The 72,089-nt window shown below is 46.4% G+C and overlaps 2 protein-coding genes across 5 annotated transcripts in view; one reads left to right on the forward strand and one right to left on the reverse strand.

Moving 5' to 3' along the window:
• LOC121584324 (endothelial lipase-like) overlaps positions 1 to 2,995 on the reverse strand; it is a 7,947-nt gene extending 4,952 nt beyond the window's left edge. The window contains exons 1-3 of one of the 2 annotated variants that reach the window (XM_041900138.2): positions 2,731 to 2,995; positions 704 to 888; positions 315 to 494 (exon numbers count right to left, since the gene is read on the reverse strand). In XM_041900138.2, the coding sequence (XP_041756072.2) occupies positions 315 to 494; positions 704 to 888; positions 2,731 to 2,815 (450 nt within the window). In that variant the 5' untranslated portion in view covers positions 2,816 to 2,995. Of the gene's footprint in view, positions 1 to 314; positions 495 to 703; positions 889 to 1,985; positions 2,707 to 2,730 lie in introns of those variants that run through there. The other variant, XM_045225597.1, reaches the window with a different exon arrangement.
• Positions 2,996 to 27,085: 24,090 nt separating this feature from the next.
• Positions 27,086 to 60,515, forward strand: LOC121584325 (E3 ubiquitin-protein ligase KCMF1). Of its 3 annotated transcripts, none has more exons than XM_041900139.2 (8): positions 27,086 to 27,274; positions 29,706 to 29,873; positions 30,693 to 30,832; positions 35,964 to 36,065; positions 42,857 to 43,022; positions 57,561 to 57,649; positions 58,366 to 58,601; positions 58,844 to 60,515. In XM_041900139.2, the coding sequence occupies exons 1-8, from the start codon at positions 27,259 to 27,261 to the stop codon at positions 59,136 to 59,138; spliced, it is 1,212 nt and encodes a 403-aa protein (XP_041756073.1). In that variant the 5' UTR covers positions 27,086 to 27,258; the 3' UTR covers positions 59,139 to 60,515. The 3 variants fall into 3 exon arrangements, with proteins under 3 accessions (XP_041756073.1, XP_041756074.1, XP_041756075.1); XM_041900140.2 differs by lacking the exon at positions 27,086 to 27,274 and adding an exon at positions 27,547 to 28,440; XM_041900141.2 differs by lacking the exon at positions 27,086 to 27,274 and adding an exon at positions 27,547 to 28,435.
• Positions 60,516 to 72,089: the final 11,574 nt, after the last annotated feature.

Raw genomic sequence — 72,089 nt, forward strand, 5'->3', positions numbered from 1 at the left:
TCCCAGAGTTCCCACCCACACCTGCAAAGGATGCCAACGGCTTCCCAGCTGTTCTGTTGCTAAGGGAAACCCCCTCTAGCCAGCTGGTGGGACTGGAAGGGTGTACGGCTGCTCAGCGGTGTGCTAACACACTGGACTCCACGTGTCCTGGATCCATCTCCGCTCGCTAAGCTACTGGAGACAGTCCTGTCCTGTCCTCTGTCAGTATGTGTCAGCCTAGAGATCAATGTATACAACAGCCCTATTCACCAATACTCCTGGCCAATAGAAGACACCACTGAACTATCAAATAAATTCAAATCAAAATCACACACCTGGAGCCAGTTGATGGTGGTGGCGACGCTGAGGCCGACTTGGTGGGTGTGGTTTACAGCGTCGGGGTAGAGCTGGTGGGCCATGGGCAGCCAATCAACGATGACTACGTTGGCCTCCGGCTCTCGCTGCATCATGGCCGCCACTAGCTTCCGCATCCAACTCTCAAACATCCCGCTCATCTGGGGAGGGGGGAGGGGGGGTAAGTCAGCGATCCTCAAACTTTCCGTCTTCAACCCATCGCGTGCACACACACACACAACAGTCGAACATCTAAAAGGCTCATGTGACCCCTCAAACCCATTTCTAAAAACACAGACACATCAAAGCCTCACTGAAGCAAAGTGTGTGAAGGCAGTCTATAAAAGGGAGAGAGGAGTGTCTGTTTTACCGTCCAGCCGTGGATAATAAAGATGGTCTTGGCTGTGACGTTGAAGCCACACTCCTGCAGACTCCACTTCTCACCAGGCAGCAGGATGCAGCCGTCCACGTCTAGATCCAGGCTCTTCCTCATGTTGTATGTGATCCTGTCATGGAGCGCCTCATCATCACTGTGTAGCACTTTAAACTCCTCATCTGAGAAAGAGAGCGAACGAGAGAGAAGAGGAGGGGGGGGGGGAGAGATGAGGGGGGGAGAAAGAGAAGGGAAGAGGATGGGGGGGGGGGAGAAGGGAAGAGGGACATTAGGATGAGCATCATCTCTAGGTGCACCTCAGTGTTGTCCTTGATTCTTCTTCCTCCATCCACTGCACCAGACTGGTGAACACAATATAGTGAATCCCTATCAACGGCAGGTAGCTTAGTGGTTAAGAGCGTTGTGCCAGTAACCGAAAGGTCGCTGGTTCTAATCCCTGAGCCGACTAGGTGAAAAAAATCTGTCGATGTGCCCTTGAGCAAGGCCCTTAACCCTAATTGCTCCTGTAAGTGGCTCTGGATAAGAGCGTCTGCTAAGTGACTAAAATGTAAACATCTTTGCTTTTCCCATCCCACGTTTTTGATCATCTAGGCCAGGAATGGGCAACTGGCGGCCTTTGGTAGGCCCGCCGCACATCAATTCAGTGTAGTGCAGATGGGAGGAGAAGAGTAAGGAGAAGAAGCTGTTGCTGAAAAGCAACTATTTCTGTGGACAACGCCCTGAATTCACCTGCTAATACAGTACAGACAGTGTAGCCTATACAATTTAGCCACGTAGGCCATACTGCCGCGACGATATCTAAAAATCACACACACTGCTGCTGCTCCTACTGTTTATTATCTATCCTGATTGCCTAGTCACTTTTACCCCTACCTACATTATAACTCTAACTCATACCCCTGCACGTTCACTAGGTACCAGTCTGTCTAGTCCTTGTGTGTGTATATATATATAGTGTCCTTATTGTTATTTTATCATACATTTCCTTTTTCTTAATGTTTAACTCTGCATTGTTGGGAAAGGGCCCGTAAGTAATCGTTTCACGGTAGTCTACACTTGTTAAATTCGGCGCGTGTGAATTGCTCCTGTGCGCCTTCTTCACACTTTCGTCGTACACCTGTCGTGCTCGTACTGCCACGCTTTCACACGAACACTCAAGATATCTGCAGAGTCAAAAATATATATGTTTTACCGGACTACCGGCGTCTCAAAAGCAAATTTGCCTACAGTGTTAATTCCGTTCCTCTCTCGCACCTACCTGGGCTTGAACCAAGATCCCTCTGCACACATCGACAACGGTTCCCCCTCGCAGCACAGTTACCCGTCACGCCACAAAATCCGTAGGCGTCGCGGGATCTGGGTAACACCTCCTTAAAGGTCTCAGAGCGTGACGTCACCTGATTGAAACGCTCCTAACGCGCGTTGATAACTAGCTGGCCGTTTCACACCGGTTAGATGTAGTCAGGAGGGTCATTTACCAATCACATGGAAAATATTTATACAACTTTGTTACGACTGGCCCATGAGCATAAATTCCTCTTAGTTAGGAACAGAACAGGATCAAGTGGAATCCTGTGGACATTCTATAAAATTGCTTTAATGTAGAAATGTAAAGACATTTAAAGAGGGTCTAAATTCAAAATGTTGAATTCTGATTGATTGCTTAGGGCTACTTTTAAAATAGGCTCGCAGCACACTGACTGGGCTCTCAGCAAAACGCGGATTTAGCTGATATTCTCCTTTCCACATGAAACAGGAGACGTGGCGTCTTGTCCGGGTTTTGCTCCCCATGGTTACCCCTTCCTAAAGACACGTTTTCAACTCACGCTAAAACTGCTTAGAGTCATTGACCCTTTCCTCATGGCGTCTCTCCTTTAAGACTCAAATAAATTCCAGTGGGTTGTCTAGCCTATTATTGAAAATGTAGGGCAGGCTATCCGAATCTGGTGTTAAAAAGGGTAAATGAAATAGTTTCTCTGTGATTAGATTGGATATCCTTTTACCTTTGAAAACTGCGTTCTCTCCCGACACAAAGACTGTAACTGCACAAAGTACGAAAATCCACAACGAAAGAGTGATATTTGTCATTTCTTTCTCACTCAAAAAAATGTGAAGCCCGTCGTTGTTTCGATAAGAACTGGAACTTTCACAGTTGGTGGTGTTTGTCAGAGAACCTGTCCAACCGTCCAAGTATCAATGAAAAGCCGGCGGCAGTGTTCCGTCTACGCGTAACACCGGTAGCAGCAGAGTGAATGTATGAACCTGCGTCAAGTTTCTCATCACATATTTAAATAGTTTCTCCTTTAGTCATCTGATCATCGGCAGATCGCTACGTAGGAATTCTAGGCTTGTAATTGGTCAAGCCTCCATTTGTTTACGTTTAAAGGCGTGGCAAAGAAAGGATGAATGAATTTGTAGTACCTTATCTACAACGCTTTCACGGGCTGTGGGATCTGCACCTATATGGTTCCGAATGTTGGGAGTAGCCTACAGTGAGTACACTACTAGCATGGAAGACAAATGCCAATATCTCGGTCACAACTTGTCATAACCTGTAGGCATCACGCATCAGCTATTGTCTCTAAATCTTCAAGTCAAAACGGGACCTTCCTTTGGCATTTACCCCATAGTAACCCCTCACACTTATAGAGGCTACCTTTGACAGTCAAAACAGAGAGAGAGAGATCAGGTCGATTTTTTTTTGTGTTTCAGAGACCAAACGTTATTCGTCTAATTGTGATTATGAATTATTACACTGAACAAAAATATAAACGCAACATGTAAAGTGTTGGTCCCATGTTTCATGAGCTGAAATAAAACATTCCAGAAATGTTCCATATGTACAAAAAACGTATTTCTCTCAAATGTTGTGCACAAATTAGTTTACATCCCTGTTAGTGAGCATTTCTCCTTTGCCAAGATAATCCATCCACCTGACAGGTGTGGCATATCAAGAAGATAATTAAACAGCATGATCATTACACAGGTGCACCTTGTGCTGGGGACAATAAAAGGTCACTTTAAAATGTGAAGTTTTATCACACAATACAACACTGCAGATGTCTCAAGTTTTGAGGGAGCATGCAACTGAAATGCTGACTGCAGGAATGTCCACCAGAGCTGTTGCCAGATAATTGAATATTCATAAGCTGCCTCCACCGTCGTTTTAGAGAATGTCAGTATGTCCAACTGGCCTCACAACCGTAGACCACTTGTAACCATGTCAGCCCAGGATGTAGGGAATTTATTTCAATTGACTGATTTCTTATATATGAACTGTAAATCATTAAAATCTTTGAAATTGTTGCATGTTGCGTTTATCATTTTTTTTGTTCACTATAATTTGTGTGGCTTCGGATTGCATTCAATGGAGCGCGAAAACAAGAACATGTCCATCCTCGCATGGACAAAAAAAGTTATATTATATTAGGCCTATATTCTGAGAACTAGACGAGACAATAAAAACAGGGAAGTGTCCCCCTCTGCTAGCCCATGGGAATGTTTAAAGGCCCCTCGCGCGATGGGGGGAGGGTTGGTTAGCTCCCTCTCTCTCACTCTCTCCCTCCGGGTCTCTCTGGCGAGGTGCCAAGCCTGCTCACGGACGGAGTTTCAATTGATGAGGGGAAGAATAGGCTCACTCACGCAAGGGCTCGGCTACAACAATACCAGTGTTTACACACACACATGAGCGCACAGTAGGACGTGTTGCTGGAGAGATGTACACCTGCTACCCGCTGGCGGTTTGGCCTATCAGATGTTGCTGATGTGCTTTCTAATGTGTTTGAGTAGGCTTGTGTTAAATAACGTCGTCAGCACTGTTGAGAACCCTCGTCGTGACTTAATGCTCTAGAATGAATGACTCAATGGTTCTATTCAAAGTTCATCCGAGTCTGCATGCAGATAAAGATAGATGGATATTTTAAATCTCTGCTTCATCAAAACGTCGGACACCATGTGTGGACAGATTACACCTGCTGTTACAAATAGCCAAATACCTTTCATGTCATTGCATCCTGCTGCCTGCTAAGGTACTGCTACTAACTGTAGGCCAGGGTCCCCTATTCATAAAGTGTTTTAGAGTAGGAGCACCCTAACCAGGTTGGAGTGTTCAGGAGAAATGGAAAGAGAACCTGTGAAATGACTTCCGCTTTTGGACGTTAAAAAGTCAACTGCCCCTTAGAACGGCCTATGTGGCATCAATATGAGTCAGAAGCATTCGTTCCAATGCAAAAAAATTGACTACAAAGTCTAAATGAGTTAATTATGGTCATAAAGTCAGTCTTCATCCAAAACTGAGTTTTGTAAGCGAGTTCGTCACGATTTACCGGAGGGTTGGGTCTGGATTAGGATTATGCCCACTTTCCCAGTGCCCACTAACACGAGACAAGCAGCTGTGCTGACTGTGCTCTTTCAGCTGCGCCGCTGTATCCAATCATAGCAGCCAGAACCTCCAGACAGTGAGACAGACCTGCCCAATACGCAGTGCTTCACACTTGTTCATATCAGACAACAGTTGCCAATGTTATGTTGAAATAACCCTTGGCCCCTAGGCCCTTTATGGAGTGGCCACTTGCTGATGTGTTTGATAGTCTCAAGTCTTTTTTTAGGAAAAATTAGAATTGAAATGATCAAAGTTCACTTGTATCCCAACTGCAACTTGTCAATATTCCAAAACCCATTCGTGAGCATCTTGTCCCCCCGCGACCTGTTTTGTAACATAATTCCCCATAAAACACTGCCAGACAGACAGTCTCACTGGTAATGGATAGTGAGAAAGCACACACGTCTCCACACGTCTCCACACGTCTCCGCACGTCTCCGCTCGTCTCCGCTCGTCTCCACACGTCTCCACACGTCTCCACACGTCTCCACACGTCTCCACACGTCTCTGCTCGTCTCCACACGTCTCCACACGTCTCCGCTCGTCTCCATACGTCTCCACACGTCTCCACACGTCTCCGCTCGTCTCCACACGACTTCACACGTCTCCACACGTCTCCGCTCGTTTCCGCACGTCTCCGCTCGTCTCCGCTCGTCTCCACACGTCTCCACACGTCTCCACACGTCTCCACACGTCTCAGCTCGTCTCCACACGTCTCCGCTCGTCTCCGCACGTCTCCGCACATCTCCGCACGTCTCCGCTCGTCTCCGCTCGTCTCCACACGTCTCCACACGTCTCCGCTCGTCTCCACACGTCTCCACACGTCTCCGCTCGTCTCCACACGTCTCCACACGTCTCCACACGTCTCCGCTCGTCTCCACACGTCTCCACACGTCTCCACACGTCTCCACACGTCTCCACACGTCTCCACTCATCTCCACACGTCTCCACACGTCTCCACACGTCTCCGCACGTCTCCGCACGTCTCCGCTCGTCTCCACACGTCTCCACACGTCTCCACACGTCTCCGCTCGTCTCCACACGTCTCCACACGTCTCCACACGTCTCCGCTCGTCTCCACACGTCTCCACACGTCTCCACACGTCTCCACACGTCTCCACTCATCTCCACACGTCTCCACACGTCTCCGCACGTCTCCACACGTCTCCACTCATCTCCACACGTCTCCACTCATCTCCACACGTCTCCACTCATCTCCACACGTCTCCACACGTCTCCACACGTCTCCACACGTCTCCACACGTCTCCACACGTCTCCGCACGTCTCCACACGTCTCCACTCATCTCCACACGTCTCCACTCATCTCCACACGTCTCCACTCATCTCCACACGTCTCCACACGTCTCCACACGTCTCCACACGTCTCCGCACGTCTCCGCACGTCTCCGCACGTCTCCACACGTCTCCACTCGTCTCCACACGTCTCCACACGTCTCCACACGTCTCCACACGTCTCCGCTCGTCTCCGCTCGTCTCCACACGTCTCTGCTCGCTGGTGACTTGATGAGCCTGCTAGCTACTACTTCCTAGCTTCATTAAAAACACAGAGTTCGAACTTAGCTAGCTAACAAGTGATATTGGGCACTGATAAACAGCATGTAGCTTGTTCTTTATTTACGATAGTTTGACAGCTGATGAGGAAGTTGTAGACGTGTTATTGTTCTCAGAAATCAGTCCTGAGCATGCAACAAGACTTTCTTGACTCCATTGTATGCAGCGCACTGACTAGTTTTCATGCAAATGTTTTTAACTTGAGAAATACTGCACCAATCACCTTAGCTAGATGTAAAATTGCGGGACTAAGACCTCGGCAAAAAAACGTCTACATTATTTATCTTAGAATTAATTCTGACCATTTTAAGGAAGTGGTTATGTTGTTGCTACAGTGACTCATGAGGGACAAACAACAGTACCTGCAAGGGTACGATATGCGAACGTCCACCACACCCACACCCACATCAAACAACACCCCAAGACAACTTTTGTTTGGCTTCAGTCACTGCCTCTATCATTTCTTAATGAGCAATCTTCAAAACGAGGCCAAATCAGGAAGTGCAAGTTGTCCTTTAGCAAGGCGACTCTCCATCTGAACTCTTCCTCCACATTTACTGGATTGGTTGAACAGTGCAGAAGAGAACCTCCCCAAAAAGTGTTTTTCTCTCATTTTATATTAGGTTAGGGTCTGAGTACTGATCTAATGACTACAGAAGGAAACCAGAACCCTAATCACACACATGCACTCTCATTCAGGGGAATCAATGATAGATTATGATTCTTGGCGATATCGTTCTGTAACACACTGGGTGCAGGTGAGAGATGTCCAATAGGCTAGCTCTCTTTCCAGCTGTGTTCAAGTGGTCAAGCGTTATGGCTTTTCCAACTGGACACCGTTCCTTGTAAATGGGACAATGCATGTAGTAATGTGTGAGGAATCACTGTGTGAGGAATCAACGCACGCACGCACGCACACACACACACACACACACACACACACACACACTCACACACCTCATGTCTGCTAGGCAGAAGGAGTTCAGGGTTTGTTTATTGGACAGTCGTGGTCATTAAATATCTCAATAGGGCTGTTTGCCAGGTTGTCGTTGTTTGGCAGAACAAGGTTTGTTTGGCAAGGCAACAATGTGTCGTTGTTGAATACAGAAACAGTAAGTCAGTGTAAGCAGAGGGCGTACGGGTACGGTGGTCAGCCCGGTGTTCTTCACCCTGATGATAGATTATATATTTAAGGAGGTGGGACAGGGAGTGGGTATTGCCTTGTATGCTGATGATGAGGTCTGTATGGAAGAGAGGTGGGAATGTGAAATATGTGACGAGGAAGATGCTAGAAGCTGTGGGAGATTGGTCTCTAACATAGGGGTTTAGGATGTCTGTGGCCAAGTCTTGCTTTATGGTGTATTCTAGGAGGAAGGTTAAAGATGTTAGGACTGCAAATAAATGGCCAGGATATACAGTAGGGCGTCTGAGTTGAAGTATTTAGGTATGTGGTTTGATGGGAGGCTTACGTACAAGAGACATGTTCAATAATATTGAAATTAAGTTTTTTAATTTTTTATTATGGGCGCTTTGTATATGGATCGGCGGCCGAAACGGTACTACAGCGCCTAGAGAGGATACAGTCAAGGGCCCTGAGATTGTGTGTGTGGGATCCTTCAGGACGACACCTGTTGAGGCATTACGGGTGGATAGTGTGTGGGATCCTTCAGGACGACACCTGTTGAGGCATTACGGGTGGATAGTGTGTGGGATCCTTCAGGACGACACCTGTTGAGTCATTACGGGTGGATAGTGTGTGGGATCCTTCAGGACGACACCTGTTGAGTCATTACGGGTGGATAGTGTGTGGGATCCTTCAGGACGACACCTGTTGAGGCATTACGGGTGGATAGTGTGTGGGATCCTTCAGGACGACACCTGTTGAGGCATTACGGGTGGATAGTGGGTGGGATCCTTCAGGACGACACCTGTTGAGTCATTACGGGTGGATAGTGTGTGGGATCCTTCAGGACGACACCTGTTGAGTCACTACGGGTGGATAGTGTGTGGGATCCTTCAGGACGACACCTGTTGAGTCACTACGGGTGGATAGTGTGTGGGATCCTTCAGGACGACACCTGTTGAGTCACTACGGGTGGATAGTGTGTGGGATCCTTCAGGACGACACCTGTTGAGGCATTATGGGTGGATAGTGTGTGGGATCCTTCAGGACAACACCTGTTGAGTCACTACGGGTGGATAGTGGGGAACTGCCATTGAGGACAAGGCGGTACTAACTTGCATTAGCGTACTGGGTCGAGGTTGAAAGGGGTGTTCAGAACGACATCCTGCGGTCATGGCAACTGGGAACTGGGGAATGCTGGGAGCGAGGAGTGGGTAAGCAGAGGGTGGTAGACAGTCGGGCAGAAAGTGGTAGAATATGGACTGGGGGGGGGGGCGAGAGAGAGAGAGACGGGGCCGGCAATTGCATTGGGGAACGTTCCTCCGTTGGCTGTTTAGATGTGTAGATGTGGATATGATTGAGGGTAGGAGAGAATGGGAAGAGGACATGAGACGGTGTGTGGAGAGATACACTGTATATAGATAATCAGTTGTTTTCGTTTTTTAAGGATATACTGTATATAGATGGTTCATAGGATCCAGTCAGTGGTAGGGTGGGGGCAGGGGTGTATATCCCAGATGTCAATGTTAGAGTATGTAACACACTGATTATGTGTCAGTGTATGCGGCCTGGTTGATGGCCATGATTATAGGTTTGAGATGGGGTGGAGGAGGAGTTGAAACCTCTCAGAGTGGTGATCTGCTCTGATTGGGCTGCAGTGTTGAGGAAGTGTGAAGACGGGCAGGTCGGATAGGGGAGACTTATTTGTGGAGATGACGGTGTTGTTAATGGGATTGGAGAGAATGGGAGTGGTGGTAAGCTTTTGCTGGGTACCCTCCCATGTGGGTGTGGATGGTATTGAGAAGGCCGATGTTGTGGCTGTGAGGAGAGAGGGGGTAGATATTCAGGTCCCGCTGGGCCGCAGGGAAGTCAAGTCCTTGGGCTCGATCTTTGGCAAAGGGAATGGGATGCTAGTAGGGGGGAGGCAATACAGATATGCATCTGTTGGTCACAGCTATCTTTAAAAAAAGGTAGGGGTGTGGATCAGAAAACCAGTCAGTATCTGGTGTGACCACCATTTTCCTCATGCATCGCGACACGTCTCCTTCACATAGAGTTGATCAGGCTGTTGATTGTGGCCTGTGGAATGTTGTCCCACTCCTCTTCAATGGCTGTGCGAAGTTGCTGGATTTTGGCGGGAACTGGAACACGCTGTCGTACACGTCGATCTAGAGCATCCCAAACATGCTTAATGGGTGACATGTCTGGTGAGTATACAGGCCATGGAAGAACTGGGACATTTTCAGCTTCAAGGAATTGTGTACATGAGGTGATGGTGGTGGATGAATGTCACGACAATGGGCCTCAGGATCTCGTCACGGTATCTCTGTGCGTTCAAATTGCCATTGATAAAATGAAATTGTGTTTGTTGTCCATAACTTATGCCTGCCTATACCATAACCCCACCGCCACTTCTGTTCACAACGTTGACATCAGCAAACCGCTCGCCCACACGACTCCATACACGTGGTCTGCGGTTGTGAGGCCGTTTGGACATACTGCCAAATTCGACGTTATGGTAGAGAAATGAACATCAGTTCTATTGGCAACAGCTCTGGTAGACATTCCTGCAGTCAGCATGACAATTGCACGCTCCCTCAAAACTTGAGACGTCTGTGGCATTGTGTTGTGTGATAAAACTGCACATTTTAGAGACGCCTTGTGTGAAAGGGTGAGATTAGGCTGGACGGGGTTGGGGTTTGGGTGGTGTAGTGGGGGGAGGGTGGGGGGGTTAGAGAGGCTGGACGGGGTTGGGGTTTGGGTGGTGTAGTGGGGGGGTTAGAGAGGCTGGACGGGGTTGGGGTTTGGGTGGTGTAGTGGGGGGAGGAAAGGTGAGGATAGTGGTGTTTAGGGCTCTATTTCACTTTCTTAGAGGAACATGACTAATGAAGATAATGTAATGTAGGTGGTCCGTGAATGGCCTCACACTCCAGTACAGTAGGGGGCGGTGTATGCACCGTAAAAGTTGGACGCGATCAACCAACCCAATCTCAAAGAAAAAGAAGAAGAAGATACTCTGATTGGTTAGAGAAGATCCAATCGCTGATGATTGTTTTGTACAACACCCCTCGTCACTACAAACGACCGCAATGATGGCAGTCAGACTAAAGGTATCCATGAGAAGAAGATTTTGGGTGATATTTTATTCTGACATGTTTAACTGTCTGTGTAGTTTCTTCTGGCAGATTACTAACAGAGTTGTTATCCTGCTATGTGGTTCCTGCGGTTAAAAGGACTAGTCATTTAACAAGTGAAACTCTAGCGCACTCAAGTGGCCAACATAGAAACTACACCTTTCTATAATATGCCATTTAGCAGACGCTTTTATCCAAAGCGACATACAGTCATGTGTGCATACATTTTTTACGTATGGACTAATCTTTTTTTGGAATGGTGTTAAGTTACAAACTTCACTTCAGTTCAGAGATTGATCAATTAAAGATGTATGTTCCTGCGAGGGCACTTCTAGTGTGTACACTTCTAGTGGCACTTCTGGTCCTCTGTAGCTCAGCTGGTAGAGCACGGCGCTTGTAACGCCAGGGTAGTGGGTTCGATCCCTGGGACCACCCATACACAAAAATGTATGCACGTATGACTGTAAATCGCTTTGGATAAAAGCGTCTGCTAAATGGCATATTACTATTTAGTGTTGAATTGGTACATGACACATGCAGCAAAGACACAGAGATTATGTAGGTTTAAAAAAAATAACAGTCTGCATAGTAGCAACAGGAGGACATACAGTATATAACGTTTTCAATCAATCATCCACAAAACTAGATTATGGTCATATGTAGGCTACTCTTTACATTACATTATTCGGTTCCGCCAAAAATACGTTTCTTCCTTCTTTTCCTGGCCACTGTGCTTCTGCTTGCTCTTTGGGATTGGGTTACTGTAAAACACGTTGACAACCATCATGGATCTGATAAAAAAGACAAACTCCAAAAACAAACAAAGTGTTAACTAACCTACGTCTCTGGTTTCAAGTATCCACCTACATTGATGTGTGTCTGAAGGGGTACGTGACAGTAGCGTACCCCTGTGGTACATGGTCAGATATACCATGGCTTTCAATCGATCAGCATTCAGGGCTCAAACCACCCAGTTTACAATTGTAAATAAATGCTGTTTGCACATGTGCATAACTATAGATAAATCCAACAGGAGAGTTTGAGTGATTAATGTTGGACAGAGGATCTCGAAATCTCTTAGCAAGAAACACTTGGAGGAACTTAAAAAATGCTATATTTAGCGAGTTCTCAGACCCCTCTAGCGACACATTTTGAAAACAGCAACTAGCGACAAATCTAGCAACTTTTTTTTGGTGTTATTAGAGTCTTTTGGAGACTCTGACGTGAAAGCACGTATCGTTCTTACTCTTCTCAGCGAGCGGCGGGTGCTGCCGTGGGCCCCACCCCCGTCCCAAAGCACTCACAGGGGGCCCAGTCCTCGCGCAGCAGTCCTTTCCAGCTGCAGTCAGAGCAGGAGATGTTCACCCCTCCGCGTCCAGACTGCAAATGAATCGCGTATGCGGGAAGCCGCCACTGGCTGATCCCACCCTGGCTGATCCCACCCTGGCTTACATTCAGGGCGGGATGTAAATGTAGGGTGTTTTTTACTCACTTTTTGTCCTACAGCGTTATTCCTCTCTCCTACAGCGTCCATCACAATCACATTACATTATGCAAATTAGGTGATGACGTCATTTAGCGACTTCCAGCGACTTTTAGGACAGCCAATAGCTACTTTACTTACTGAGGAGTTTGGCAACACTGCTCACACTTCCAACAACTAAACAAGTTCAAGTCGAGCAGTCATTTGAAAGAGTAAGAACGTTTCGGCGAGACTCAAATGCGAAATCCATTAACGCCAAAGATAATGGAATTCATTGCCCTTGACATTCTACCGTTCTCTGTCGTGGATGATGTTGGCTTTCGCCGACTGGTCGAGCACCGGTACACACACTACCAAGTAGGCACTATTTTTCAGATGTTGCCCTACCGGAGTTACACAGTATTGTTGAAACGCACATCCATGAGCTACTTGCTATGGGCGTCACTGCTATTAGCTTCACCACTGACATTTGGACCAGCGACGTCAGCCCCACGAGCATGCTGAGTCTGACAGCACAGTGGGTCGACGAGGACTTCGTACTGAGTGAAGCCGTATTGCACGCTCAAGAATGTGCTGGTTCTCATACCACTGCTGCCACTTCAATGGCATTTTGAGAACATGTTTGAAACTTGGAAAATCCCCAAGAACAAAGTACAGGCTGTGCTACGTGATGATGCACGTAACATGAGAAAGGCTTTGGAAGAATGCGGAGTTGCCAGTTTGCCATGCATGGCACACACGCCAGTGGCAACAGGTAGGAAGATAGCGGGTCATTTTAAACACTCACAGCTAGCATACAGCCGCCTGCAAGCAATACAGGAACAGTACTTTTTACATGATAGAGAGACCGCTGGAACAGAAACGAGTGCTTGGCGTGTACGCAGCCGACTATGAGTTACAATCAGTACAAACCAGTGGACTCTCATTGAAAACATGAACACGCTCCTAGCTCCATTCGAACAACTAACTCGAGAAATAAGCTCATCAACTGCTGTCTGCAGCAGACGTGACACCCTCTGTCATGGCATTGAAACGCCTGCTCAACAAAGCTGCCGACAAAGACCTTGGGGTTAAATACTTGAATCAGTTATGGTTGTGTGGTCTGGGGTCCGCTCACCAAACAAGAATTCACAAAATGGGGCAAACACCAAATTGAGCCTCGGCATGCAGAATTCTGCTAAAATATCCTCAGTGTACAACGTAAAACACAAAAGAATGCATGCAGAGCAGAATTAGGCTAATACCCGCTAATTGTCAAAATCCAGAAAAGAGCCGTTAAATTCTACAACCACCTAAAAGGAAGCGATTCCCAAACCTTCCATAACAAAGCCATCACCTACAGAGAGATGAACCTGGAGAAGAGTCCCCTAAGCAAGCTGGTCCTGGGGCTCTGTTCACAAACACAAACAGACCCCACAGAGCCCCAGGACAACAACAACAACACAATTAGACCAAACCAAATCATGAGAAAACAAAAAGATAATTACTTGACACATTGGAAAGAATTAACAAAAAAAACAGAGCAAACTAGAATGTTATTTGGCTCTAAACAGAGAGTACACAGTGGCAGAATACCTGACCACTGTGACTGACCCAAACATAAGGAAAGCTTTGACTATGTACAGACTCAGTGAGCATAGCCTTGCTATTGAGAAAGGCCGCCGTAGGCAGACATGGCTCTCAAGAGAAGACAGGCTATGTGCACACTGCCCACAAAATGAGGTGGAAACTGAGCTGCACTTCCTAACCTCCTGCCAAATGTATGACCATATTAGAATGTATGACCATATTAGAGACACATATTTCCCTCAGATTACACAGATCTACATTACCATGTGGACCTGTTGCCACAAGAAAAGGGCAACCAGTGAAGAACAAACACCATTGTAAATACAACCCATATTTATGTTTATTTATTTTCCCTTTTGTACTTTAACTATTTGCACATAATATGACATGTGAAATGTCTTTATTCTTTTGGAACTTTTGTGAGTGTAATATTTACTGTAATTATTTTTATTTTTTCACTTTTGTTTATTATCTACTTCACTTGCTTTGCCAACGTTAACATACGTTTCCCATGCCAATAAAGCCCTTAAATTGAAAATTGAATTGAATTGACGTGACAAAATAACATTGATAAAACTAGTAGGACAGAGTGTGATGCAGTGTTGTGATGTCAGCAGGTGTGGGCGGCAGGTAGCTTAGTGGTTAAGAGCGTAGTGCCAGTAACCGAAAGGTCGCTGGTTCTAATCCCCGAGCCGACTAGGTGAAAAATCTGTCTGTGCCCTTGAGCAAGGCACTTAACCCTAATTGCTCATGTAAGTCGCTCTGGATAAGAGCGTCTGCTAAATGACGTAAATGTAAATGTAAAATGAGGTGGTTATTGAATCACCTGTGCGTCTGCTTTGACATCACATCCTCCTGTGGATCTCCTGTAAAAAGGGACAGAGTGAGTTTCTGTACTGACCTCTAGTGGGTTGCATTGACAGTCTACAATATATTTCAAATATAAACCTTGGCTAGGAAAAGCTCACCTGTTCAGAGAGCAGTACATGGTTACTAGAAGAGCTCCAACTGGGGCCCCGGGACTGAGTTTGAGAAACCCTGGTTTAGATTAACCCACTACCAGCCGGTACTCTGTCAAGAATTACCATTCCGACAGCTACTCCTGTGCCTTTTAAAAGGCCATGAGAATCTCCATGCTTTTTTTTGCCAACGTTTACTGACACCGGCCATATTATAATAATATAAATAATATGCCATTTAGCAGACACTTTTATCCAAAGCGACTTACAGTCATGCGTGCATACATTTTTGTGTATGGGTGGTCCCGGGGATCGAACCCACTACCTTGGCGTTACAAGCGCCGTGCTCTACCAGCTGAGCTACAGAGGACCACAATATTCACTGGGTGTTTAGCGTTTGTAAATTTGTCAGCTATTCCGAGCTAATTTACCAGCTATGTCTATCAACAGTTGTCGCAGTAACATCATTAACATTCTATTGAAATGGTTACTTGCATAGTGGAGTCTTTTGTTAAGACATGTATCTAGCTAGCTAAACAATGAACCATAATCCCAACTCATGACGTTACTACCCTGCATGAATCTGCAGGTAGCTAACCAACCAGGTTCAATGTTAGCTAGCTAACATTAGGTTATAACTAGCAAAGCAAATGGCTCTGAGATACGAATAATATTACTACACAGAACATACACGTAACCTTAGCTAATAGCTGACCTAACAACAGCAGTCAAGCACCCAAAATTAGAAACGTGTAATATCTGAAAATGTAGCTAGCTAGACTATCTTACCCGTATACATCATGGATGGACGCTTCTCCCTCTCTGTCACGGATGCCACGGTTGCCTTTAGTTTGAAGATGTAATCCGGAGACAGGTGCTTTCGCCATCTCCTTAGCTATCATACTCTAATTCCACTGATTTCAAAACTCGGTCCTCGTAATTTAACAATTGTATTCGTATTTACAGATGGCATACATGTTTGTTATTAAGGCACATGAAAGTTCACATGTTCCAGAAGGCATTTCTGCCAAAAAACGCATTTTGATTTTTTTTTTAACAATTACGTTCAAATGGCTCTCCTGTGAAGTAGTGACTCGCGACATACGCCTAGTTACATATGTTCATACATTTGATATACGCCTAGTGACAGTAACAATAGTTGTATTATTGCGTTGTGTACATGTCTTAACATGGAAGGACATTAAATCAACTGGTTACAGTGAGGGAAAAAAGTATTTGATCCCCTGCTGATTTTGTACGTTTGCCCACTGACAAATAAATGATCAGTCTATAATTTTAATGGTAGGTTTATTTGAACAGTGAGAGACAGAATAACAACAACAAAATCCAGAAAAACGCATGTCAAAAATGTTATAAATAGATTTGCATTTTAATGAAGGAAATAAGTATTTGACCCCCTCTCAATCAGAAAGATTTCTGGCTCCCAGGTGGCTTTTATACAGGTAACGAGCTGAGATTAGGAGCACACTCTTAAAGGGAGTGCTCCTAATCTCAGTTTGTTACCTGTATAAAAGACACCTGTCCACAGAAGCAATCAATCAATTAGATTCCAAACTCTCCAACATGGCCAAGACCAAAGAGCTCTCCAAGGATGTCAGGGACAAGATTGTAGACCTACACAAGGCTGGAATGGGCTACAAGACCATCGCCAAGCAGCTTGGTGAGAAGGTGACAACAGTTGGTGCGATTATTCGCAAATGGAAGAAACACAAAATAACTGTCAATCTCCCTCTGCCTGGGGCTCCATGCAAGATCTCACCTCGTGGAGTTGCAATGATCATGAGAACGGTGAGGAATCATCCCAGAACTACACGGGAGGATCTTGTCAATGATCTCAAGGCAGCTGGGACCATAGTCACCAAGAAAACAATTGGTAACACACTAAGCCGTGAAGGACTGAAATCTAGCAGTGCCCGCAAGGTCCCCCTGCTCAAGAAAGCACATACACAGGGCCGTCTGAAGTTTGCCAATGAACATCTGAATGATTCAGAGGAGAACTGGGTGAAAGTGTTGTGGTCAGATGAGACCAATATTGAGCTCTTTGGCATCAACTCAATTCGCCGTGTTTGGAGGAGGAGGAATGCTGCCTATGACCCCAAGAACACCATCCCCACCGTCAAACATGGAAGTGGAAACATTATGCTTTGGGGGTGTTTTTCTGCTAAGGGGACAGGACAACTTCACCGCATCAAAGGGACGATGGACGGGCCATGTACCGTCAAATCTTGGGTGAGAACCTCCTTCTCTCAGCCAGGGCATTGAAAATGGGTTGTGGATGGGTATTCCAGCGTGACAATGACCCAAAACACATGGCCAAGGCAACAAAGGAGTGGCTCAAGAAGAAGCACATTAAGGTCCTGGAGTGGCCTAGCCAGTCTCCAGACCTTAATCCCATAGAAAATCTGTGGAGGGAGCTGAAGGTTCGAGTTGCCAAACGTCAGCCTCGAAACCTTAATGACTTGGAGAAGATCTGCAAAGAGGAGTGGGACAAAATCCCTCCTGAGATGTTTGCAAACCTGGTGGCCAACTACAAGAAACGTCTGACCTCTGATTGCCAACAAAGGTTTTGCCACCAAGTACTAAGTCATGTTTTGCAGAGGGGTCAAATACTTATTTCCCTCATTAAAATGCAAATCAATTTATAACATTTTTGACAAGCGTTTTTTCCAGATTTTTTTGTTTTTATTCTGTCTCTCACTGTTCAAATAAACCTACCAATTACAATTATAGACTGATCATGTCTTTGTCAGTGGGCAAACGTACAAAATCAGCAGGGGATCAAATACTTTTTTCCCCCTCACTGTATGTGAGTCGACCCTAGTCTTACTGCCGGTGAGTTGGCTTACAAGACCTCTCCCCTTCATTCTGTAAGTACACTCAAAGATATCTTATAATATTGTGTTTGATAGTATGTTTTTGTCATAAACCATGTTCTTCTGGGTAATGAAATTGATAATCAGGGTTGTAAGAATAAAACAGATTTGAAGCAATAAATGAATAATTTTGTGTATACAGTACTTTAGACAGGTCTGTTCAACACGTGATTGTTCACCTCTTAGTTGATGTATAGGGCATAGTTATTCACCAGCTATAGAGTAAGTTGATGTTTATGTTTGTAAGACTGCCGGGAGGGAGATGGCCTTGAGAACAGCAGGAAGTGTGTTGGTGCTCTTTCTCTGGTCTGTGGCAGGTACGGGCTCATTCATTGGTTACCCGCATTCTCTATACTGTTTTAGCTACACACAATTCTAAAATGTCATAAAGCAATTTAGGACAAGATGCTTAATAAAGGTATAGTTCACCCAAATTACAAAATGACATATTGGTTTCCTTACCGTTTAAGCAGTATAACAACCTCCCGAGTGGCGCAGTGGTCTAAGGCACTGCATCGCAGCGCTAGCTGTGCCACTAGAGATCCTAGTTCGAATCCAGGCTCTGTCGTAGCCAGCCGCGACCGGGAGACCCATGGGGCTGCGCACAATTCGTCCAGGGTAGGGGAGGGAATGGCCGGCAGGGATGTAGCTCAGTTGGTAGAGCATGGCGTTTGCAACGCCAGGGTTGTGGGTTCGATTCTGAGTGAAAACCCCAATCCCACCTTCATCTGGCACATGAACGGACAACATCTCAATGAACCCACCTCCCAACAACACTTCTGTTATCAGTTATTTTAAACACAGCTACTCATGTGAGAACTCAATGAGAACTTGTTCTCAACTGGTTTACCTGGTTAAATAAAGGTGAAATAAAAAATAAAAATGTGCTGTAAAAGGCCATGAGGATCTCCGCTCTCCTGCAGTGTGTGAGTCTGGTTACAACTACAGATTTTTTTTTAAAGTTTGCAAAGTTTGCGTCTTACTAAGATTATTACTATCACTAAAGTTGTATTGTTCAGGCCTGTGTAGTGTATTGAGATTATGACGTTGTTAATGTTTTAAGTGGAACCAGAGAGAATGTTGATTTTAGTATCAAGAGGGAATGTTTTAGTGTAACGCCACATACAACAGACAGGAAGTGTGTTGTAGACAGGGGAGACTGGTGATTGGCCAGAAGAGGGAGCATCTTTTTGCATTGTTTATAAATAGGGGGAAAAACGAAGGAGAAGGCAGAGCAGCCATTCTGAGGCGTCGCTCTCCGGGTGTCATGTCACCTGTCACTTATGCTGAAAGCTTGTGATCTGAATAAACTTATGATCAAGGATTCAGTATGAGCGGACTCCTTTGTTTATCAGCAATAATTGCCACCACTCACTCGATACGACAAATGGCGCCCAACGTGGGGCTGGTCTGCAATCCTCCTTTGCTCATTCGTAGCCGCCAAGCTAACTCGGTCTGAAGTGCCAGAAAAGGGTGAGTTTTCCTCACAGCTTTGGAGATTGTTAGTTTTGGATGCTATGTGATTGTACACTGGAGGAATGTACCATTACGACCGTGCCTCGGGTGGCGTTTTTGCTGATGACTGGGGGGTCTGGCTAATCATTATACAATTTTAAAAACAGCGCAAAAGTGGTTAGAGTTTATGGATTGTTTATAGAGATGTGTTGCTTGAATAGTAAGTCAAGAACAATCGGGGCCAAGATGTGTATACAAGTTAGGACATTGCAGGATTTGATAAGCCCTCGTGACAAACGGGGCGACCGCATGGTGGGCCATAAATCCTGGGAACGCGTTATGGGTTTCAGGTCAGTCTTAGACTGGGGTTTGGTTGAAGATTTATTTGGGGGTTGCTTGCCCATCCTCTGTCCGACGGGATATCTGCGTGGGGGGGACCGCTCATATAAATATCCATACTCACGGCAGCCTAAATTTAGGACAAATGAAAACGTAATTAAAGACGCAATGTCGGGTACATTGTTTTTATGCTACATGGTGCATACAGGCTAAGGCTAAATGCTAATATGCTGCATGCTAACATGTGACCGTAGAGGTCCACTGCGATGGTAATAAAGCCTCTTAAATTATGTTTGTATGTGGAATTTCGGTTCTATGTTTTGTGAGCGCTGTTAAATGTTGTTTGACTATGAGGGGGAAACGGGAGGTACAGCTGGACTGTTAACCGTCTATTTGGGGATTGGGGAGAGGTCTAAGAATCTCCCTTCCACGGGGAATCGTATCATTGAATGCATTTGCGCATGCGTTTAATTTTGCGACACTACACTACAGAAAGGGGGAGTTTATGGCACGAGATTAGGACACGTTTTGGTTTACGGTACTAAACTACAACACGTTTTTGCTAATGGGTCATATTTCTGTTGGGGGCTGCAGGGGGAGACAGAGAAATAGACAGACAGAGGAGAAATTTTAACACGAATCTTCTAGTTGTTACATCGGCGGATGGTTAAAGATGAAACTTGTTTTGTGACCTATTGAATTTATAAATTAGATATATGGTAACGGATTATAATAAATTGAATTAAATAATTAAAAGACGATTAAAATTAAATAAAATGTTTTTGAGCGATCGATAATTATTCCTGAGTTAATTCTTAGAGTGAATAATGTAGAACGAACGAATATTGAATGGTTGGAAATACTCAGTGATTGCATTAACTACTAAAATGTTATTCTGTGTCTTTGTTCTTCTGTCATGAGAGGAACGATAAGCAAGAGGAGAGAGGAGATACAGGAAGTGCTGACGTGACATCACGTGACGCGGCAGGCAGAGGATCAGATATCAGGCTAGTTCACAAAATCATCCCTTACAAAATATTTGATGTTATGACCATTTCACATAGGCTTGGCAAATACTATTTCATTAAAAATTGCATTTTGGAGGCTCTGTGCATCACTGGGGTTTGATTGGAGTTGTGTTGGGAATCAAGGACTGACATTATTCTGTAAATTTAAGATATTTAGGGGTTATAGAGCAAGGGGTTACAGGCTTTGTTTTTGGGGTTGCTTTGAAGTTGACTAACTTACATTTACTTGCATTTGATGGGTTGTGGTAAGATAGCCAACACTAATTGATAAATTGGTGACATAGGATATAGGAATAAAAAATTTTTTTTTTTTTTTTTTGGAGTTGTTAGGTTTATATTAATAATTACAGGGGGGAAGCCATAGGCTATATAGTCTAAAATAAGATAATTCATAATAAAGGAATATAAAAGAGTAGTTACAATGGGGAGAAAGGACAGCAAGGCTATATGAAGGTGATTACACCGGTTGATATAGGGGAAAAATAGTGATCCTTTAACTAAAGTAGTGTTAGGAAAACTAATGGCAGAAGTTAGTACACCTTTCTCACGCAGGGATTCAGCAAAATGACACTCACCTTACGAGAAGGGAGGAGAGCTTAGGGATGTTTATCCTCAGCTTCCAGGGATCATCCAGGAGGGTGATTGTTGCATCAGAGATGGAGATGAACGAATAATAGATAGAGGACAAGCAGAAACGACGATGAAGATGAATCAAAACTCCAGAAGGAAGAAAATGAGATGTCTGGAAGAAAAGAGGGAGGTTAAGGAGGATGGAACTTAAAGAAGATGAGGATGATGAAGAGGTCATGGGTGGATATGACTCTGTGATCAGAAGGAAGTTGGCAAGAGAGGAAAGAAGAAGGATACTAGAGATTTGATCTCTGATGGAAGTTGAAGGAAGAAGGATACACGAGATTTGATCTCTGAAAGCAAAGATGAAGAAAGCGATGAAGATTTGGAGATTAAAGGTGCTTTATGTTCAAGAGGATTTTATCCTACAATGACTAGCAAAGAAGAAATAGAGATATAGACCGATGCTTATCATGCCTGGATAAAGCAAATAGTTTAGAAGTAACACAGCTGAAGAGACAAGGAGAAAACCTGCTGAGAAAATAATCCCAAGAATTGGAGGAGAAGAAGAATACATTGAGGCAAAGATGCTGAAGAAGATGATGGAAGATGATATTTTGAGGACAGAACTTAGAATATAAGCTTTTGAAGAATCCTGATATGTCAACAGCAAGAAAGAACAGGACGAAGAAACTCTGAGAAAACTCAATCATACAACTGGTGGAGAAGAGAAGCTTTGGTTATGAAGAATCAGAGTGAACCAAATCAACAATCACTGTTACAGCTTCAACTGAACAATATCAAATGCAATTGTACCAGCCAAGGGGGGTACCAAATGTTCCATATCCACAGCCAGTTTTCTGGACAGACACAGAATTGGAGAGGAAGAGGACGAGAAGGCTTAGAAGGAGGAGGAAAATTTCAGCTACACTTCCAGCAACTTTCAGAAGACTGTTATAATTATGGACAGGTTGGTCACTTTACCTGTGATGGAAATACGCCAGGAGAAAACAACAGAGGAAGATAAAGGAGCAAGTGAAGATCACCTGTTAGTGCCTAGAAGATCCGGAAGGGGGGTGCCAGCTGATAGCACCGATTAGAGAAGACAAAATATCCAACAATTGAAGTAAAAACAACCGACCATTAGAAGTGATGGTGAATAGTGGAAAAACTTATCTGTGTTCAGCCTAAAGAGGTTAAACATATCACTATGTAAAATTAACTAATTAGGATAGGGATTGGAGGTAGTTAAACAGTTAATTACTCTTAGGGAACCAATGGAGCTCTGCTATAAAAATCAAGGAGAAATTAAAATAGACATACTAATATTAGAAGATACTGTTATGGCAGTGTTGGGAAGAGAGGCATTGTTTAAATTGAATTATACAATAAGATGTACACTAGACGACTGTCTGGTAGAAGATTTTAAAAAAGTAGGGTTTTCGGGAATAATTTGCTTGAAAAGATAATATCATAGGAAGGATGATAATCTATTAGACTGCCTATTAGACAATCTGTCTGAAAAATAAAGTTAAAAGGGGTGACTGTTATTCTGGGTTACATTCTTACACCAAGGGATTTCAGGCTAGGCTAAAAGGTGTTTAGTCGTTTGCCAAGTCTGTGTAAAAAAGTCAGAAGCAGGTGGGGACTTTCCCAATCACGTATTCTAAAAATTTGGTGGTAAAGGGATTTTGTGAATAAATCAGTGGAAAAGGTTTTTAAAGGTTAGGAGGAAAAGATTAGATTAAAATAAGTTAGGAGATCTAGGTTGAAGGAACTCTAAGACAGTAAGCTAAGTTTCAAAGTTAGTAGTAAGAGAGAGAGAACAGTAGTGAAGGACATTTTAAAGTTTAGTGGGAAGATATGGTAGGAGTTTAGATCTGTTAGGAGCAGATGCATTGAGAAAGTATGTGTTGCTGAATGATAAGAGAAGATTGAGGGTGATTGAGTATCTATAGTTACAGTTCCCAGCAGGGAGATCAAGGTAATTATAGGTGTATTTTTTATAATCAAAAGTTTGAAAGTTAGGGATTAGAGATAGGACTGAGAGTTGGGAAAAAGTGACACTAGTGGTGATAGATGGAAGTACAAGCAAAGACAACTTTTCTTTGGGGAAAACTAGAAGTAACTAAGGACATTAACACTTCAGTCTATTAGAACAACAGTGAGAAGCAAGTTAACTCTTTCAACATTGATAGTTATTAAAGCCATAAATATATCGCATTTGATTATAAGGGAACCAATTTTAGGAAAAAATACTTATTAGGGTTAGGATGGGGACGTTCCTCCCATATGGAGAGATAATTATGGAGAATAAGTATTGTTATCAGGACCAGATGTAGAAGCGGTGTCCCCTAGTCAAAGGAGGGATAGTTTGTACAACGATATGAAGTGGAAGAGGTTAGGAGTGACTGTTCACTTATTTGGCGTAATGTTACAGAGAAAGGTCAGGGAGAGTATATGTGTACTTATCTAGTGCAAGCATTAAAATTTGTTCCGGTTGAGAATTATTGGTTAAAAGGCTATGTAATTCATAAAGTAACGCTTATAATGGAAGAGTTGAGGTCTGTTGTAGCCTCCACAGTCATTGAGGGAGTTCAGGAGGAGTAGATTACAGTAGTCACTCCAACAGGAGATAATACACAGAGGATATTGGTAACTGTGCCACTAGAAATAATTAAGGTTAATACATACTTTAATGGTAACTTTGGAAGGGATTAATGATACGATGGCAATGGCAAATGTAGGAAGTATGACACCGACAACAACTTTTCTGAAATTAAAGGGGGTAGCAAGACGAATAGGGTTAAAATAGGAGAACAGATAGTAGTAGAGAGAATATAGATTCATCATGGAGGTACAGGATGAGGTCTTTGATTTTAATGACAGACAAGGAGAGGTATCTGCAGTACCGCTCGTTAGGGAAGAGAGAAACTAAATGGAGTGGTTTGATTCTTCTGTTGTGAAGGTTAAAGATAAATGGGCAGGTAGGAATCTTTGGTTCTAGCGGTTAGCTCATTCTGTAAGATCAGTGAGGAATCTTGAGGGTCCATGTCTGTTGAGAATTCCAACAAACATGTTAGAGACGGTCGCTCGACCTCTATCAAGTATGTGTCAATCTTATGCGTTGTCATGACTGTGGTATCAGCAACAGTCAGTAACAGATAAAATAATGTCATTGTCAAAACATTTGTTTAAGCCTAGGGTTAGGTGTTATTAGGTTAAGTGAATTAACTTACATTATGGATGGACAGGATGTTGTTACATGTCAACGTTGAAGCTTCCATATGAGGTTTCTACCATTATAAGAGGGGTAGCACCGGACACAGAAATCTGAAGCTATATTTGAAATTGGATGAAAAGAGACATGGCTACATGTCGTAGTCTTCAAGCCTATCATTGAAGGATAAATCTAAGGGAGAAGGGGGGACTTTTTCCATGGTATGGTGTAACATTTGGGAAGATCATATTGATAATATTAGGTATACTTTGAGTCCAGATAGTTCAGATATTATCATTAGTGTTATATATGCATTGAAGAATATAAGGGATGCGTTTGGGAGATCTGAGAAGACTTGGTTGCAAGATCAGGTAGGCCAGTAGGGGCAGTGATGGGTTACATTTAATGGCAACTTTGATAACACTGTGTGATGTTTGTAATTTGTTACTGACCTTTGAGAAAGCTATGATATTGAGATAGGTTGGAGAGTGATGCCTGGAGACAACACTCAGATGCCGTTGTTGACTGTTCCTGATCTGGATGAAGATGGACAAGTAGAACTGAATGGATAAATATCATTTTTGATTATTTGATGATTTTTCAAAAAAAAAAAATCCAATATTAGGGTGATTTTAGTATGATTTTATGAATCAAGGGGGGAAGAGGTTAATGTGATTCATATATCATTTATATATCATTTTTATATTCTTAGTTGATATTGATGGTCAATTTGAAAGTGTTGTTTTGCAAAAGATACTGTTTGGTCTTTCCTTTTCTTTCAGAAGCATTTGGGGGAACATATGGAGAGTGAAATACTCAAACAGGGACAATATGAAAGGACAATATGACTGGAGGAGATGAAACAAGGAGGGTGTGGCCGATTCCATCATCAACAAGTCCATTGGAAGAGGACACTACAGGGAGATGAAGTGTAGTGGACTACATTCCAGTGTCTGCAATGAAATATAGACATGTGTAATACATAATTGTGTCATATTCTTAGGGATTAATTTTTGTAGAAGGATATTTGATGTTATTGAATACATGTGAGGATCTTAGATGTTTTTGTTTATTTCGGTGATGTTTAGGGACAGGGAATTTAGGCAGGGAGAGGTTCACTGTAGGGTCCAATGGGTTGACCAGCCTTACAAGTGGATGTTTTTGGATAGGATTTTGTTTGCAGGGGCTTACATGTGTATTTAATTGCATCATAGTTTCAAATGCATTTACATTGTTTATGAGGTTATCTGGAGTACCGAGGTGGTTGCCTGGGGCAGAGGGACCGTGAGAGAATTTTACTGTCTTGATTGATGGATGGAAGGTTGCCGGACAGTTTTTCGCTCTTACACTCCATAGAGATTTGTTCATATTTCATAGTAATGTATTTACACTCCATAAAGATTTGTTCATATGTCATAGTAATGTATTCACACTTCATAAACAGTTGTTCATATTTCATAGAAAGGTATTTACACTCTAGAGGAGAATGTTTTTGGTTTAATGTTAAAGATACTCAATAAGATAAATTGTTACTTGTCATAATCCTATTCTGTTTGTTGTCGAGACTTTTAATTTGTCTCGAAGGGGGGAATATGTAGTGTATTGAGATTATGACGTTGTTAATGTTTTAAGTGGAACCAGAGAGAATGTTGATTTTAGTATCAAGAGGGAATGTTTTAGTGTAACGCCACATACAACAGACAGGAAGTGTGTTGTAGACAGGGGAGACTGGTGATTGGCCAGAAGAGGGAGCATCTTTTTGCATTGTTTATAAATAGGGGGAAAAACGAAGGAGAAGGCAGAGCAGCCATTCTGAGGCGTCGCTCTCCGGGTGTCATGTCACCTGTCACTTATGCTGAAAGCTTGTGATCTGAATAAACTTATGATCAAGGATTCAGTATGAGCGGACTCCTTTGTTTATCAGCAATAATTGCCACCACTCACTCGATACGACACCTGAATCAGCTGGTTAAATTATTTTTTTGTTGTTGGTATTTTAGTTGTTCTGGGTACAACCTGTTTCATATTTTTCAAGAATGTTGTAACTGTTGCCAAATAATGACATGAACGTATATAGCTTGGAATGCAGTGGCCTCCCCTAACAGGTCTCAAATCCAGACCTCTAGCACCAATGACCAACACCCTAACCACTGTCCCAATAAGGGATATTAATGTATTTATTTATTTTACCTTTATTCAGTGTAGTGACGCCTCAAGCACTGAGATGCAGTGGCTCAGACCTCTCTGGGCCACTAGAGTCAGGCCCTGTCCAGAAGAAATCCTAACCCCTTCTCCCTAGGCACTTGTGTTGATCTGAAACCAACTGGATTGGTGTAAGCAATAGGGTGAATGCACTTTGAAGTCAATCTCAGTTTTGTTAAAAGTACACTCAAGAAAAACTACTAGATTTTTTTTATTTCACCTTTATTTCAACAGGGAGTCCCATTGAAATGTAGCTCTCTTTTACAAGGGACCCCTGCATATACACAATATATAAATACAACATAATACAAATATTGATCATAGTAATTCAGTTAATATAATTAAAAGAGGTTAATATGCCCCACCAACATTCGACAACCATACAGAAAGCCCTTAATAAATGCATTAGTTTCAAATGTGTCACTTTTATTTTGAAATCGAACCGCCGATTCCGCTATTGTTTCTCAGGCTGATGCTGTTGACGACACACACGGTGCCAGACCGGACCCCTTGATGCGGGAGGAGGCCAGGGACAGCCAGGCCCGGCTTCTCTTCTCATACGATATTAATTGCGTGGTTCAAGCTAGAGTAAGCCCATAGGATGTCCCGTCATGAAGGTAAGAAGTTAACTCGCACAAAGAGACCCGGGCGAAGCGGTTGCGATAGCTGCCGGTTAGCGACATGGAGGGTGTTCATGTGTTTATATTGAACTGCATGATGGCGGACCCCTTTACATTTTACCACTTTATCCAGCCCCTGAGCTTCTGTAGCTAGCTAAACAGCTTTCCAACAAAGGAAGACTGGTAGTTGGACGTAAGGACACTGCACAAGAAAGCAGTTAATATTTTCCCGAGTTAAGTTAGTTAGTTAGCTAGCTAACTAGTTCGCACGGTAGCCAGCCAGCTACTACAGTAACTAGTTAGCTAGCGTTAGTTGACTTGCTAAGTTAGTTAACTAACTATCATTTAAACCTGAAGTTAGCTAGCTAGTTTACTAGGCTTAGGTACGGCAAACCATTACAAATTGAAATGTATTCGACACTATCGTGGCTGTCAACACATCACTAGCTTGCTCGGTTTCCCTTTCCCATCTAACCTTGTTAACGTCACACACAAGTTGTTAAGGGAATGGACTGTCATCAAATTGGCGATGGACGAGGCCCTGTAACCAATTTAGCGTGTTAAAAATCTACCACCATAATGTACAAGTCAAATTATTTGATTGGTTTCTAAAGCAGATAATGGACAACCTTGCTGGATCAGTTCTGACCTCTGCGAGTTAGCTACAGTATGTTGACAAGCTGTATTTGGCGTAGCCTGGAGATCCGACGTTAGATTCAACGCCGGGCATCATTGAGTGCGGATTAGGAAAGTTTCCTCTCACGACCTTTTACAAGACAGAATGTTGAATCAAATGATATTTGAACTTACTTTACCTGTTTTTGCAGGTAGGAATGAGATGCACAATGTCCACAGAAAAGTATAATTACAAACTTTTCAAAGTGCTGGGAGTGCTGTTCAGATTTCTATCACCTGAAGCAGGGGTCCCCAACCGAGGGGGCACAATGTTTCGTTGGGTGGCAAGGGACCTTGTTTGTTTTGAGGGGTACATTTTAGATTTTTATAATTCGCGATTGTTTATACCGATCATGCTTTAGGCTAGAAACAAGCAGTGAAATGCCAGAGGAAGACATGACGCGGATGCACATGGGAATATCATTGGTTTGTCTCTGTCATTCAGAAGCTGACCTACAAAAGGACCAACCGCACAGACAACTGGTAAAGTACGTTCAAATATAATTTTATTCAACATTCTGGCTTGTAGAGGTCGTGAGAGGAAAGTTTTCCAAACGCTCATTTATGCCCCGACGTAGAATTCAAAGAAATTCAACGTTGGGTTTCCAGGCTATGTTTGGGAGTGTTGGCTTGCTGAGCCAGCTAGCTAGCTTTTAACCTAACCTACGCCTGAGCAGAGTCCCCACAAGAAAAACAGAAACATCTGCTTTCTACCAACGCCGCTACGGGTAGCTGGTTTTTAGCAAGACTGTTGTAGTCAATCAATTTCCTGCTGTCAAAAGTTGGAGGTCCACATAGCTAGCTGGGTAATAGTATTTTTCAAATGCATGCCAGACTACTCCAGTCTTTCATAACGAGGGCCATCAGTCCTGCACTGGCATTGTAGCTATGTTGGCAAATAGTGTTCTCTCTTTTGATTACTGACGTGGACACTGGAAATGTGAAACTGCTGTGTCTGTGTAATAGGGTATGTTAAGTGTTATGTCAAGATGTTGGTTGTATATCATGGTGGCTAGTTAGGATGGATACATTATGCAACATGTAGGCCTGCTGTGTGTGTTGTGGGGTTTGACCAATACCCTGTCTGTGTGTGTTGTGGGGTTTGACCAATACCCTGTCAGTGTGTTTTATACCCAGACTGCTGTGTGTGTTGTGGGGTTTGACCAATACCCTGTCTGTGTGTGTTGTGGGGTTTGACCAATACCCTGTCAGTGTGTTTTATACCCAGACTGCCGTGCGTGTTGTGGGGTTTGACCAATACCCTGTCTGTGTGTGTTGTGGGGTTTGACCAATACCCTGTCAGTGTGTTTTATACCCAGACTGCCGTGGGTGTTGTGGGGTTTGACCAATACCCTGTCTGTGTGTTGTATACCCAGACTGCCGTGTGTGTTGTGGGGTTTGACCAATACCCTGTCTGTGTGTGTTGTGGGGTTTGACCAATACCCTGTCTGTGTGTGTTGTGGGGTTTGACCAATACCCTGTCTGTGTGTTGTATACCCAGACTGCCGTGTGTGTTGTGGGGTTTGACCAATACCCTGTCTGTGTGTGTTGTGGGGTTTGACCAATACCCTGTCTGTGTGTGTTGTGGGGTTTGACCAATACCCTGTCTGTGTGTGTTGTGGGGTTTGACCAATACCCTGTCTGTGTGTGTTGTGGGGTTTGACCAATACCCTGTCAGTGTGTTGTATACCCAGACTGCCGTGCGTGTTGTGGGGTTTGACCAACGTCCTGTTTCTGTTGTATCCTTCCCCAGGTGTGAGCTGCGACGCGTGTTTGAAAGGGAACTTCCGGGGGCGGCGGTACAAGTGTTTAATTTGCTACGACTACGACCTGTGTGCGTCGTGCTACGAGGGCGGAGCCACCACCACAATACACACGGCAGAGCACGCCATGCAGTGCATGCTAACCAGGGTCGACTTCGGTACGTACACACACACACACACTTACACAACTACACGCGCATCACAACTACACGCCACAAGTCACACTGCACTGCATACTAACCAGGGTCGACTTCAGCACATGCATAGCTAATACAACCACACACTTTAACCAGACGACAAACACCACAACTACACACCCTGAGCGATGATTCTGCCTGCGCTGATTCACTGTCCTCTGTCCTTCCAGAGATCTTTTCCATCCTGTCTAACCCTGTCCCCTACTCCCTAACCACTACTGTTCTATCCTGTCTAAACCTGTCCCCTACTCCCTAACCACTACTGTTCTATCCTGTCTAACCCTGTCCCCTACTCCCTAACCACTACTGTTCCATCCTGTCTAACCCTGTCCCCTACTCCCTCTGCTGTTCCATCCTGTCTAATCCTGTCCCCTACTCCCTAACCACTACTGTTCCATCCTGTCTAACCCTGTCCCCTACTCCCTAACCTCTGCTGTTCCATCCTGTCTAACCCTGTCCCCTACTCCCTAACCACTACTGTTCCATCCTGTCTAACCCTGTCCCCTACTCCCTAACCACTACTGTTCCATCCTGTCTAACCCTGTCCCCTACTCCCTAAACACTACTGTTCCATCCTGTCTAACCCTGTCCCCTACTCCCTAACCACTACTGTTCTATCCTGTCTAACCCTGTCCCCTACTCCATAACCACTACTGTTCTATCCTGTCTAAACCTGTCCCCTACTCCCTAACCACTACTGTTCCATCCTGTCTAACCCTGTCCCCTACTCCCTAACCACTACTGTTCCATCCAGTCTAACCCTGTCCTCTTTCCTTCCAGACCTGTATTATGGGGGAGAGGCCTTCTCGGTGGAGCAGCCCCAGGCTTTCACCTGTCCCTCCTGTGGCAGGATGGGCTATACGGAGACGTCTCTCCAGGAGCACGTGACTGCAGAGCACACAGAGACCTCCTCAGAGGTGGTGAGTATACAAAACATTAGGAACACTGGCTCTTTCCATGACAGCCTGACCAGGTGAAAGCTATGATCCCTTATTGATGTCACTTGTTAAATCCACTTCAATCAGTGTAGATGAATGGGAGGAGACAGGTTGAAGAAGGATTTTTAAGCCTTGAGACAGTTGAGACATGGATTGTGTATGTGTGCCATTCAGAGGGTGAATGGGCAAGACAAAACATTTAAGTGTCTTTGAACGGGGTATGGTAGTAGGTGCCAGGCGCACCGGTTTGTGTCAAACCCAGTAGCGTTGCAGTTATTTTCACGCTCAACAGTTTCCCGTGTGTATCAAGAATGGTCCACCACCCAAAGGACATCCAGCCAACTTGACACAACTGTGGGAAGCATTGGAGTCAACATGGGCTGTTGAGGCTGTTCTGAGGGCAAAAGGGGGTGCAACTCAATATTAGGAAGGTGTTCCTAATGTTTTGTACACTGGGTATATTACTGTATAGTATTATATAAGAACACAGAGACGTCTCTACAGGACCACGTGGCTGCAGAGCACACAGAGACCTCAGAGGTGGTGAGTGGACCACTACCTTTTTTGGGGCCCCGGTCTTAGCCATGAAAACATGAGTGAGTCTTTAGGCCCAAGCACCGGTGTAAATCCCTGCAGTGGAAAAGAGACGTCAGTGTTTCCTCTAGATTCTTTCCAGGCAGGAGGGAGGTGCAAAATGTCCCCAAAGCAATGGAGGCCATGTTCCGTAAAACGAACAGCATCCAAAAAGACAAGTCTGGCTGTGAAGTGTTTTCAAATGCATTTGATGTGGAGCATGCTCAGATGGCCGTGTGTTCTCTCCAGGGGTTGGAACCGATTCATGGAACAGTACCGATACATGGAACAGTACCGGAAAAGAACGAACATTTTCGAGGCACAGAATCAAAACCGGGAAGTGATCCGTACTGTTCCAGAACAGAACCGTTATTTTAAAAGCATGGGAACCGGTTAACAACGTTCACTTACGTTCCGGGAATTTTTTTTTGTCCCACAAAAACAAGCGCGACAAGACGCCTATGCAAAGGCCTCACTCTGTCACTCAGAAACGTATTCCGGTGTCTGTCTGCCTGCTAGCTGAAAATCTCTGCCTGTGTGTGGGTTAGGGCTGACCCCAATTAATCGACTGGTCGATATGCTGTTGGTCGACCAAGATTTTTTTGGGTCGAGCACTAGCATATATATATATATATGTATGTATGTATGTATGTATGTATGTATGTGTGTGTGTGTGTGTGTGTGTGTGTGTGTGTGTGTGTATTTTTTAGTGCCTTCGGAAAGTATTCAGACCCCTTGACCTTTTCCACATTTTGTTAGGTTACAGCCTTATTCTAAAATTGATTGAATTGTATTTTTTCCCTCATCAATCGACACACAATACCCCATAATGACAAAGCAAAAACAAGTTTGTTAAAAATGAAAAACCGAAATGTTACATTTACATACATAAGTATTCAGACACTTTACTCAGTACTTTGTTGAAGCACCTTTGGCAGTGATTACAGCCTCGAGTCTTCTTGGGTATGACGCTACAAGCTTGGCACACCTGTATTTGGGGAGTTTCTCCCATTCTTCTCTGCAGATCCTCTCAAGCTCTGTCATGTTGGCTGGGGAGCGTTGCTGCACAGCTATTTTCATATCTCTCCAGAGATACTTGATCGGGTTCAAGTCCGGGCTCTGGCTGGGCCACTCAAGGGTATTCAGAAACTTGTCCCGAAGCAACTCCTGCGTTGTCTTGGCTGTGTGCTTAGGGTGGTTGTCCTGTTGGAAGGTAAACCTTTGCCCCAGTCTGAGGTGCTGAGCGCTCTGGAGCAGGTTTTCATCAAGGATCTCTCTGTACTTTGCTCCATTCATCTTTCCCTCGATCCTGACTAGTCTCCCAGTCCCTGCCGCTGAAAAACATCCCCACAGCATGATGCTGCCACCACCATGCTTATCCGTAGGGATGGTGCCAGGTTTCCTCCAGACGTGACGCTTGGCATTCAGGTCAATGAGTTGAATCTTGGTTTCATCAGACCAGAGACTCTTGTTTCTCATGGTTTGAGAGTCTTTAGGTGCCTTTTGGCAAACTCCAAGTGGGCTGTCATGTGCCTTTTACTGAGGAGTGGCATCCGTCTGGCCACTCTATTATAAAGGCCTGATTGGTGGAGTGCTGCAGAGATGGTTGTCCTTCTGGAAGGTTCTCCCATCTCCACAGAGGAACTCTGGAGCTCTGTCAGAGTGACCATCGGGTTCTTGGTCACCTCCCTGACCAAGGCCCTTCTCCCCCGATTGCTCAGTTTGGCTGGGCGGCCAGCTCTAGGAAGAGTCTTGGTGGTTCCAAACTTATTCCATTTAAGAATGATGGAGGCCACTGTGTTCTTGGCGACCTTCAATGCTGCAGAAATGTTTTGGTACCCTTCCCCAGATCTGTGCCTCGACACAATCCTGTCTCGGAGCTCTACGGACAATTCCTTCAACCTCATGGCTTGGTTTTTGCTCTGACATGCACTGTCAACTGTGGGACCTTTTATATAGACAGGTATGTGCCTTTCCAAATCATGTCCAATCAATTGAATTTACCACACGTGGACTCCAATCAAATTGTAGAAACATCTCAAGGATGATCATTGGAAACAGGATGCACCTGAGCTCAATTTTGAGTATCATAGCAAAGGGTCTGAATACTTATGTAAATAAGGTATTTATGTTTTTTCATTTTAATAAATTGGCAATAATTTCTAAAAACCTGTTCGCTTTGTCATTATGGGGTATTGTGTGTAGATTGCTGAGGATTTTGTATTTATTTAATCGATTTTAGAGTAAGGCTGTAACGTAACAAAGTGTAAAAAGTCAAGGGGGTCTGAATACTTTCCGAAGGCGCTGTGTGTGTGTGTGTGTGTGTGTGTGTGTGTGTGTGTGTGTGTGTGTGTCTACGTGTGTGTGTGTGTGTGTGTGTCTACGTGTGTGTGTGTGTGTGTGTGTGTGATAGCACACGAGAGACACCTGTCTGATTTGCAGTGAGCTACTCTTGTGGAGGCGCGGTCCAAGAAGAAGGGGGGTGTGGCTAAACTGCACAACGCACGTCTCTCCAGAATGTGATCTCTTGCCAATTTGTGCACATTCATTGTTTCATAACTTCATTGTGTGAATTGTTTGCCTTGATTGTTAGTGTATCAATGCCCAATTACATACAGTTGAAGTCTGAAGTTTACATACACCTTAGCCAAATACATTTAAACTCAGTTTTTCACAATTCCTGACATTTAATCCTATAAAAAATTCCCTGTCTTAGGTCAGTTAGGATCACCACTTTATTTTAAGAATGTGAAATGTCAGAATAATAGTAGAGAGAATGATTTATTTCAGCTTTTATTTCTTTCAGAACATTCCCAGTGGGTCAGAAGTTTAAATACACTCAATTAGTATTTGGTAGCATTGCCTTTAAATTGTTTAACTTGGGTCAAACGTTTCGGGTAGCCTTCCACAAGCTTCCCACAATAAGTTGGGTGAATTTTGGCCCATTCCTCCTGACAGAGCTGGTGTAACTGAGTCAGGTTTGTAGGCCTCCTTGCTCGCGCACACTTTTTCAGTTCTGCCCACAAATTTTCTATAGGATTGATGGCCACTCCAATACCTTGATTTTGTTGTCCTTAAGTCATTTTGCCGCAACTTTGGAAGTATGCTTGGTGTCATTGTCCATTTGGAAGACCCATTTGCGACCAAGCTTTAACTTCCTGACTGATGTCTTGAGATGTTGCTTCAATATATCCACATAATTTTCCTTCCTCATGATGCCATCTATTTTGTGAAGTGCACCAGTCCCTCCTGCAGCAAATCACCCCCACAGCATGATGCTGCCACCCCCGTGCTTCATGGTTGGGATGGTGTTCTTCGGCTTGCAAGCTTTCCCATTTTTCCTCCAAACATAACGATGGTCATTATTGCCAAACAGTTCTATTTTTGTTTCATCAGACCAGAGGACATTTCTCAAAAAAGTAAGATCTTTGCTTTTTTATGGTGGTTTTGGAGCAGTGGCTTCTTCCTTGCTGAGCGGCCATTCAGGTTATGTCGATATAGGGCTCGTTTTACTGTGGATATATACTTTTGTACCTGTTTCCTCCAGCATCTTCACAAGATCCTTTGCTGTTGTTCTGGGATTGATTTGCACTTTTCGTACCAAAGTACGTTCATCTCTAGGAGACAGAACGCGTCTCCTTCCTGAGCGGTATGAAGGCTGTGTGGTCCCATGGTGTTAATACTTGCGTACTATTGTTTGTACAGATGAACGTGGTACCTTCAGGCGTTTGGAAATTGCTCCCAAGGATGAACCAGACTTGTGGAGGTCTACAATTTTTTTTCAGAGGTATTGGCTGATTTCTTTTGATTTTCCCATGATGTCAAGCAAAGAGGCACTGAGTTTGAAGGTAGGCCTTGAAATACATCCACAGGTACACCTCCAATTGACTCAAATGATGTCAATCAATGAGAAACAAGATTCTCTGGTCTGATGAAACCAAGATTGAACTCTTTGGCCTGAATGTCAAACGTCACATCTGGAGGAAACCTGGCACCATCCCTAGAGTGAAGGGTGATTTATTAACTACAAAAAAGGTATTTTATTTTTACTCTGGTGGCGCTCTGTACACTCAAGCTTGTTAAGCCAACTCTTTGAAGTTCAAAGTTCCTTCCGTTGGTATAATTATTTTGGCCTAATTCAGATAATGCATGTCATAACAAGATGCCCTGCGCCTTCTCCTCCACTCTCTCTCGCTCACTTCCCACCCGCAAAATTTCATTCGCATCTCGCGCCCGACACTTGTCTGTCCAATGCATGTAAACATCTTGCCCGCTCCATAGCAAGCTGCTCTATCCGCACTGATTGGTAGGTCATTTAATGTCTAGGTAAATGGAAAAATAAATAAATCAAATCTGAATTTTTAAAAGGAATTATCTAAACCGTTACTTTTTTTTCCCCGGTTCGTACCGGTTCAGAACATTATTTTGCTGGTCAGAACAGTGGAACATGAAAAAAAAAAAAAAAAAAAAGGTTATGTTCAGAACTAAACGATTGGAAAATAATTGAGGTTCCAACCCTTTGTTCTCTCTCTCTCTCCAGATCTGTCCAATATGTGCTGCGCTGCCTGGCGGAGACCCTAATCACGTGACGGACGACTTTGCTGCTCATCTTACACTAGAACACAGAGCACCCAGAGACTTGATATCCTTTACACTCAGGGCGTTTCTCAATATGCATACTACCGTGCTCCGAGGATGCATCGGTCGAAGAATGAGTCCAAATCAAAGTATGCGAAACGGAGCACTGAAGGCACTTCTCAGATGCGTACTCCGCTTGTACACATTTCGAAGCATGCATCAATGCAAGCTTCAATGAAAAGCATGGACATAAATGTGACGCAAACACGTAAGAAACGATGTAAAATTTCTCAATCAGTGCTGAGCATTGTTTTGGGCTGAAGCGAGAGAAAATAATCTGACTTCTGAATGAAATGTTGCCCATTCACATCTCATATCTTACCTGACTACAATAATGTATCTTGATACGTTAATAAATACATTGTTAATTTTGGCATGTTTACCTGCCTACAATACCCACTGGAGTGTGCATAGATCGCAACCCCATAGTAGGTCAATAGGGCTAGCTAGCTAGCTAACCACAGAGTCCCGACTCCCCTCCTCTCACTTCCAAAAATGTAATCTGACAGAGAGGTGATAATATCAGCAAACCACAACTGATCACCTGAAGTCACGATATATATATATATACTACCGTTCAAAAGTTTGGGGTCACTTAGAAATGTCCTTGTTTTTCATGAAAACATACATGAAATGAGTTTGAATAGGAAATATAGCAAAATGCATAGGATATGTAGTCATTGACAAGGTTAGAAATAATGATTTTTAATTGAAATAATAATTATGTCCTTCCAACTTTGCTTTCGTCAAAGAATCCTCCATTTACAGCAATTACAGCCTTGCAGACCTTTGCCATTCTAGTTGTCAATTTGTTGAGGTAATCTGAAGAGATTTCACCCCATGCTTCCTGAAGCACCTCCCACAAGTTGGATTGGCTTGATGGGCACTTCTTACGTACCATACGGTCAAGCTGCTCCCACAACAGCTCAATAGGGTTGAGATCCGGTGACTGTGCTGGCCACTCCATTATAGACAGAATACCAGCTGCTTCTTCCCTAAATAGTTCTTGCATAGTTTGGAGCTGTGCTTTGGGTCGTTGTCCTGTTGTAGGAGGAAGTTGGCTCCAATCAAGTGCTGTCCACAGGGTATGGCATGGCGTTGCAAAATGGAGTGATAGCCTTCCTTTTTCAAGATCCCTTTTACCCTGTACAAATCTTCCACTTTACCACCACCAAAGCACCCCCAGACCATCACATTGCCTCCACCATGCTTGACAGATGGCATCAAGCACTCCTCCAGCATCTTTTCATTTGGACTGCGTCTCACAAATGTTCTTCTTTGTGATCCGAAAACCTCAAACTTCGTCTGTCCATAACACTTTTTTCCAATCTTCCTCTGTCCAGTGTGTTTTTTTGCCCATCTAAATATTTTATTTTTATTGGCCAGTCTCAGAGATGGCTTTTTCTTTGCAACTCTGCCTAGAAGGTCAGCATCCCGGAGTCGCCTCTTCACTGTTGACATTGAGACTGGTGTTTTGCGGGTACTATTTAATGAAGCTGCCAGTTGAGGACCTGTGAGGCGTCTGTTTCTCAAACTAGACACTAATGTATTTGTCCTCTTGCTCAGTTGTGCACCGGGGCCTCCCACTCCTCTTTCTATTCTGGTTAGAGACAGTTTGCGCTGTTCTGTGAAGGGAGTAGTACAGAGCGTTGTATGAGATCTTCAGTTTCTTGGCAATTTCTCGCATGGAATAGCCTTCATTTCTCAGAACAAGAATAGACTGACGAGTTTCAGAAGAAAGTTATTTGTTTCTGGCCATTTTGATTCTGTAATCGAACCCACAATTGCTGATGCTCCAGATACTCAACTAGTCTCAAGAAGGCCAGTTTTATTGCTTCTTTAAATCAGCACAACAGTTTTCAGCTGTGCTAACATAATTGCAAAAGGGTTTTCTAATGATCAATTAGCCTTTTTAAAATGATAAACTTGGATTAGCAAACACAATGTGCCATTGGAACACAGGACTGATGGTTGCTGATAACGGGCCTCTGTCCGCATAATATAATATGCCATTTAGCAGACGCTTTTATCCAAAGCGACTTAGTCATGCGTGCATACATTTTTTTTTGTGTATGGGTGGTCCCGGGGATCGAACCCACTACCTTGGCGTTACAAGCGCCGTGCTCTACCAGCTGAGCTACAGAGGACCACCTATGTAGATATTCCATAAAAAATCAGCCGTTTCCAGCTACAATAGCCATTTACAACATTAACAATGTCTACACTGTATTTCTGATCAATTTGATGTTATTTTAATGGACAAAAAAATTGCTTTTCTTTCAAAAACAAGGACATTTCTAAGTGACCCCAAACTTTTGAACGGTAGTGTACACACTCACTCACTCACTCACTCACTACCGGTCAAAAGTTTTTTTAGAACACCTAGTCATTCAAGGGTTTTTCTTTATTTTTACTATTTTCTACATTGTAGAATAATAGTGAAGACATCAAAACTATGAAATAACACATATGGAATCATGTAGTAACCAAAAAAGTGTTAAACAAATCAAAATATATTTTATGTTTGAGGTTCTTCAAATAGCCACACTTTGCCTTGATGACAGCTTTGCACACTCTTGGCATTCTCTCAAACAGCTTCACCTGGAATGCTTTTCCAACAGTCTTGAAGGAGTTCCCACATATGCTGAGCACTTGTTGGCTGCTTTTCCTTCACTCTGCAGTCCGACTCATCCCAAACCATCTCAATTGGGGTGAGGTCGGAGGATTGTGGAGGCCAGGTCATCTGATGCAGCACTCCATCACTCTCCTTCTTGGTAAAATAGCCCTTACACAGCCTGGAGGTGTGTTGGGTCATTGTCCTGTTGAAAAACAAATGATAGTCCCACTAAGCCCAAACCAGATGGGATGGCGTATCGTTGCAGAATGCTGTGGTAGCCAAGCTGGTTAAGTGTGCCTTGAATTCTAAATAAATCACAGACAGTGTCACCAGCAAAGTACCCCCACACCATAACACCACCTCCACCATGCTTTACGGTGGGAAATACACATGCGGAGATCATCCGTTCACCCACACGACGACTTACAAAGACACGGCGGTTGGAACCAAAAATCTCAAATTTGGACTCCAGACCAAAGGACACATTTCCACCGGTCTAATGTCCATTGCTCGTGTTTCTTGGCCCAAGCAAGTCTCTTCTTCTTATTGGTGTCCTTTAGTAGTGGTTTCTTTGCAGCAATTCGACCAAGAAGGCCTGATTCACGCAGTCTCCTCTGAACAGTTGATGTTGAGATGTCTGTTACTTGAACTCTGTGAAGCATTTATTTGGGCTGCAATTTGTGAGGCTGGTAACTCTAATGAACGTATCCTCTGCAGCAGTGGTAACTCTGGGTCTTCCTTTCCTGTGGCGGTCCTCATGAGAGCCAGTTTCATCATAGCGCTTGATGGTTTTTGCGACTGCACTTGAAGAAACTTTCAAAGTTCTTGAAATGTTCCATATTGACTGACCTTCATGTCTTAAAGTAATAATGGACTGTAATTTCTCTTTGCTTATTTGAGCTGTTCTTGCCTAAATATGGACTTAGCCCTATTTGGTAAAATACCATCTTCTGTATACCGCCCTACCTTGTCACAACAACTGATTGGCTGAAACGCATTAAGAAGGAAATAATTTCCACAAAGTAACTTTTAAGAAGGCACACCTGTTAATTGAAATGCATTCCAGGTGAAGCTGGTTGAGAGAATGCCAAGAGTGTGCATAGAAAAGGGTGGCTATTTGAAGAATCTCAATTATAAAATATATTTTGATTTGTTTAACACTTTTTTTTGGTTACTACATGATTCCCTATGTGTTATTTCATAGTTTTGATGTAATCACTATTATTCTACAATGTAAAAATAAAGAAAAACCGTTGAATGAGTAGGTGTATCTGAACTTCTGACTGGTAGTGTGTATACACGAGATACCCGCAGCTAGCTTCCTCCCGACGCCGCCGTCTAGCTGCCCTCCTCCGGATGGATATCCTCCTAGCTGTCGGGTCTGTGAATTGTCTGGATGTTCATTGGCATGTTTTCCCAGGGTAGTAGCCATGGATCATGACGAGTGATAGCTTAGCTAGCCAGCTAACTTGGGCAGCATGCTAAATAACCATGGATCATGACGAAGGATAACCTATAGCTAACGTTACTGCACTAGCAAGTTACCTTTTGCTGGTAGACAAGTTGCCAGGGTCATTATCTATGCTAATGTTAACTTTGTGTTTTAAATATGTCGCAAGCTAATACATATAGCTAATGTAAACGCGAGTTGTCTCTTGCTAAAGTAAGCTAGCTACTTTCGTTAACAGCATTTCTATGTAGCTAAATAATACAAACAGATTAACAGTCTTAATTGCTTTACTGACAATAATGGAATATTAAAACCAAATCAGATTTTCAGATCTACATATGTTTGACACATAACACTAGTTACAGAGGGTAGTCGAGGTCCAGGAAAAGGCCATCATCGATGAACAGCCGACATGTTGATGACGCAATTTACTCCCAAAAGGTAACGCAGTAGCACCGTAGTGCTTCTCAAATGTTAAATGTATGCGTTCTCCACGCTCCTCATGAGAACGTGCTCGGTGCGGAAAACGTTAGTATTCATATTGAGAAACACCCTGAGACTACTGTCTACAGTACACAGTCTAACCCTAACCCAGATACTTGAAATCCTTTACACTCCGCCTACTACTCCAGAAAAGGATAAGCCCCCTCCCTCTGAGCCTGGTTCCTCTCTAGGTTTCTTCATTATAGGGAGTTTTTCCCCAATGTGCGTCTGCTTTGCTTTGCTCTTCGGTGTCTAGTCCAGGTAACTGTGAAGCACGTTCGTTGTAACAACTGCTGATGTAAAAAAAAAAAAAAAAAGCGCTTTATAAAATACATTGGATTGTCTTCTCTGCAGTACAGTCTTAACGCTAAAGGCGTCCGCATGCTTCCCATCTGAAACAGTTTGTGCATATGTTATGATGACATTTCCTGGAGTTTTTGTTCATTTTGGTCTTTGTCAGGGTTTTTTCCCCCCCGGCTGTTCATGCACAATTCTTTTCTCGTCGGTCATTGGTCAACAGTAGGGATTCTTTAATGAAGCGTTTGTTGTCGTTCAACGACAGACAAATCGTTTTCATGCACAGTTTTTCATTTGAGAAATGCTGCACCTAACATCTTAGTTAGATGTAAACTTGCGCAACTAAGATCTCCTCTGGGGAAAAAAACGTCAATTTAATGACAGGTTTCTTGTGTTACCCGGCTATTTTGAGAAAGTGTATACTGGCTACTGTGCCTCAAGATGGACAAACGGTCCAACTGCTGCTTTTTTTTCTTTTTTTTCAAGTTGAAGGTGTTAACTCTTAACTCCGAGACTTGATACCCTTTTATGTGTAGACTACACTGCAATTAATTATATAGAATTATCTAATTCTAAGGGGGATTCTACTACGTAACATGTCTAACAAATGGAAACCCCCCCTTCAGGGAAGCAAAAGGTCAGTGTAAAACTTACTGGAACCACAGGGCCATCTGCTGGACAGCACTGAGTACTACAACATACTGTGTGTGTATCAGTTTAGCCTGTTGTGTGTTTGAGATCGGGGACGGAGAGGGAGAGTGTTTTTATATACTGAACAAAAAATATAAAACGCAACATGCAACTATTTCAAAGATTTTACTGAGTTACAGTTCATATAAAGGAAGTCAGTCAATTGAAATACATTCATTAGACCCTAATCTATGGATTTCACATGACTGGAATACAGATATGCATCTGTTCGTCACAGATACCTTTAATAGGGGCGTGGATCAGAAAACCAGTCAGTATCTGGTGTGACCACCATTTGCCTCATGCAGCACGACACATCTCCTTGGCACAGAGTTAATCAGGCTGTTGATTGTGGCCTGTGAAATGTTGTCCGACTCCTCTTCAATGGTTGTGCGAAATTGCTGGATATTGGCAGGAATTGGAACATGCTGTCGTACACGTCGATCCAGAGCATCCCAAACATGTTCAATGGGTGACATGTCTGAGTATGCAGGCCATGGAAGAACTGGGAAATTTTTAGGAATTGTGTACAGATCCTTGCGACATGGGGCCATATATTATCATGCTGAAACATGAGGTGATGGCGGCAGATGAATGGCACGACAATGGGCCTCAGGATCTCATCACAGTATCTCTGTGCATTCAAATTGCCATCGTTAAAATGCAATTGTGTTCGTTGTCCATAGCTTATGCTTATAACCCCTCCGCCACCATGGGGGTACACCGTTAACATCAGCAAACCGCTCGCACTCACGACGCAATACACGTAGTCTGCGGTTGTGAGGCCGGTTGGACGTACTGCCAAATTCTCTAAAATTAGGTTGGAGGCGGCTTATGGTAGAGAAATTAACATAGAATTATCTGGCAACAGCTCTGTGGACGTTCCTGCAGTCAGCATGCCAATTGCACGCTCCCTCAACTTGAGACATCTGTGGCATTGTGTTGTGTGACAAAACAGCACATTTTAGAGTGGCCTTTTATTGTCCCCAGCACAAGGTACACCTGTGTAATGATCATGCTGTTTAATCAGCTTCTTGATATGCCACACCTGTCAGGTGGATGGATTATCTTGGCAAAGCAGAAATGCTCACTAACAGGGATGTAAACAAATTTGGGCACAACATTTGAGAGAAATAAGCTTTTTGTGCGTATGGACAATTTCTGGGATGTTTTATTTCAGCTCATGAAACATGGGACCAAGACTTTACATGATGAGTTTTTGACATGTCCATGATGTTCCTTGACGGCATTGCTCCACGATGAGTCCAGCGGGGTGCGGCACGTTCGTCGGATGTTCCACCCGGGTCGGGGTCTGGGGGGGCAGAGGGCCCGGCGCTCCAACATGCACTTCACCTCCTCAACCTCCGGGGGGGGCTCTACACAGAGCTCCAACCACAACAGGGAGGCCATGGATCCTATAGCAGGTAAGGGGAGGGGGGGTGGTTTGGAGATGACACAGCCTAATACAGAAGCATGTCTGTTCTACAAAATATGTATCCCAAATGTATTCTCTAATTATTTACAATGCCTTCAGAAAGTATTCACACCCCTTGACTTTTTACCACATTTTGTGTTGACAGAATTTTAAAATGGATTAAATTACTGGCCTACACACAATACTCAAAGTGGAAGGATGTTTTTAGACATTTGTAGAAATTAATTACAAATGAAAAACTGAAATGTCTTGAGTCAATAAGTATTCAACCCCTTTGTTATGGCAAGCCTAAATAAGTTCAGCAGTACAAATGTGCTTAACATAATATTTTGCATGGAATCACACTGTGTGCAATAATAGTGTTTAACATGATTTTTTAAATGACTACCTAATCTCAGTACCCCACACATATAATTTTGGAAGGTCTCTCAGTCAAGTCGTGAATTTCAAACGCAAAGACCAGGGAGGTTTTCCAATGCCTCGCAAAAAAAGACACCTATTGGTAGATGGGTAAAAAAAAAAAGCAGACATTGAATATCCCTTTGATCATGGTGAAGTTATTAATTACACTTTGGATGGTGTATCAATACACCCAGTCACTACAAAGATTCAGTTGTCCTTCCTAACGCAGTTGCCGGAGGGGAAGGAAACCGCTAAGGGATTTCACCACGAGGCCAATGGTGACTTTACCCCATAATGACAAAGCGAAAACTTTTTTTTTTTTTTTACAGAAATGCCTTATTTACATAAGTATTCAGACCCTTTGCTATGAGACTCGAAATTGAGCTCAGGTGCATCCTGTTTCCATTGATCATCCTTGAGATGTTTCTACAACTTCATTGGAATCCACCTGTGGTAAATTCAATTAATTGGACATGATTTGGAAAGGCACACACCTGTCTATGCAAGGTCCCACAGTTGACAGTGCATGTCGGAGCAAAAAACTAAACTTGCCAAAGGTGATTCTAACACGTATTGACTCGGTTGTGAATACTTACGCAAATGAGATTCCTGTGTTTTCATTTTCTATAAATTTGCAAACATTTCAAAATATGTTTTCACTGTCATTATGGGGTATTGTGTGTAAATGGGTCAGAAAAAAAACATATATTTTAATCAGTTTTGAATTCAGGCTGTGACACAACAAAATGTGGAATAAGTCAAGGGGTACGAATACTTTCTGAAGGTTGCGCTGTGTGCACTGAAATGACATGCACTGAAATAACATGCACTGAAATGACATGCACTGAAATGACATGCATGATTGTTGCTGACGCTCTGATTTTCAGTTGAAGATAATTAAATAGTCTGTCATATGCACCACAATGGCGCTAAACTCAAGCAGCGGTGTGTAGCCTGCTGTAGCGGCTGGTAAAGTCATTCAAAGCCTCTACTTTGCAGATCAATTCTTCACATTCATTGTTTTAAACAAAATCTTAAAAATCACAACACTGGTAAATGTATCTGCACTGTATGTTTGTGGTCCTCTGTAGCTCAGCTGGTAGAGCACGGCGCTTGTAACGCCAAGGTAGTGGGTTCGATCCCCGGGACCACCCATACACAAAAATGTATATGCATGCATGACTGTAAGTCGCTTTGGATAAAAGCGTCTGCTAAATGGCATATTATTATAATTAATTATTTATGTTTGTTAGCTAGCTAGCCAGACAGTTTTAGAGAAATGATTCCATACATATTTTCAAATTAACTGGCAATATGCCAACATTCCATTCAAACAATGCAGTCAATTCACAGCCATAAACTGGCTGAAATCAGTTGATGGGACGGAGACGAGTTGTAAATGCAACAAATAATTTCCCAAGAAAACAAAATCTGAGACATTTATGGTCTCTTTACATATGTTAAATTGGTATAAAACCCATATAAACTGTATTTATAATTATATGACAATATTTTAGGTTGACTATATAATTCCATTACACAATTTACACCATTACACAATGCCTAGGCAACCAAAGACTCGTTTGCTAAAACACCTTGCTTGTTTCAGCAAGGAGTAAGGAAGTTTCATCACCTTGTAGAGTCCCATTTTACAGTAGAAAATGGACTCAACCGCCCGAATGCCTGGCCGTCCAGTCATTATTCAGCTGTTCATTACACAGACAAAAACAAGGGGGTTTGTGTGTAACTGCCAAAATAAAGGAAACCCCAACATAAAGTGTCTTAACAGGGCGTTGGGCCACCACGAGCCGGAACAGCTTCAATGCACCTTGGCATAGATTCTACAAGTGTGGAACTCTTATTTTCTTCCACAAGAAATTCCATCATTAGGTGTTTTGTTGATGCTGGTGGAAAAACACTGTCTCAGTCGCCAACCCCAGAATCTCCCAGAAGTGTTCGATTGGGTTGAGATCTGGTGACTGAGACGGCCATGGCATATGGTTTACATCGTTTTCATGATCATCAAACCATTCAGTGACCACACGTGCCCTGTGGATGGGGGCATTGTCATCCTATGGGGGCATAGCCATGGTGGCCAACATAATGGCTTGCCCACACGAAAACACACAGATTCTTCAACAATAATATGCATTGTGCAACACACACCATTAGTACACACCCACCCACCCACCCACCCACCCAAGGCCCTTATAGAACCGTCTAGACAGTAACACACCCACCCACCCAACCAAGGCCCTTATAGACCAGTCTAGACAGTAACACACCCACCCACCCACCCAAGGCCCTTATAGAACCGTCTAGACAGTAACACACCCACCCACCCAACCAAGGCCCTTATAGACCAGTCTAGACAGTAACACACCCACCCACCCACCCAAGGCCCTTATAGACCCGTCTAGACAGTAACACACCCACCCACCCACCCAAGGCCCTTATAGACCAGTCTAGACAGTAACACACCCACCCACCCAAGGCCCTTATAGACCAGTCTAGACAGTAACACACCCACCCACCCACCCACCCAAGGCCCTTATAGACCCGTCTAGACAGTAACACACCCACCCACCCACCCAAGGCCCTTATAGACCAGTCTAGACAGTAACACACCCACCCACCCACCCAAGGCCCTTATAGACCAGTCTAGACAGTAACACACCCACCCACCCACCCAAGGCCCTTATAGACCAGTCTAGACAGTAACACACCCACCCACCCACCCAAGGCCCTTATAGACCAGTCTAGACAGTAACACACCCACCCACCCACCCAAGGCCCTTATAGACCAGTCTAGACAGTAACACACCCACCCACCCACCCAAGGCCCTTATAGACCAGTCTAGACAGTAACACACCCACCCACCCACCCACCCAAGGCCCTTATAGACCAGTCTAGACAGTAACACACCCACCCACCCACCCAAGGCCCTGATAGACCAGTCTAGACAGTAACACACCCACCCACCCACCCAAGGCCCTTATAGACCCGTCTAGACAGTAACACACCCACCCACCCACCCACCCAAGGCCCTTATAGACCCGTCTAGACAGTAACACACCCACCCACCCACCCAAGGCCCTTATAGACCAGTCTAGACAGTAACACACCCACCCACCCACCCAAGGCCCTTATAGACCCGTCTAGACAGTAACACACCCAACCACCCACCCAAGGCCCTTATAGACCAGTCTAGACAGTAACACACCCACCCACCCACCCAAGGCCCTTATAGACCAGTCTAGACAGTAACACACCCACCCACCCACCCAAGGCCCTTATAGACCAGTCTAGACAGTAACACACCCACCCACCCACCCAAGGCCCTTATAGACCAGTCTAGACAGTAACACACCCACCCACCCACCCACTCAAGGCCCTTATAGACCAGTCTAGACAGTAACACACCCACCCACCCACCCAAGGCCCTTATAGACCAGTCCAGACAGTAACACACCCACCCACCCACCCAAGGCCCTGATAGACCAGTCTAGACAGTAACACACCCACCCACCCACCCACCCAAGGCCCTTATAGACCAGTCTAGACAGTAACACACCCACCCACCCACCCAAGGCCCTTATAGACCAGTCTAGACAGTAACACACCCACCCACCCACCCAAGGCCCTTATAGACCCGTCTAGACAGTAACACACCCACCCACCCACCCAAGGCCCTTATAGACCAGTCTAGACAGTAACACACCCACCCACCCACCCAAGGCCCTTATAGACCCGTCTAGACAGTAACACACCCACCCACCCACCCAAGGCCCTTATAGACCAGTCTAGACAGTAACACACCCACCCACCCACCCAAGGCCCTGATAGACCAGTCTAGACAGTAACACACCCACCCACCCACCCACCCACCCACCCAAGGCCCTTATAGACCAGTCTAGACAGTAACACACCCACCCACCCAACCAAGGCCCTTATAGACCAGTCTAGACAGTAACACACCCACCCACCCACCCAAGGCCCTTATAGACCAGTCCAGACAGTAACACACCCACCCACCCACCCAAGGCCCTGATAGACCAGTCTAGACAGTAACACACCCACCCACCCACCCACCCAAGGCCCTTATAGACCAGTCTAGACAGTAACACACCCACCCACCCACCCAAGGCCCTTATAGACCAGTCTAGACAGTAACACACCCACCCACCCACCCAAGGCCCTTATAGACCAGTCTAGACAGTAACACACCCACCCACCCACCCACCCAAGGCCCTTATAGACCAGTCTAGACAGTAACACACCCACCCACCCACCCAAGGCCCCTTATAGACCCGTCTAGACAGTAACACACCCACCCACCCACCCAAGGCCCTTATAGACCAGTCTAGACAGTAACACACCCACCCACCCACCCAAGGCCCTGATAGACCAGTCTAGACAGTAACACACCCACCCACCCACCCACCCACCCAAGGCCCTTATAGACCAGTCTAGACAGTAACACACCCACCCACCCAACCAAGGCCCTTATAGACCAGTCTAGACAGTAACACACCCACCCACCCACCCAAGGCCCTTATAGAACCGTCTAGACAGTAACACACCCACCCACCCAACCAAGGCCCTTATAGACCAGTCTAGACAGTAACACACCCACCCACCCACCCAAGGCCCTTATAGACCCGTCTAGACAGTAACACACCCACCCACCCACCCAAGGCCCTTATAGACCAGTCTAGACAGTAACACACCCACCCACCCAAGGCCCTTATAGACCCGTCTAGACAGTAACACACCCACCCACCCACCCACCCAAGGCCCTTATAGACCCGTCTAGACAGTAACACACCCACCCACCCACCCAAGGCCCTTATAGACCAGTCTAGACAGTAACACACCCACCCACCCACCCAAGGCCCTTATAGACCCGTCTAGACAGTAACACACCCACCCACCCACCCAAGGCCCTTATAGACCAGTCTAGACAGTAACACACCCACCCACCCACCCAAGGCCCTTATAGACCAGTCTAGACAGTAACACACCCACCCACCCACCCAAGGCCCTTATAGACCAGTCTAGACAGTAACACACCCACCCACCCACCCAAGGCCCTTATAGACCAGTCTAGACAGTAACACACCCACCCACCCACCCACCCAAGGCCCTTATAGACCAGTCTAGACAGTAACACACCCACCCACCCACCCAAGGCCCTGATAGACCAGTCTAGACAGTAACACACCCACCCACCCACCCAAGGCCCTTATAGACCCGTCTAGACAGTAACACACCCACCCACCCACCCACCCAAGGCCCTTATAGACCCGTCTAGACAGTAACACACCCACCCACCCACCCAAGGCCCTTATAGACCAGTCTAGACAGTAACACACCCACCCACCCACCCAAGGCCCTTATAGACCCGTCTAGACAGTAACACACCCAACCACCCACCCAAGGCCCTTATAGACCAGTCTAGACAGTAACACACCCACCCACCCACCCAAGGCCCTTATAGACCAGTCTAGACAGTAACACACCCACCCACCCACCCAAGGCCCTTATAGACCAGTCTAGACAGTAACACACCCACCCACCCACCCAAGGCCCTTATAGACCAGTCTAGACAGTAACACACCCACCCACCCACCCACTCAAGGCCCTTATAGACCAGTCTAGACAGTAACACACCCACCCACCCACCCAAGGCCCTTATAGACCAGTCCAGACAGTAACACACCCACCCACCCACCCAAGGCCCTGATAGACCAGTCTAGACAGTAACACACCCACCCACCCACCCACCCAAGGCCCTTATAGACCAGTCTAGACAGTAACACACCCACCCACCCACCCAAGGCCCTTATAGACCAGTCTAGACAGTAACACACCCACCCACCCACCCAAGGCCCTTATAGACCCGTCTAGACAGTAACACACCCACCCACCCACCCAAGGCCCTTATAGACCAGTCTAGACAGTAACACACCCACCCACCCACCCAAGGCCCTTATAGACCCGTCTAGACAGTAACACACCCACCCACCCACCCAAGGCCCTTATAGACCAGTCTAGACAGTAACACACCCACCCACCCACCCAAGGCCCTGATAGACCAGTCTAGACAGTAACACACCCACCCACCCACCCACCCACCCACCCAAGGCCCTTATAGACCAGTCTAGACAGTAACACACCCACCCACCCAACCAAGGCCCTTATAGACCAGTCTAGACAGTAACACACCCACCCACCCACCCAAGGCCCTTATAGACCAGTCCAGACAGTAACACACCCACCCACCCACCCAAGGCCCTGATAGACCAGTCTAGACAGTAACACACCCACCCACCCACCCACCCAAGGCCCTTATAGACCAGTCTAGACAGTAACACACCCACCCACCCACCCAAGGCCCTTATAGACCAGTCTAGACAGTAACACACCCACCCACCCACCCAAGGCCCTTATAGACCCGTCTAGACAGTAACACACCCACCCACCCACCCACCCAAGGCCCTTATAGACCAGTCTAGACAGTAACACACCCACCCACCCACCCACCCAAGGCCCTTATAGACCCGTCTAGACAGTAACACACCCACCCACCCACCCAAGGCCCTTATAGACCAGTCTAGACAGTAACACACCCACCCACCCACCCAAGGCCCTGATAGACCAGTCTAGACAGTAACACACCCACCCACCCACCCACCCACCCAAGGCCCTTATAGACCAGTCTAGACAGTAACACACCCACCCACCCAACCAAGGCCCTTATAGACCAGTCTAGACAGTAACACACCCACCCACCCACCCAAGGCCCTTATAGACCAGTCTAGACAGTAACACACCCACCCACCCACCCACCCACCCAAGGCCCTTATAGACCAGTCTAGACAGTAACACACCCACCCACCCACCCAAGGCCCTTATAGACCCGTCTAGACAGTAACACACCCACCCACCCACCCACCCACCCAAGGCCCTTATAGACCAGTCTAGACAGTAACACACCCACCCACCCACCCAAGGCCCTTATAGACCAGTCTAGACAGTAACACACCCACCCACCCACCCAAGGCCCTTATAGACCCGTCTAGACAGTAACACACCCACCCACCCACCCAAGGCCCTTATAGACCCGTCTAGACAGTAACACACCCACCCACCCACCCAAGGCCCTTATAGACCAGTCTAGACAGTAACACACCCACCCACCCACCCAAGGCCCTTATAGACCAGTCTAGACAGTAACACACCCACCCACCCACCCAAGGCCCTTATAGACCAGTCTAGACAGTAACACACCCACCCACCCACCCACCCAAGGCCCTTATAGACCAGTCTAGACAGTAACACACCCACCCACCCACCCACCCAAGGCCCTTATAGACCAGTCTAGACAGTAACACACCCACCCACCCACCCAAGGCCCCTTATAGACCAGTCTAGACAGTAACACACCCACCCACCCACCCACCCAAGGCCCTTATAGACCCGTCTAGACAGTAACACACCCACCCACCCACCCAAGGCCCTTATAGACCCGTCTAGACAGTAACACACCCACCCACCCACCCAAGGCCCTTATAGACCAGTCTAGACAGTAACACACCCACCCACCCACCCAAGGCCCTTATAGACCAGTCTAGACAGTAACACACACACCCACCAACCCAAGGCCCTTATAGACCAGTCTAGACAGTAACACACCCACCCACCCAAGGCCCTTATAGACCAGTCCAGACAGTAACCCAACCACCCACCCACCCAAGGCCCTTATAGACCAGTCTAGACAGTAACACACCAACCCACCCACCCAAGGCCCTTATAGACCAGTCTAGACAGTAACACACCCACCCACCCACCCAAGGCCCTTATAGACCAGTCTAGACAGTAACACACCCACCCACCCACCCAAGGCCCTTATAGACCAGTCTAGACAGTAACACACCCACCCACCCAAGGCCCTTATAGACCAGTCTAGACAGTAACACACCCACCCACCCACCCACCCAAGGCCCTTATAGACCAGTCTAGACAGTAACACACCCACCCACCCACCCAAGGCCCTTATAGACCAGTCCAGACAGTAACACACCCACCCACCCACCCAAGGCCCTTATAGACCAGTCTAGACAGTAACACACCCACCCACCCACCCAAGGCCCTTATAGACCCGTCTAGACAGTAACACACCCACCCACCCACCCAAGGCCCTTATAGACCAGTCTAGACAGTAACACACCCACCCACCCACCCAAGGCCCTTATAGACCCGTCTAGACAGTAACACACCCACCCACCCACCCAAGGCCCTTATAGACCAGTCTAGACAGTAACACACCCACCCACCCACCCAAGGCCCTGATAGACCAGTCTAGACAGTAACACACCCACCCACCCACCCACCCACCCACCCAAGGCCCTTATAGACCAGTCTAGACAGTAACACACCCACCCACCCAACCAAGGCCCTTATAGACCAGTCTAGACAGTAACACACCCACCCACCCACCCACCCAAGGCCCTTATAGACCAGTCTAGACAGTAACACACCCACCCACCCACCCACCCACCCAAGGCCCTTATAGACCAGTCTAGACAGTAACACACCCACCCACCCACCCAAGGCCCTTATAGACCCGTCTAGACAGTAACACACCCACCCACCCACCCACCCACCCAAGGCCCTTATAGACCAGTCTAGACAGTAACACACCCACCCACCCACCCAAGGCCCTTATAGACCAGTCTAGACAGTAACACACCCACCCACCCACCCAAGGCCCTTATAGACCCGTCTAGACAGTAACACACCCACCCACCCACCCAAGGCCCTTATAGACCCGTCTAGACAGTAACACACCCACCCACCCACCCAAGGCCCTTATAGACCAGTCTAGACAGTAACACACCCACCCACCCACCCAAGGCCCTGATAGACCAGTCTAGACAGTAACACACCCACCCACCCACCCACCCACCCAAGGCCCTTATAGACCAGTCTAGACAGTAACACACCCACCCACCCAACCAAGGCCCCTTATAGACCAGTCTAGACAGTAACACACCCACCCACCCACCCAAGGCCCTTATAGACCAGTCTAGACAGTAACACACCCACCCACCCACCCACCCACCCAAGGCCCTTATAGACCAGTCTAGACAGTAACACACCCACCCACCCACCCAAGGCCCTTATAGACCCGTCTAGACAGTAACACACCCACCCACCCACCCACCCACCCAAGGCCCTTATAGACCAGTCTAGACAGTGACACACCCACCCACCCACCCAAGGCCCTTATAGACCAGTCTAGACAGTAACACACCCACCCACCCACCCAAGGCCCTTATAGACCCGTCTAGACAGTAACACACCCACCCACCCACCCAAGGCCCTTATAGACCCGTCTAGACAGTAACACACCCACCCACCCACCCAAGGCCCTTATAGACCAGTCTAGACAGTAACACACCCACCCACCCACCCAAGGCCCTTATAGACCAGTCTAGACAGTAACACACCCACCCACCCACCCAAGGCCCTTATAGACCAGTCTAGACAGTAACACACCCACCCACCCACCCACCCAAGGCCCTTATAGACCAGTCTAGACAGTAACACACCCACCCACCCACCCAAGGCCCTTATAGACCAGTCTAGACAGTAACACACCCACCCACCCACCCAAGGCCCTTATAGACCAGTCTAGACAGTAACACACCCACCCACCCACCCAAGGCCCTTATAGACCAGTCTAGACAGTAACACACCCACCCACCCACCCACCCAAGGCCCTTATAGACCCGTCTAGACAGTAACACACCCACCCACCCACCCAAGGCCCTTATAGACCCGTCTAGACAGTAACACACCCACCCACCCACCCAAGGCCCTTATAGACCAGTCTAGACAGTAACACACCCACCCACCCACCCAAGGCCCTTATAGACCAGTCTAGACAGTAACACACACACCCACCAACCCAAGGCCCTTATAGACCAGTCTAGACAGTAACACACCCACCCACCCAAGGCCCTTATAGACCAGTCCAGACAGTAACCCAACCACCCACCCACCCAAGGCCCTTATAGACCAGTCTAGACAGTAACACACCAACCCACCCACCCAAGGCCCTTATAGACCAGTCTAGACAGTAACACACCCACCCACCCACCCAAGGCCCTTATAGACCAGTCTAGACAGTAACACACCCACCCACCCACCCAAGGCCCTTATAGACCAGTCTAGACAGTAACACACCCACCCACCCAAGGCCCTTATAGACCAGTCTAGACAGTAACACACCCACCCACCCACCCACCCAAGGCCCTTATAGACCAGTCTAGACAGTAACACACCCACCCACCCACCCAAGGCCCTTATAGACCAGTCCAGACAGTAACACACCCACCCACCCACCCAAGGCCCTTATAGACCAGTCTAGACAGTAACACACCCACCCACCCACCCAAGGCCCTTATAGACCCGTCTAGACAGTAACACACCCACCCACCCACCCAAGGCCCTTATAGACCAGTCTAGACAGTAACACACCCACCCACCCACCCAAGGCCCTTATAGACCCGTCTAGACAGTAACACACCCACCCACCCACCCAAGGCCCTTATAGACCAGTCTAGACAGTAACACACCCACCCACCCACCCAAGGCCCTGATAGACCAGTCTAGACAGTAACACACCCACCCACCCACCCACCCACCCAAGGCCCTTATAGACCAGTCTAGACAGTAACACACCCACCCACCCAACCAAGGCCCTTATAGACCAGTCTAGACAGTAACACACCCACCCACCCACCCAAGGCCCTTATAGACCAGTCTAGACAGTAACACACCCACCCACCCACCCACCCACCCAAGGCCCTTATAGACCAGTCTAGACAGTAACACACCCACCCACCCACCCAAGGCCCTTATAGACCCGTCTAGACAGTAACACACCCACCCACCCACCCACCCACCCAAGGCCCTTATAGACCAGTCTAGACAGTAACACACCCACCCACCCACCCAAGGCCCTTATAGACCAGTCTAGACAGTAACACACCCACCCACCCACCCAAGGCCCTTATAGACCCGTCTAGACAGTAACACACCCACCCACCCACCCAAGGCCCTTATAGACCCGTCTAGACAGTAACACACCCACCCACCCACCCAAGGCCCTTATAGACCAGTCTAGACAGTAACACACCCACCCACCCACCCAAGGCCCTTATAGACCAGTCTAGACAGTAACACACCCACCCACCCACCCACCCAAGGCCCTTATAGACCAGTCTAGACAGTAACACACCCACCCACCCACCCAAGGCCCTTATAGACCAGTCTAGACAGTAACACACCCACCCACCCACCCAAGGCCCTTATAGACCCGTCTAGACAGTAACACACCCACCCACCCACCCAAGGCCCTTATAGACCAGTCTAGACAGTAACACACCCACCCACCCACCCAAGGCCCTTATAGACCAGTCTAGACAGTAACACACCCACCCAAGGCCCTTATAGACCAGTCTAGACAGTAACACACCCACCCACCCACCCAAGGCCCTTATAGACCCGTCTAGACAGTAACACACCCACCCACCCACCCAAGGCCCTTATAGACCAGTCTAGACAGTAACACACCCACCCACCCACCCAAGGCCCTTATAGACCAGTCTAGACAGTAACACACCCACCCACCCACCCAAGGCCCTTATAGACCAGTCTAGACAGTAACACACCCACCCACCCACCCACCCACCCAAGGCCCTTATAGACCCGTCTAGACAGTAACACACCCACCCACCCACCCAAGGCCCTTATAGACCAGTCTAGACAGTAACACACCCACCCACCCACCCAAGGCCCTTATAGACCAGTCTAGACAGTAACACACCCACCCACCCACCCAAGGCCCTTATAGACCAGTCTAGACAGTAACACACACACCCACCAACCCAAGGCCCTTATAGACCAGTCTAGACAGTAACACACCCACCCACCCAAGGCCCTTATAGACCAGTCCAGACAGTAACCCAACCACCCACCCACCCAAGGCCCTTATAGACCAGTCTAGACAGTAACACACCAACCCACCCACCCAAGGCCCTTATAGACCAGTCTAGACAGTAACACACCCACCCACCCACCCAAGGCCCTTATAGACCAGTCTAGACAGTAACACACCCACCCACCCACCCAAGGCCCTTATAGACCAGTCTAGACAGTAACACACCCACCCACCCAAGGCCCTTATAGACCAGTCTAGACAGTAACACACCCACCCACCCACCCACCCAAGGCCCTTATAGACCAGTCTAGACAGTAACACACCCACCCACCCACCCAAGGCCCTTATAGACCAGTCCAGACAGTAACACACCCACCCACCCACCCAAGGCCCTTATAGACCAGTCTAGACAGTAACACACCCACCCACCCACCCACCCAAGGCCCTTATAGACCCGTCTAGACAGTAACACACCCACCCACCCAAGGCCCTTATAGACCCGTCTAGACAGTAACACACCCACCCACCCACCCAAGGCCCTTATAGACCAGTCTAGACAGTAACACACCCACCCACCCACCCAAGGCCCTTATAGACCAGTCTAGACAGTAACACACCCACCCACCCACCCACCCAAGGCCCTTATAGACCAGTCTAGACAGTAACACACCCACCCACCCACCCAAGGCCCTTATAGACCAGTCTAGACAGTAACACACCCACCCACCCACCCAAGGCCCTTATAGACCCGTCTAGACAGTAACACACCCACCCACCCACCCAAGGCCCTTATAGACCAGTCTAGACAGTAACACACCCACCCACCCACCCAAGGCCCTTATAGACCAGTCTAGACAGTACACACACCCACCCACCCACCCACCCCAAGGCCCTTATAGACCCGTCTAGACAGTAACACACCCACCCACCCATCCAAGGCCCTTATAGACCCGTCTAGACAGTAACACACCCACCCACCCACCCAAGGCCCTTATAGACCAGTCTAGACAGTAACACACCCACCCACCCATCCAAGGCCCTTATAGACCAGTCTAGACAGTAACACACACACCCACCAACCCAAGGCCCTTATAGACCAGTCTAGACAGTAACACACCCACCCACCCAAGGCCCTTATAGACCAGTCCAGACAGTAACCCACCCACCCACCCACCCAAGGCCCTTATAGACCAGTCTAGACAGTAACACACCAACCCACCCACCCAAGGCCCTTATAGACCAGTCTAGACAGTAACACACCCACCCACCCACCCAAGGCCCTTATAGACCAGTCTAGACAGTAACACACCCACCCACCCACCCAAGGCCCTTATAGACCAGTCTAGACAGTAACACACCCACCCACCCAAGGCCCTTATAGACCAGTCTAGACAGTAACACACCCACCCACCCACCCACCCAAGGCCCTTATAGACCAGTCTAGACAGTAACACACCCACCCACCCACCCAAGGCCCTTATAGACCAGTCTAGACAGTAACACACCCACCCACCCACCCACCCAAGGCCCTTATAGACCCGTCTAGACAGTAACACACCCACCCACCCACCCAAGGCCCTTATAGACCCGTCTAGACAGTAACACACCCACCCACCCACCCAAGGCCCTTATAGACCTGTCTAGACAGTAACACACCCACCCACCCACCCAAGGCCCTTATAGACCCGTCTAGACAGTAACACACCCACCCACCCACCCAAGGCCCTTATAGACCAGTCCAGACAGTAACACACCCACCCACCCACCCAAGGCCCTTATAGACCCGTCTAGACAGTAACACACCCACCCACCCACCCACCCAAGGCCCTTATAGACCAGTCCAGACAGTAAAGACAGTGTTTGTGTGTCGGTGTTGCAATGACACATTCCTTAAAAGTTATCCTAATCCTGATTTTAATCCAGTTGGTTCAATGCTGTGTTTTAACGGCTGGCACCGGCCCGGACAGACAAGTCAGACTTAAGCCAGACCAAAGTATTTGACTCCTGTTGGAAACACCATATTTCACTCTCTCAGGGCTGGTTAGGGTTGAATAATATGATTTTATTTAACCCTCCTCCTCCCTCCCTCCCTCTTCGCCCCCGCCTCGCAGAGCTGCTGTCCCAGTTGTCAGGGGTGCGTAGGTCGGCGGGCGGCCAGCTGAGTTCGGGTCCTTCAGCCTCCCGGCTACAGCAGCTCCAGGTAGGTAGTCCAGAGGAGGGTCAGCAACCAGAGGGTCGACAGTTCGAATCCCAGCTCCGACGAAGAATCCCAGTAGCCTAGAATCTAAGATGCCATTATGCCCTTGAGTGAAGCGCTCAACCCTTCATCATTGTCTTCTACGACTTCTTCCTCTCCTTCCTCTCCTCCTTCGTCATCTTCATCCTCCTCCTCGTCTGTGTTCTTCCTCCTCCTCTGTTCTTCCTCCTCCTCTGTGTTCCTCCTCCTCCTCTGTGTTCTTCCTCCTCCTCCTCTGTGTTCTTCCTCCTCCTCCTCTGTGTTCTTCCTCCTCCTCCTCTGTGTTCTTCCTCCTCCTCCTCTGTGTTCTTCCTCCTCCTCCTCTGTGTTCTTCCTCCTCCTCCTCTGTGTTCTTCCTCCTCCTCTGTGTTCTTTCTCCTCCTCTGTGTTCTTTCTCCTCCTCTGTGTTCTTTCTCCTCCTCTGTGTTCCTCCTCCTCCTCTGTGTTCTTCCTCCTCCTCCTCTGTGTTCTTCCTCCTCCTCCTCTGTGTTCTTCCTCCTCCTCCTCTGTGTTCTTCCTCCTCCTCCTCTGTGTTCTTCCTCCTCCTCCTCTGTGTTCTTCCTCCTCCTCCTCTGTGTTCTTCCTCCTCCTCCTCTGTGTTCTTTCTCCTCCTCTGTGTTCTTCCTCCTCCTCTGTGTTCTTCCTCCTCCTCTGTGTTCTTCCTCTTCCTCTGGATGCAGCTCCAGCTGGATCGGCAGCAGACCCAGGCTGCCAGACAGCAGTTGGAGACGTCCCGGAGCACCTCGCAACGCGGCAGCCGCACCTCCACCCACGCAGGGCTGAACGCCAACCCCAACCCTGGGCATCACAACGCCAACCCTGGCTCCAACTCCTTCAACAACCCTAGTCCCAACCCGGTGCAGCACGTGTCCAACACACACACACAGAACAGCAACTCCCAGTTCCTTCTCAACAGGTTGGCAGCTGTCTGCTACACTTCATTTAACCTTCATTTATTCTGGTTGTTCTCATTGAGATCAAATCTCTTGAGCGAGAGACTTGTTCTTAGGCTTCTGTCTGTCTGCTACTCTCCCCTTTCTCCCTCACTCTCCCCTCCCCTCCCTCACTCTCCCCTCCCCTCCCTCACTCTCCCCTCCCTCCCTCACTCTCCCCTCCCTCACTCCCCCCTCCCCCTCCCCCTCCCCCTTTCTCCTCCAGACTGAGCGAGGAGAGGTTGTCGGAGGCGGAGCTCCAGCTGAGAGAGGGCCAGTGGGCGGACCGCTCTCTCTTCGTCACGGAGCTCCTCCTCTCCACCCTGATAGCCAATTCCGACAACAGCGAAGACGACGATCTCCATGACTGCCACGACGCCGTGACGCGAGGCTCGGACGCCTTCGCTGCCTTTGGAGACATGGGCTGCGTGGAGGTCATGACCTTAGACGTGGCGCTGGAAAACCTCAACCTCCGAGAACAGAAGAATGCGCAGCAGCCCCTGGCTTTACCGCCACTTTGACCAAACCACCCAACGGAGAAGAAAATACTTTAGGTCTCTTCGGCTTTGGTTCATGTTTTATGTTTCGGAGTGGGTGATTGTCATCTCATCTGTCACCCCCCCTCGTTCTATTACGTTGTGTACTTGACAGGACCCGGAGGAGAGAATATGAACGTGAGAGAGCGAGTGTCGTGAGCAAGAGCAATTGAACAATATAATAAATGTTTATGAAAGAAAGCCGATAATCAACTCCACATGAAGCCGTGTTTGACAGCTTGCCCCCAGCAGGTGAACGTAGGTAGTGGATTGATAATTTATTTTCAGAAAGGAGTCCTCAGACACACAGGAGGAGGAGGACAGACGGATGATCTCAGTTGCATACTCCTCTCTCCTGGTCTCCTCAAAACCCATTGGATAAGAAGGCCAGAGGTCCCTCCCCTCGGCACATCCTCCAATGGGTTTAGAGATGGAGAGAGGATGTGAGGAGGATGCAACTGAGGTCTTCTCAGACTCCTCTATGCCGCTGTGTTTCTGGATAAATAATAAAACCTGATTGGATGGTTTGCCACAACCAAACGTTGGTACGTCCAGATTCTTCACCACACAATGTGCCCCCCTTTTCTCGACTCCAGTCACTGTTCCATATTAAACTGCTATCTAAATGGGGAGTTGGGTACCATCATAGAGATTAAACTTGTCTGTGATCCTGTAGGATGGCATATATGTTCGGTCTATGGGTATCTTCCTAACCTGCTCTATCAATATAGGGGGCGTTCAATTCTACACAAATGATTCTCTCCTCAAGACTGTTGATTGGATGGTTTTAATTCCTCCCCCCCTACCCCGTATGACATCACTTAATGGGGCCATGTGACCTTGCTTTTTATGCCAACTGAACTGTGGATCCTTTTTGAATTGCATATCCAGTGAAGCTTTATACAGTATGCATAACGCTACATATGAGGCGATAGAAGATTCACATACAAGACCGGTGGAAGGCGTGTTATAGAATCAGTTTTTCCTTTTCGATCACAATGACTGATTATATGGGGGGAGTAGCAGACAGCGCAGCACTTCTTTATGACTTTGAAGACCTGATGCCGTTCTCTCCTGCCAGTTTACATAGTTTTTCCCTGACTGACGGTATTCCTCTCCATTGCAAAGATGTTGATCCACCACAGTGTGACTGGAGAGAATCCTGTATGCTCTCTCTCTCTCTCTCCATTGGTTGGTTTCTCTGCGTGAGAAGACCTTTGTATGCTTCCAATGCTACCTTAACAAATGCAATGTATGATGACATGTTTTTTTTGGGGCATTTGGAAAAGGCTAAAAGACAGGGTAAACTGTTCAACTTGGGGGACAATAAAATAGTTTTGGATGTAAAATGAACTACACCAACAGCTGTGTGTGTGTGTGTGTGTGTGTGTGTGTGTGTGTGTGTGTGCGTGGCTAGAGACTCCTAAATGCGACGTCACGTTCACCACCGGGAGATGGAGGCCTACTGGAATAGAGAGAGAAACGTTGACAAGTGGTGTTCCCCAAGCAGCTGATGACCCTGTAGCTAGCTTATCTATTCTGTAGAAAAGACGTGTCCAGCAGGGAACCGTCGGATCTATTCTGTAGAAAGACGTGTCCAGCAGGGAACCGTTGGATCTATTCTGTAGAAAGACGTGTCCAGCAGGGAACCGTTGGATCTATTCTGTAGAAAGACGTGTCCAGCAGGGAACCGTTGGATCTATTCTGTAGAAAAGACGTGTCCAGCAGGGTAGAAAAGACGTGTCCAGCAGGTAACCATCTATTTTGCGGCAGGTGGCCTAGCGCTTAAGAGCGTTGGGCCAGTAACCAAAAAGGCAAGGCACTTAACCCTAGTTGCTTCTGTACGGTCTCTGGATAAGAGCGTCTGCTGAATGACCACACTAGAAAGAATGATAGGAGAACTAGGCCTGGGTTGAAACATTGGTTTCAATTCTCATTTACAATGATGACCCTGGGGGGACAGACTAATGGCCACTTGGTGAGAGAGTGGGAGAGCGAGATTGCCTCTTCCCTGCTATTCAGTCTGTATCGTGTTCCAAACGGCACCCTATTCCCTATATAGTGCACTACTTTTGACCGCAGCTCTATAGGCCCTAGTCAAAAGTAGTGCACTATAAAGGCAATAGGGTGTCGTTTGGGACCTCTCCTCTGATACTACCTCTCCTCTGATACTACCTCTCCTCTGATACTACCTCTCCTCTGATACTACCTCTCCTCTGATACTACCTCTCCTCTGATACTACCTCTCCTCTGATACTACCTCTCCTCTGATACTACCTCTCCTCTGATACTACCTCTCCTCTGATACTACCTCTCCTCTGATACTACCTCTCCTCTGATACTACCTCTCCTCTGATACTACCTCTCCTCTGATACTACCTCTCCTCTGATACTACCTCTCCTCTGATACTACCTCTCCTCTGATACTACCTCTCCTCTGATACTACCTCTCCTCTGATACTACCTCTCCTCTGATACTACCTCTCCTCTGATACTACCTCTCCTTGCTCTGCAGTGGTGTGACTGAGCCAGCATTCCATGCTGTTACCATAGGGACACTGATGAAAAAGCTGCTTTAAATGTGAGGGCTAACTCAGCAGAATGTGAATTTTTTTTAGTTTATTTTTCATTTAACCTTTATTTAACTAGGCAAGTCAGTTCAGAACAAATTCTTATTTACAATGACGGCCAAACCCGGACGACGCTGGGCCAATTGTGCGCCGCCCTATGGGACTCCCAATCACGGCCGGTTGTGATACAGCCTGGAATCGAACCAGGGGGTCTGTAGTGACGCCTCAAGCACTGAGATGCAGTGCCTTAGACCGCTGCGCCACTCGGGAGTTGAATAACTGAGTGTCCATCCTAGGGCTCCCAACACTAAATCACATATAACTGAGTGTCCATCCTAGGGCTCCCAACACTAAATCACATATAACTGAGTGTCCATCCTAGGGCTCCCAACACTAAATCACCTATAACTGAGTGTCCATCCTAGGGCTCCCAACACTAAATCACCTATAACTGAGTGTCCATCCTAGGGCTCCCAACACTAAATCACCTATTCTGGTTTTGACATCAGCACTAGAGCAAAGTGATTTTACTGTCTGGTCACACATGGCCAAGAAAAACGGAAATAAGTTGTTTCGAGGAACGTCAGATTGAGGGTATTCGGTTAATTTTAAAACCAGGGTTGTGTTAGTGAAGCAGAAAACAGACTAAACAGGGAGGCGATATCTAAAACATACCCAGAGGGGCAGAGCCTACCCTTTAAAGAAATGCATTATGCGTTGTGAACTAAAGACTCTCATAAAAAGAGATGATTAGTCTATAGACCTTGCTTTTCAATTAATAGATAAATTTAAAGGGAGACTGTGAAATGACGTGACCACGAGCAGTGATGGAACTACAGATGTTGTCAAGAAGAGGCTAATCAAATCTAATTTTATTTGTCACGAGCCATATACAACAAGTGTGTAGACCTTACCGTGAAATGCTCACTTAACAGTTATACACGTGCAAGAAAGATCGCTTGTGATCGTTGCGTGACAACAAACGTAGTGGCTCCACGGTGCACATCCATATCGCTGAGCCTACCTTTATAATGGTTGAAAACGGCCATTGAATACTATGCCACACCCACTTCAAGGGGGCCACACCCTCTTAGCTCAGACCACACCTACAACACACAATAACCACACCCACAACACGCTATTTGGTATGCTTTGTAATTTTAATTCCCATAATTTCATTTGTTTTTAAAAATGCAGACAATTTTTTCCATTTCACAACAATTTTTTTTTAAACATTACAGTACAATTATTATGCAAGTCAGAAGAGCTTAGTCTTAGTTGAAGCCCAGGCTTGGAGGAGGGACTGATTATCAAACGGTTAAACAGCGAAGCAGTATAAAGACGACATCGAGCAGTAGACAGCTAGCGCTCCCTAGTGGACAAAGTGAGGACTGCAACCATTCCATCCTCGGGAGCAGCAGCAGTGATAGCCTGGAAATCCAACCTGAATTCAGCTCCCTTTGTTACAACAGTGTAGCGTGATTCAGTCTGGCTTTCTGGGCTAAAGCAACAGCGCCACCCTGTGGGCAGACAGTACCATTACACCCATCCAGCCTGAGAAGAACAGTGCCTCTACAGAGAGACACAGTGGCGCTGTCACACCTTCACAACAAAACAGCTTTGTCTATTATTACACGTTCAGAAAATAAACCTTGTCACATTCTGTTTCCGTTACCGCAGAACGCCCGAGAGTGTCTGGCTGTCTGTTATCACACATCGGCATGGTAACAACACAGGAGGCTGCTGAGGGGAGGACAGCTCATAATAATGGCCCGGAACGGCGCAAATGCAATGGCATCAAACACCTGGAAACCATGTGTTGGATGTATATGATACCATTCCACTGATTCCGCTCCAGTCATTACCACGAGCCCGTTCTCCCCAAATAAAGGTGCCACAGACCTCCTGTGGGTAACAAACTGTCAAACTCCCAATTGGCAACTACACCAGTCATTGGTTATTGTTTTTGATTGATTGATGATCGGTAGCTAATATTGATTGATCAAAATGCAGTCCCTCTCTCTACCTTGAGCGGTGCATCCCTGTCAGCCTATCAGGACTGAGAATGCATGGGGGGGGGGGGGAAAGCATGACCAGGTGAGTTCCAAAGGGGGTCAATCTATGGAAGCAGATGAATGCCAACATGTTGGCAGGAATAAACCTTCACGGCCCCCCCAGAGCAACTCGCTGCTTGTCACAGGAAAAGGAATATGAGCTGCTAGTGGCAGTCACCTCGCCTCGGCAACGAACCCATTTCAGATCATCTAAACATCTCCCGTCCACAGACCTATTCTGAGAGGAGCTGATTTGAGATCAGCCCTTAGTGTTACCAGAGTAAGCTCTGCCCTTAGTGATACAGGTCTCAGGCCTGATGTTAACTTATTGGTCAGACATGGGATGGTAAAACTGTGTAATATAGGCTCTCTGTTTCCATTTCCTACTTTTCAACAAGTGACCCCAGTCTGGCAGCTCATCAAAGCGGTATAGGGAAACAAAATTACAAAGTGTTTTTATCTAAAATAAAAATGGTCATTTAAAAGTCTGATCTATAAATCGGCAACTGACACGCCGTCTGACGTAAGGAGAGAGAGAGAGAGCGCTGGGTTAGAGTCGAAACCGTGGCTGGTCGCGTTGGAATGGAGGAGATCGTTTTCCTGTGTCATCGTTGGCATTATCATGACCGCTTCCTGGTTACAGGCTAGGTTTAAAATAACAAAAGGTTAAGAAAATAGGACTCTAATATCCCATAAGTCTTTGCATGAATACAGAACAATTGTAAACAATGGGACTAGCAATGCGAGCCAAAATGACTGGAAGTGAATGTTCGCTGTAGCCTACAGAAAGTTCACCATGAAAGTGGAAAATAAACACAATCGTAGTGAAATTCAGCTAACTACTCAGCAAACACGTAGCATAACTGTTTTATTGTTATTCTATTCATTTTAAATGTTTTTCAAATGATCTAGTGTCACTTTCGTACTTGATTTCCCGACCGCTGGTCACGTTTTCAATGCTAATCCTGTAGAATCAGCAACGGTGCTGGTCCAATGAATTTGTTTATTTTCTAAATGTTTCGAATGGAATTATTAAAATTGTCTTAACCTTTGTTACCTAGGTTACAGGCGATAATGTCATAGCCTCAGACCCATTGCCAGGTCTCCCATTGGTTCCCAGCGCATTCCGCCCCCCCCTCCCCCCCCGCCGGAGCGGTTCACTCAGATGGTAGAAAAATATAGTCTTGATTAAATGTATTTGTCTATTTATTCTCTTCATTATTCCATTGCACCCATACATGTAGTGTTAAACGCAGCAGTGTAGAGGGTTCAGGATGACTAGCACTACTACAAGAGAAGAAAAACCACAGGAGGACAATGAGACGTCATCAACTCTGTCGTATTGGACACTTCAGTTATTTAGTCTTATCATTCATGGTTAATAATAATAAAAATAATAATAATAATAGTTGTCTTTTCATTGGCATTATTTGGCAACAAGTTCTTTTTTTTTGTTGCGGTACTCTACAATATCATGGTTATGATGTAAATTCCACAGTACTCAGAACTTACTGTATCCATCACACAGTAAAACCCAACTTTACAAGGCAAATGGCCACATAAGAATATATGTTTTCATGAGATAAAACTAACTAAATCACACACCACAAAATAAACTGCAACTCCTCGCATTGGGGGGTTTGTTCAAATTTGAAAAACAAAGCCACACTTTCGTTAATTTGTTCATTTACAAGTCAGGTGACTGTCAAAAATGCTGGTGAAGACCAATGTGAGGGATACTATACTGTTGACAGAAGAGGGTGGGGGGGCGGTGTGAGGGATACTATACTGTTGACAGAGGAGGGTGGGGGGGGCGGTGTGAGGGATACTATACTGTTGACAGAGGAGGGTGGGGGGGGGCGGTGTGAGGGATACTATACTGTTGACAGAGGAGGGTGGGGGGCGGTGTGAGGGATACTATACTGTTGACAGAGGAGGGTGGGGGGGGTGTGAGGGATACTATACTGTTGACAGAGGAGGGTGGGGGGCGTTGTGAGGGATACTATACTGTTGACAGAGGAGGGTGGGGGGGCGGTGTGAGGGATACTATACTGTTGACAGAGGAGGGTGGGTGGGCGGTGTGAGGGATACTATACTGTTGACAGAGGAGGGTGGGGGGCGGTGTGAGGGATACTATACTGTTGACAGAGGAGGGTGGGGGGGGGCGGTGTGAGGGATACTATACTGTTGACAGAGGAGGGTGGGGGGGGCGGTGTGAGGGATACTATACTGTTGACAGAGGAGGGTGGGGGGCAGTGTGAGGGATACTATACTGTTGACAGAGGAGGGTGGGGGGGCGGTGTGAGGGATACTATACTGTTGACAGAGGAGGGTGGGGGGGCGGTGTGAGGGATACTATACTGTTGACAGAGGAGGGTGGGGGGGGCGGTGTGAGGGATACTATACTGTTGACAGAGGAGGGTGGGGGGGCGGTGTGAGGGATACTATACTGTTGACAGAGGAGGGTGGGGGGGCGGTGTGAGGGATACTATACTGTTGACAGAGGACACTTGACACTTGTCACAGTATAGACAGGGTGTTTCTCAATATGCACACTGCAGCGATCCACACTCATCCGACCACGTTCTCTTGACTACATTCTTGTGAGGACTAGAGTGTGGAAAATACATAAAACATGACATTTGAGAAGCACTCACACTCCCCCCCTACTGTATTACCCCACGCTCCCCCTACTGTATTACCCCCACACTCCCCCCTACTGTATTACCTCACACCCCCCTACTGTATTACCCCACACTCCCCCTACTGTATTACCTCACACCCCCCTACTGTATTACCCCACACTCCCCCCTACTGTATTACCCCACACTCCCCCCTACTGTATTACCCCACACTCCCCCTACTGTATTACCCCACGCTCCCCCTACTGTATTACCCCACACTCCCCCTACTGTATTACCCCCACGCTCCCCCTACTGTATTACCCCACGCTCCCCCTACTGTATTACCCCACACTCCCCCCTACTGTATTACCCCCACACTCCCCCTACTGTATTACCCCCACGCTCCCCCTACTGTATTACCCCACACTCCCCCTACTGTATTACCCCACGCTCCCCCTACTGTATTACCCCCACACTCCCCCTACTGTGTTACCCCACACTCCCCCCTACTGTATTACCCCACGCTCCCCCTACTGTATTACCCCACACTCCCCCCTACTGTATTACCCCACGCTCCCCCTACTGTATTACCCCCACGCTCCCCCTACTGTATTACCCCCACACTCCCCCCTACTGTATTACCCCCACGCTCCCCCCTACTGTATTACCCCACACTCCCCCCTACTGTATTACCCCACACTCCCCCCCTACTGTATTACCCCACACTCCCCCCTACTGTATTACCCCACTCCCCCTACTGTATTACCTCACACTCCCCCCTACTGTGTTACCCCCACGCTCCCCCTACTGTATTACCCCCACGCTCCCCCTACTGTATTACCCCACGCTCACCCCCTACTGTATTACCCCCACGCTCCCCCTACTGTATTACCTCACACCCCCCTACTGTATTACCCCACGCTCCCCCTACTGTATTACCCCACGCTCCCCCCTACTGTATTACCTCACGCTCCCCCTACTGTATTACCTCACACTCCCCCCTACTGTATTACCCCACGCTCCCCCTACTGTATTACCCCACACTCCCCCCTACTGTATTACCTCACACTCCCCCCTACTGTATTACCTCACACTCCCCCCTACTGTATTACCTCACACTCTCCCCCTACTGTATTACCCCCACGCTCCCCCTACTGTATTACCTCACACTCCCCCCTACTGTATTACCCCACGCTCCCCCTACTGTATTACCCCACACTCCCCCTACTGTATTACCTCACACTCCCCCTACTGTATTACCTCACACTCCCCCTACTGTATTACCTCACACTCCCCCTACTGTATTACCCCACGCTCCCCCCTACTGTATTACCCCACGCTCCCCCCTACTGTATTACCCCACGCTCCCCCCCTACTGTATTACCTCACACCCCCCTACTGTATTACCTCACACCCCCCTACTGTATTACCTCACACCCCCCTACTGTATTACCTCACACTCCCCCCTACTGTATTACCCCCACGCTCCCCCCTACTGTATTACCCCCACACTCCCCCCTACTGTATTACCTCACACTCCCCCCTACTGCATTACCCCACGCTCCCCCTACTGTATTACCCCACGCTCCCCCTACTGTATTACCCCCACACTCCCCCTACTGTATTACCCCACGCTCCCCCTACTGTATTACCTCACACTCCCCCCTACTGTATTACCCCACGCTCCCCCCTACTGTATTACCCCACACTCCCCCTACTGTATTACCTCACACTCCCCCCTACTGTATTACCTCACACTCTCCCCTACTGTATTACCTCACTCCCCCCTACTGTATTACCTCACACTCTCCCCCTACTGTATTACCTCACACTCTCCCCTACTGTATTACCTCACACTCCCCCTACTGTATTACCTCACACTCTCCCCTACTGTATTACCTCACCCCCCTACTGTATTACCTCACACCCCCCCTACTGTATTACCTCACACTCCCCCCTACTGTATTACCCCCACGCTCCCCCTACTGTATTACCTCACACTCCCCCCTACTGTATTACCTCACACTCCCCCTACTGTATGACCCCACGCTCCCCTCTACTGTATTACCCCACGCTCCCCCCTACTGTATTACCTCACACTCCCCCCCTACTGTATTACCTCACACTCCCCCCTACTGTATTACCCCACGCTCCCCCCATACTGTATTACCTCACACTCCCCCCCTACTGTATTACCCCACGCTCCCCCCCCTACTGTATTACCTCACACTCTCCCCTACTGTATTACCTCACGCTCTCCCCTCTACTGTATTACCCCACACTCCCCCTACTGTATTACCCCACACTCCCCCCTACTGTATTACCTCACACTCCCCCCTACTGTATTACCCCCACCCTCCCCCCCTACTGTATTACCTCACACTCCCCCTACTGTATTACCCCACACTCCCCCCTACTGTATTACCTCACACTCCCCCCCTACTGTATTACCTCACACTCCCCCCCTACTGTATTACCCCACACTCCCCCCTACTGTATTACCTCACACTCCCCCCCTACTGTATTACCTCATGCTCCCTCCTCTACTGTATTACCTCACACTCCCCCTACTGTATTACCCCACACTCCCCCCTACTGTATTACCTCACACTCCCCCTACTGTATTACCCCACACTCCCCCTACTGTATTACCCCACGCTCCCCCTACTGTATTACCTCACACTCCCCCTACTGTATTACCTCACACTCCCCCCCTACTGTATTACCCCACACTCTCCCCCTACTGTATTACCTCACACTCCCCCCCTACTGTATTACCTCACGCTCCCCCCTACTGTATTACCTCATGCTGCATCTCCCCGTTCACTGAACCTTCTTCCAGCCAGGACAACGGCAACAATAGAGACGAAACAAGATTTACACAAAGCAAAACGTTTTACTTCATAATTATCAGCTAGCTATATGTGAATCATAATAAATGTAGCTAGCCAGGTAGTTTAACAGGCAAAAATGACCTAAAACTAATATGCAAGATAGATGTCAATTCTTTGGTCCTCTGTAGCTCAGCTGGTAGAGCACGGCGCTTGTAACGCCAAGGTAGTGGGTTCGATCCCCGGGACCACCCATACACAAAAATGTATGCACGCATGACTGTAAGTCGCTTTGGATAAAAGCGTCTGCTAAATGGCATATTATTATTATTTATTATTATTTAGTGGGTAGCTAGCTAACAATTATTCGTGGCTATCTACATTTACATTTTAGTCATTTAGCAGACGCTCTTATCCAGAGCGACTTACAGGAGCAATTAGGGTTAAGTGCCTTGCTCAAGGGCACATCGACAGATTTTTCACCTAGTCGGCTCGGGGATTAGAACCAGCAACCTTTCGGTTACTGGCACAACGCTCTTAACCACTAAGCTACCTGCAGCCTAGCTAGCTAACAGTACTAGCAGCAAGCCAGTTAGCCCTATTGACTTACTATGGGCTTGCGATCTACAGTATGTAGGCAGGTAAACATGCCAAAATTAAAACACAGCATGTATCTACTGATTTATTAAGATAAAATATTGTAGTCAGGCCACATTTGTGATGTGAATAGGCAACATTTCATTCCGAGGTTGCAGTGTATTACCTCTTGGTTTAGCTCAAATAATGGCCGCCATCGATTTCAAGAAACGTTGGCTTTATTTTTTATGTGGTTGTGTCATATTTCTTTGGATACTTTCCGCTGAAGCTTGCATCGATGTATGCTTCAAAATATGTACAAATGGAGTACGCATTTTGAGAAGTGCCACCGGTGCTCCGTTTCGTATACTTTGATTTGGACTCGGTCACTCCGACCCTCCCGTGCTCCAATTTGCGTGCTCAGAGCACGGTAGTATGCATTTTGAGAAACACCCAGAGTCACCCTGACCGGTACATATGAAGTGGAGGGAGAGATGATAATTAGTTTAGGGAGCCTCCAGGATTGGCTCAGAGAGAGAGAGAGAGAGAGAGAGAGAGAGAGAGACAGAGAGAGAGAGAGAGTGTGTGTGTGTGTGTGTAGTCTGGATTTGGCATGGGTGTGTGACATCTGAATACTGGGGGTTTGCTGGTATAGGGGCTTATAAAGGCGGTGAGTGTGTGTTGGTTGGTTTCAGTATCTTGGTTGCTGCTACACTAATGGGTCTGCGTGATATTGGCAGTGGTGTAAAATACTTAAGTAAAAATACTTTAAAGTACTACTTAAGTAGTTTTTGGGGGTATCTGTACTTTACTATTTATATTTTTGACTACTTGTACTTTTACCTTTTACTTCACTACATTCCTAAAGAAAATAATGTACTTTTTACTCCATACATTTTCCCTGGGGGCAGGACCGAGTTTGGGAAACTCTAGTGTAACTCACCCTAAGCTATCCTAACCAACACACACCTCTAATAATGTACTTGGAGCACAAGAGAATGTGCAGTTTCCTACAGAAAGGAAACAGTTTGATTATGATTAAATTGCTGCAAATAGTCAAATTGATTTGTTTGAAGTGATGGTTCAGAACACTGGAACTGATAAAGGGTTTCCTCCGGATCTTTGTTAAAATATTATTTCTGAAATTAGAAAAACCCATGTACTCAATTTAAATGTCAAATACTCAATTCAACTTAGTTCAGACAGAATAAACGGTGTGTGTTCTATACCTCAGGTTCTAGGACCAGGGTGACACACACGTGACATCATGCCTCCCATGGAGAAACAAAGTAGGCCTATAAAAAATAAAAATAAAAAAAAGAGATTTTTTTTTTACTAAAGACCCAAAACCCCATGATAGTGTTTACAGTGCAAATGGCATTATATAAACATTAAAATAGGGTATCCATCTTTAAAATTGGGTATCCATCTTTAAAACATACAGGAATGCAGTTAAAATGTTGACATCTTCTTCTGGTAACTGGTTTCTATGGTAACATTTAAAAAAATGGCAGTCCCACCACCCTGGGAGGATTTGATGGTTGCCGCGGCAACAAGACCCTGTCTGTTCCAACCTTTCCTTTCAGGCTGTCTAGCTAGCATGTTAGGGCCGTAACTATGAAGGGTCACCGAAGGGTCAAAGGTAACTATGAAGGGGCAGGGGGGGGGTTTAGGCTGTCTAGCTAGCATGTTAGGGCCGTAACTATGAAGGGTCACCGAAGGGTCAAAGGTAACTATGAAGGGGCAGGGGGGGGGTTTAGGCTGTCTAGCTAGCATGTTAGGGCCGTAACTATGAAGGGTCACCGAAGGGTCAAAGGTAACTATGAAGGGGCAGGGGGGTGCGTGGGGTTTGGCTGACCAGCCAAGCACACATCTTCTGTTTTAAAGCAAAGCTGCAGTACAACAAATCGCACTCAAATAGTACAATATGTAAAACATTTATTTTGGGCATTAAGTATAGCTACTAAACCGACTATGCTGCTACCTCCTTGCGCAGGAAACAACTATTAACGCAATGAAATATATATTCTTAGAGGGCTTTAGGCATGTCGCATTCATGTTGTGCAAATTATTCTGTTATGTTCAGTGTGTGTGTGTGTGTGTGTCGATGTTTACTGGTGAGGAAACATTGTATTGACTGCATTTGTCTTTTCATATTTAGATCACTGTGTAAAACACTACAGTGTCTTAACGTACAGCATAGCCCTATTAGTACCGGACTATGTCATCTTTTTTCCCCTCATTATGACGGAGGCCTGGAGGCTCTTCTAGGCGTGAAGAT

Source organism: Coregonus clupeaformis, chromosome 16 (assembly GCF_020615455.1).
Source record: "Coregonus clupeaformis isolate EN_2021a chromosome 16, ASM2061545v1, whole genome shotgun sequence".
In the NCBI taxonomy this organism is placed as follows: domain Eukaryota; kingdom Metazoa; phylum Chordata; class Actinopteri; order Salmoniformes; family Salmonidae; genus Coregonus; species Coregonus clupeaformis.

Coding starts and splice junctions, on each gene's coding strand:
- LOC121584325 (XM_041900139.2), top strand. Junction 30,833..35,963: donor CAGAGACCTCCTCAGAGGTG/GTGAGTATACAA, acceptor CTCTCTCTCCAG/ATCTGTCCAATATGTGCTGC. Junction 58,602..58,843: donor TCCCAGTTCCTTCTCAACAG/GTTGGCAGCTGT, acceptor TTTCTCCTCCAG/ACTGAGCGAGGAGAGGTTGT.